Genomic DNA, 72,089 nt, shown 5'->3' with positions numbered 1-72,089 from the left:
TCTTGTTCCAGAATTTACTCTTCTTTGATTTCCTGGAGGTAGTACCCCACCTCTTGCTGCCTGAACTCAAGGATGCCGGGTCCACTCTTCCCCCACCTGGGGTCTTGGAACCAGAAGGCTGTGCTACTGATTGTTTAACTTTGCCCTCAATGATAGCACTAGCCTCCATCCTCCTAGCCATATCCACTATGGCGTGAAAACTTTCTCTATCTGCCGACTGTATCAAGGAGGAATACCTGGAGTGGAGCTTCATGATGTACCTCCTTGACTTTTTCTGGTCTGTATCCAGATTCTGCCCAGCAAAAGGCAACAGCTCCAAGAACCTGTTGGTGTACTCATCAATACTCATTTCATCCGTTTGCCTCAGCTGCTCAAACTCTATCATCTTCTGTTCCCTTGAGCTATCAGGGAAGGCCCATCCTGCAAACTCGTTTGCAAACTCCTCCCAAGAAAGACTGTCCACCCTTGGCTTCACATAGGCCTTGAACCACTCACGGGCCTTCTTGCATTTTAGGGTGAACCCAGCCATCTGAATGGCTCTACTGTCATCCGCCCCTATCTCATCTGTAATGGTCTTGACCCTCTCCAGGTATACAAACGGGTCATCACCTGTTTCATATTGGGGAGCACCCAACTTCATGTAGTCGGTCATCTTCACCTTGCTCCCTCCAGATGAGCTAGGTTGAGGTATTTGGGTTTCTGGTGCTGCTGGGGGTGGAGGAGGTGCAGCATCCCCTGGGGTAGGGTTTGCTGGATTTGGATAGTATGGTGGAGGTGGGTACATGGGGTACTGTGTGTAGGGTGGGTACTGTGGTGGCTGGACAAATCCCGAGGCCTGAGTGCCTCCTTGGGATTCTCCCATACCCTCTTCTGACATGCTCATCCCCAAACTGCCATCCCTCCTCTGCTCCACATCCATGTCATCTCCCACATCCTCTGACATGCCTCCCTGAACTGTCCCTCTAACTGATATGCTCCTTCCCAGATCTAAAGACCTTCTAGGGTCTCTCGCTGCTCTTTCCCTGTTAGACCTGCTAGACATTGCCCTAGGCAATGCTGGAGGACGGGCGCTCATGCCCTCATCCTCAGGTGGTACTCCAATCAATCGTGCAGATCGACGAGTTCCTCTCATCCTGTTTCTGAAAAACAGCGCATAACAAACAAACATTAGCATCTTATGGTTCATGTGGGCACACATGAACCCTCATCACATACATAACATACATATCACATCATTTATGCACATGCATATTATCATGGCATATCACATCATCATAACAAGACAGGACTCCACATCCTATCCTAGTGGACATGACTTTTCCTATTGTGCTTGACCTTCTATAACACCTATGAGCCCGACACTCTAGGTCCGACCATATGAACCTAGGGCTCTGATACCACTCTGTAACGCCCCGGAAATCCGGACCGCTACCGGCGCTAGGATCCAGATCGGCGTAAGGCCGTCGGGACCCGTAGCAAGCCTGACATACAACCTGTATACCTGTATAGTCCCATACATGATCAACAGCATACATAAAACTGTAAACATTTTTCTTTCTTTTCCAAGCTCAACCTGTGCATGCACATAACTATAGACATAAACCTCCACTGGAGCCCTCATCAAATGCTCCCATGGGGTGTCTCATCATTACATAAAGCTTGGACTATCATAAGATCATATCTCATAAACAACTCTATAGATCATGTGTATAAGAGGGACAACTATACATATAGGGTCAAGCACATCTCTAATCCTCAATATCATACATAACATTACATAACTGTTCAATACTCTTACATTACATCAAAACATTTGTCATGTCCACATTCTAGCTATTACATAACATCTCTTCAGTACTCTGGCTAACCTTCTGATCTACCCTGTACCTGCACATCTGGGGTTAGGGGAGAGGGGTGAGCTAGAAAGCCCAGTGAGCAGAATAGAGAAAAACATTATATTAAAGTTTCATGCTCACATGAAATGCAACACATCACAAACAAATCACATAAGGATGGTATCGTCACCTCTAGTCCTCTACAATCCAAAGTGCCGGGACGTAGAATGGGTCAACCGGTCTTTCTCTTACATAACATACATAACATAACATTCCAATATGCCAGGGACGTAGAATGGGTCAACCTGGTCTTTCTCTTATTCTGGCCGGGACGTAGAATGGGTCAACCGGCAAACATACCATACCATGTCTCATCATAACATATCAAGGACTAAAGGATCATTCAATGCCCATCCACATCATCATCAAGTATACAATGCAATATATTCGTGAACTAATGCAAGCAACCTATTATATTCACATGGCATTCATGATGCATGGGTCATGCTCAAAATTCACATTTCATTAATTAAAAATTTAGGTTCATTCCACTCACCTCTGGCTAGCTCTGACAATACTCTGAAGCAGCTATCACTGCTGGGGTCCTCGGTTCCTCGGGTCCGAACCTACACAGGTGGACTCGAATGAGGGACCAAACATACTTAATCAAGACTCTAACATACTCCCCAAAAACCCCCTAGAATATCATGAAAACATCACATAAAAATATGCATGAAATGGCTGAACAGGGCACTTTCGGCGGCAGGTTCGGCGGCCGAAAGTCCCAGACAGAGACGAAAGTCAGGCAGGTTCGGCGGCACCTTCGGCGGCCGAAAGTGCCAGACAGAGACGAAAGTCTCTTTTCGGGGGCACCTTCGGCAGCCGAATGCTGCCTCCACAAGAGGGGTTCGGCGGCCGAAACTTCCTTCGGCTGCCGAACCTGGTTTCTGCCAAACGGGCAGAAACTTGGTTCAAATGAACCTCCTGCCTCCCAAAACCATAAATCATGCATATGACTCAACCAAAACATGCATACAAGCTCCTAGGGGCCTCAAACAAACATATACCCCATCTACAACACTCCAAACACACACAATCAAGCCACATTGTTCATTAAAGCATCAAAAACCCATAAGCTCAACATATACCCTAACATGCATTCTACCCCTTAAAACTTCATAAAACTTGTTTAAAACGCATAATAAGGGTGGATCCGAGCTTACCTCTTGAAGAAACGAGAGGGAAGACGATCCTAGCTTGGAGATGAAGAGATTGAGCTCATTGAACCTCCAAGCACCCAAAACTTGCTCTTTGCTCACAAATCTTCAAAATAGAAGTTAAAACTCGTGAAAACCATGAAAGATCTAGGGAAAACACTCAAGATTGAGGGAGGAGCGGTGGAGACTCACCTTGGCCGACAATGGGAGAGAAAAAGCTCGCCCGTGCGAACCAAAGGAACCCTTTTATAGTGGCTGGCCAGGCCACGTTCGGGGGCCGAATGTGCCTCCACAACTCATGCAAGTTCGGCGGCCGAACACAAGGTTCGGCGGCCGAACCTGGATTTCCCTCTCATGCTTTCGGGGGCCTAACGTGCCTCCAAAACGCATGCATGTTCGGCGGCCGAACTTGACTTTCGGCGGCCGATCCTGGGTTTTCCTCCAAAGATTTTTCATGCAAAAACTCATTAAATTTCATACTTAAAAACATTAAAAACATGAAAACATTTTATAAAACATGCTTTTACCCTTCTAGAGGTTTCCGACATCCGAGATTCCACCGGACGGTAGGAATTCCGATACCGGAGTCTAGCCGGGTATTACAATTGACACTTAGTTTCCTTTGGGTTGATTCAATAGATTAGTTATGGAGATGGAAGACGCTTCTCACCACCATTATCTCTCCTTATGATTAAACCAATTAGGGAACGTCCTCTAATTAATTACTAATTAACAAATTGCCAAGGAACGTCCTTGGGCCTTAGGCATCAAAACAATTGTCAATTACATTAAGAAATAGAGAGATCCAATCCTAGCTACCCAAACGTATGGAGATAACGCTAGATCATACAATTTTCTTGGGTTTTATCCCAAGTGTTCTCATGTAAGAATAATCTAAGCAATTACGGACTTAAATCATCCAAACTAACATATTATTACTTTGCAATCAAGAATCAACGTAGATCTAAACAACAAAGCAATATTAAAATCAAGCATGAAATTGCAAAAATATTGAACAACCAAAAGTTAAACAATATTTGATCAAGTCTCCCAATCCATAAAACAACCAAAGTATCACCTAATCTTCAACTAGAATAAGAGATTTCAGCCTCTTATGGCTGAAACAAAACTAAAAATAAAAGAAAAGAAGAAAGGTAGAAGAAGAGATGTGAATTTCGTAGGTGTCTCCCAAGGGGAGCTTAAGGGCCGTCTAGAGGCTTCTTATGTGGCTTTTTATAGTTGAGAAGTGTTGCCCTAGGTCATACTTACTGCCCAAGAGGTATTTTCTGCCCAAGATGTGTCTGAAAAGGAAAGAATCGCGCTTTTCGGCTTCAGAAGGAAGGCTGCGCGAAAATGCACTGCGGAAGGAAGTTGGTGCGCGCGGTTTGGTCTCAGAAAGGGAAGGAGGCGCAGATTGTGCTTCCTAAATAAGTTTAGATGCTGACCTTACTTCCTAATTAGTGTAGAGGCTGCCCAAGATGCTGCCCATGTGTAACTTGCTGCCCAAGTTGTTGCAGAAAAGGAAGGTGGCGCGCAGATGGCTCTCAGAAGAGGAAAGCGTGCAGATTGTTTCTGAATAGGAAGGATGCACGAATTTTGATCTTCAAAGGGGAAGATATGCTTGTCCATACATTCCTTTTTAGGTGGAGCCTCTTTTGAAATTTGAATATTGAATGCAGAAGAGGAAGAGCATCTCTTTGAGATCTTGCTGCCTAAATAGGAAGATATGACTGCTGCAGTGTGTGCACATCTTTGAATAAGGAAAGAAAGATCTGCGATTTGAATTTCAAATAATCTTCTGACTGAGCTTTCCTTGTTTGCTTTTGCTTCTGCACTTTCCTCATTTAGAAACTTTCCTTTTCTGGAAACTTCCCTTTTCTGAAAACTTCCCTTATTTGGAAACTTTCCTTTTTGGCACTTTCCATATTTGGCACTTTTTGACAGTTTTAAGAGCATTTTCTCCAGATTGTCTCTTTACAACTAATATCTGCAAAACATAATTAAAACCATAAAATTAAGCAGAAAAGATGTAAATAAACATCAAGAATATAATGATAAAATGGACTAAAATATGCTCTATCAGGGGCCGAAAGTGCTTCCGCATGCATGCCATGTTCGGCGGCCGAACTTGACTTTCGGCGGCCGAACCTGGACTTCCCTCACTCATGCTTTCGGGGGCCTAATGTGCCTCCAAAACGCATGCATGTTCGGCGGCCGAACTTGACTTTCGGCGGCCGAACCTGGGTTTTCCTCCAAAGACTTTTCATGCAAAAACTAATTAAATCTTCATACTTAAAACCATGAAATACCTTAAAACATTTGATGAAAACATGTTTCTACCCTACTAGAGACTTCCGACATCCGAGATTCCGCCGGACGGTAGGAATTCCGATACCGGAGTCTAGCCGGGTATTACAACCCATCCCTCAAGTTTTCATGAGTTCTACCCTTGTGTTTGAAGATTTGAAGCTTAAGTAGGAGTTTTGGGAGCTTGGAGATTGTTGGAGCTTGGATCCTCCACACCTCCGAGTTAGGGATCGCACCACCCCTCGATCTTCAAGAGGTAAGTGTAGATCTTTGCTTCCTTTGTGTTTTAATGAAGTTTTAAGTAAGTTTATTGGAGTTTTAATGGGTAGATATGCATGTTTAAGTTTATGTGGGTTTTATGCCCAATGTATGCTTATGCCTGTTTATGTATGTTTATGTGATGTTATGTTGAAGGTTTAAGCTAGTTTATGCATGTGGGAGAGTGTATGCATGTTTTGGAAAGGTTGGGTGCTTGTTTGGGGTCTTTGGAAGGCTTGGGAGGCTTGTATGCATAAGAGGCCGAGTTCTGGATGAACTCAGGTTCGGCCGCCGAAGGTAGTTTCGGCCGCCGAACCTGCCTGTGGATGCATAGTTTGGCCGCCTAACCTTGCCCCCGAAAGTTGAGTTTTGGCTTGAAAGCAGACTTTCGGCCGCCGAAGGAAGGTTCGGCCGCCGAAAGTGCCTGACTTTCGTCTCTGGAGAGGGACTTTCGGCCGCCGAAGGTGCCGCCGAAAGTGGCCTGTCCAGCCTTTTCAAGGTTGTTTTCTATGCATGTTTAAGTGATGTTTTAGGGGGTTTTTGGGGAGTTGTTTATGAGTTGTTTGAGTGTGTTTGGCACCTCATTCGAGTCCACCTGTGTAGGATCGGACCCGAGGGACCGAGGAGGCCATCAGTGTTAGCTGTTGCAGAGTCAGTCCAGCGTCTGCCAGAGGTGAGTAGAACTAAACTTAATCTTTTATTTTACGAAATCAAATGCCTAAAGCATGTTCATGCATCATGTTTATATGTAATAGGTTGATTGCATTAGTTACACGAATATGACACATTACATTATTTACTGTTGATGAGGATGGACCAAGGCGACCCCAATAGCCCTAGCTATGTTATGTTAATGAAGTCATGAGGAGCCCGAAAGGCCGGGCATAATGAAGTCCTGAGGAGCCCGAAGGGCCGGGCACCATGTTATGTTACAGTCAGAGGGAGTTTTGGTGGTCATGTCCAATCCGTTATGTGAAATGTTTGTGTTGTGACGCATTTTATGAAAGCATGTAATTAATGAACTGTTTTCTTTGTTTCTACTCACTGGGCTTTTTAGCTCACCCCTCTCCCCTAACCCCAGTGTTGCAGGTATGAGGTCGATCGGGAAGTCTCAAGAGTTAAGGTTATGCTTATGTAATAGTATTAGATTAGTACTTTTAGTGTGGACATGTATTGTAAATTGATATAATGATTTGTAAGAGATTGTAATGTAAGTAAAGTAGAGATTCGTTTATGTATTAGTACTGTGCTTGGCCCTAAGACTTGGTTAGTCCCTGTTTAATACATGATGTATGTTATGTTTAGTGTTGAGTTGTGTTTGAACTAATCTTGTGGCATGTGTTGTTTACCACGCTAGAGTTTGATGAGGACCCTAGTAGAGGTCTTATGTTTGTGGTTTGATGTATGCACAGGTTAGGTTCTAGTTCTTTGGATGTGACTCCGGCTTGATGTATGTTATGTTGACCCAGCTAGAGTTTTGATGAGGGCTCTAGTAGGGGGTTTCTTTATGTTTTCAGTTATGTCGCATACAGGTCAAGCTCGGTCTATGCATCTTATGTTACAGTTTTTATGTTAAAGTTTTGATCATGTATGGGATTTGACCAGGTGATAGGATGTATATTTGGCTTGCTACGGGTCCTGGCGGCCTTAAGCCGATCTGGATCCTAGCGCCGGTAGCGGTTCGGGCCGTTACAGAGGGTATCGGTTTCCGGGTCATTACACTACCTGACTGCGCTCTTGGCAGAACAGGGGGAAAGGTGTCCATACCTTCCCTCTCAGATGGAACTCCAGTCGATTCCATAGATCGATGAAAGCCTCGCATCCTAGCTCCTCTGAAGAACAACACACAAGCATACAAACATGAGCATCATCATACGGTTCAGGTGGAAACACATGAACCTACACACATACAATAGCATACATAGCATATCATACATAACATTAATGCACATGCATAAAATCATGGCATTCCACATCAGTATCATACAAGACAGGACTCTACATCCTATCCTAGTGGACATGATCTTGCCTATTGTGCTTGCCCTCCTATAACCTCTTTCCGATGTGGGATACCCTTGATCCTCTGAGCATCCTTGCTCAGCACACCGTACTCATGAGGCCCAAAGCTCTGATACCAATCTGTAACAATTCGAAAATTGGACCGCCACCGGCGCTAGGATTCAGGTCGGCTTAAGGCCGCCGGAACCCGTAGCAAGCCAAACAAGAACTCTGTGTACCTGATAAATCCCAAACATGATCAAATATAAACATAAAAACTGAAAACAACTGTCCTACCACTTACCAAGCTTGACCTGCATGCACTATGTCTGAACACATAGAACCCACTCTCATTAGGGTCAGCATCTCACAAGTCAGCCTTGGTTCAACACATTTCTCATCAAGAAACATAAAACAGGCAATAAAGATCATGCATCACAAGGGATTAACCATACACTAGGGCAAAGCACAACTCTATCCATTTACATGACATGCTAGCTCTATACATTACATTACATACTCATCCTTTAAGTTACATCATGTCCACTACTCTATTACATAGCCAAAACCATAGCCAACTCGAACTCATTACTCTGCTGACTCTGACTTCCCATAGCTAACTCTGGCCCTGCAAAACTAAGGTTAGGGGAGAGGGATGAGCTAACAAGCCCAGTGAGTAGAAACAATGAAAATAGTTTATTAATAACATGCTTTCATGAAATGCGTCACAGCACAAACAGTTCACATCTCGGATTGGACATGACCTCAAAACTCCCTCTGTCAGCGCCCGGCCCCCCCAGGGGACTCACACAGGTCTTTCCTTACTGAACAGATAGTGGGCTATTGAGATCGCCTTGGTCCATCCCCATCAACAATAAATAATGCAATGCATCATATTCGTGACTACTAATGCAATCAACCTATTGCATACTCATGGTGCATGAAACATGCTAAAAGCATTTCATTTCTCCATTAAATTAAAACATTAAGTTTAGTTCCACTCACCTCTGGCAAACGCTGGACTGATTCTGCAACAGCTAACACTGATGGCCTCCTCGGTCCCTCAGGTCCGATCCTACACAGGTGGACTCGAATGAGGTGCCAAACACACTCGTAACAACTCATAAACAACTCCCCAAAAACCCCCTAAAACATCCTTAAGCATGCATGGAAAACAAGCAAAGAAAAGCTAGACAGGGCATCTTCGGCGGCCGAACCCTCTCTCCAGAGACAAAACTCGGGTACTTTCGGCAGCACCTTCGGCAGCCGAAAGTCCCTCTCCAGAGACGAAAGTCAGGCACTTTCGGCGGCCGAACATTCCTTCGGCGGCCGAAAGTCTGCTTTCAAGCCAAAACGCAACTTTCGGGGGCAAGGTTAGGCGGCCATCACAGCCTTCCTAAGGGGTTCGGCAACCGAATCCTTGCTGCGGCCGAACCTGAGTTCATCCAGAACTCAGCTTCATGCACAAACAAGCCACCCAAACCTTCCAAATACCCAAAACAAGCAAACCACACTTCCACAACCAGTATATACTCAAGTATAGGCACAAAGGGGTCCCAAACTAACTTACAACCCCAACAAACAACACATCTACACACATAAGCAGACTTTGACTACAAATCAACCAAAAACTCACTTTACCCTCAACATGCATCTCTACCTATAAACCTCCATAAAACGCACTTAACACTTCATAAAAGCTAAGGATCTACACTTACCTCTTGAAGCACAAGAGTTGGTGTGACCTCAAACGTGAAGATCTGGAGATCCAAGCTCCACAAGTCTCCAAACTTCAAAACCTTGCTCAAAGCTCACAACTCTTCAAAACAAGGAGAAAACTCATGAAAACCTTGAAAGATTTGAAGAAACATCATGAAAAGACCCCAAGGAGAGCATGAACCTACCCGTGCACGAAAAGAGAGCGAAACACACTCCATTTTCGGACAACGGGGCTTTTATAGGTGGCCCAACCGCCTCTCCTTCGGCGGCCTAAGCTGCATGCAAAACCATGCAACGTTCGGCAGCCGAACTTCACCTTCGGCGGGCGAAACCATGCAATGTTCGACGGCCGAACTTATCCTTCGGCGGCCGAACTTATCCTTCGGCGGCCGAACTTATCCTTCGGCGGCCGAACCTGCAATTTGTCCCCTTGGTCTTTTCCCTTTCAAAACCCAACTCTTTTGCATTCAAAACCATTAAACACTTAAAAACATTTTGAAAACCTTTCTCTCTCTTACCCTTCAAAGAACCTCCGACATCCTCACAGTCCAGATTCCAACGGAAACCCGCCGAAAAGTAAGAATTTCGATGCCGGCGTCGAGCCGGGTATTACATCAAGGGTGAACCTGTCACCAAATAGTCCCAGCATCATATCCGTGCCAGGCCGTAGAATGGGGTCCTGGTCCTCCTGTCATATCATACATTACTTACCATTGCCCTAGGGCCTCATCTGGACACCTGGTCTTCGCGTTCCATACCGTGCCAGGCCGTAGAATGGGGTCCTGGTCTTTCATACCGTGCCAGGCCGTAGAATGGGAGGGTCCTGGTCTTTCCTCAGGGACTAATTGGATCATACAGCATTCACCCACATCCACAACAAAAAATGCAGTGCAACATATTCGTGGATTCTAATGCAACAACCTATTATATCACATGGCATTCGTGATGCATGATTCATGCTAAAACTTGCATTAGTTTAAAACATAAAGTTTATTCTACTCACCTCAGGCTAACTCTGACAAAGAACTGAAGCAGCTGACTCACTGCTGGGATCCTCGGTTCCTCGGGTCCGAACCTACACAGGTGGACTCAAATGAGGGACCAAACATACATGAACATGACTCTAAAATACTCCCCAAAAAGCCCCTAAAACCCCATAAAACAATCATAGGAAACATGCAAAGGAAGGCTGAACAGGGCACTTTCGGCGGCAGGTTCAGCGGCCGAAAGTCCCTCCAGAGCCGAAAGTCAGGCAGGTTCGGCGGCACTTCGGCGGTCGAAAGTGCCCTCCAGAGACGAAAGTCTATTTTCGGGGGCAGGCTTCGGCAGCCGAAAGGCTTGCCTCACAGGCAGGTTCGGCGGTCGAAAGTCCTTCGGCTATCGAACCTGGTTTCTGCCAAAAGGGCAGAAACTCGGCTCAAACATGCTCCCATGCCTCCCAAACTTCCAAACATGCATTCAACTTACTCAAAACATGCATAAACTCTTACATCAACACATTGGGGTCTCAAACTATCCTAAACCCCAACTAAAACTCATCAAACATTCATATATAACACACATTATTCATAAACATAACATAAAACCTAATAATGCTCAACTAACCTAAACATACATTTCTACCCCATGAATCAACTTAAACTTGTTTAAAAATATAAAACGAGCTTAAGATCGGCTCTTACCTCTTGAAGATCGAGAGAGAGACGACCTAAACTTGGAGAACGGTGGGAGAGAGCTCCGGTGTCTTCCAAGCTTCAAAACTTACTCTAAGCTCAAATATCTTCAAAACAAAGTGAAAAATCATGAAAAATATGAAAGATTTGAAGGAAGAAACTTAAGATCGATGAGGGACGGCGGAGAGCTCACCTTGGCCGAAAATGGGGAGAAAAGCTCGCTCGTTTTCGGCTAAGGGACCCCTTTATAGGTGGCTGGCCAAGCCACATTTGGGGGCCGAACGTGCCTCCGCAACGCATGCAAGTTCGGTGGCCGAACATAAGGTTCGGCAGCCGAACCTAGACTCCCCTCACATATGCCTTCGGGGGCCTAAAGCACTCCCGAAGTGCATGCATGTTCGATGGCCGAACCTGAGGTTCGGCGGCCGAACCTGGGTCTTCCTCCAAGGTTATTTTCATACGAAAACTCATTTTCTTTCTTGCTTAAATACATATAATGCAATAAAACATTTGGTAAAAACATGGTTTTACCCTTCTAGAAGTCTCTGACACCCGAGATTCCACCGGACGGTAGGAATCCCGATACCGGAGTCTAGCCGGGTATTACAAGTAAAGTAAAGCGAATAATTAAAGTAAAAGAATTCAAATATGAGAAAAGCTCTAGTCGAAGAATTGGTTTCACTTCAATTATTAGGATTGATCATTGATACTTAGGTTCATTTGTTTGATTCAATACATTAGTTATGGAGATGGAAGACGCTTCTCATCACCATATTTCTCCTTAAGCATAAATTAATTAGGGAACGTCCTCTAACCAATCACTAATCAACAAGTTGCCAAGGAACGTCCTTGGGCCTTAGGCATCTAACAACTGTCAATTGCATTGAGAAATAGAGAGATCTAATTCTAGCTACCCAAATACATGGTGATATTGATAGATCATGCAATTTCCTAGGTTATTACATCAAGAGTTACTTGTGTTTGAACAATCCAAACAATTACTGACTTAAGACTATCCAAACTAACAAATTATTACCTTGCAATCAAGAATCAATTGGCCATATTGATCTAAACAACAAAGCAACAATGGAATTAAGCATGAAATTGCATAAATATTGAAAAACAAAAAATAAACAATGTATGTTCAGATCTCCCAATCCATAAAACAACTAAAGTTTCAACCAATCTTCAACTAGAAAAAAGAGTTTCAGCCACTCATAGCTGAAACAAAACTCAAAAAGAAAGAGGAGAAGAAGAAGAGATGGAGCCGGCGATGGCTTGGCTTTTAGAGAGGCGTTCGGCCGAATTGGAGAGGAGAAGAGGAAGAGGTCTTCTGTGGCTCCTTAAGGTGATCTTTTATAGTGTTTATGTGCTGCCCTAGCTCTTTACTTGCTGTCCAAGTTGCTGCCCTTGCCGCCCAAGTTGCATTGATGAGGTGGAGCCTCTTTTTGAATTTTGAATTTTGAATTTTGAATTTTGAATGTGTAAGACTTGGGAGGCAAGTATGTCTTCTTGAGATTTGGCTTCCTTAACAAGCTGAATTTTGAATTTCAAATTTTGAATGTGCATCTTATTGAGATTTGGCTTCCTTAATAAGGAAAGGAATTCTTGAAGATTTGAAATTTGAATTTCAAATTGCTCTGCTGACTGCACTTTCCTTATTTGCCACTTTTCTTATTTAGCACTTTCCTTGTTTATCTCTTCTTCAGTTGCAACTTGGCATGCTTGTTCTCTTTTATTCCATTTTAGGCAGTTTTAAGAGCATTTTCTCCAAATTACCTCTTTATACCATTTTTTTGCAAAATAAGATCAGAATCACAAAATTAGGCAAAAAAAAGTGTAAATTAATATTAATAATATCATGATAAAATTGTCTAAATTTGGCTTGATCAGCGGCCGAATTTGGATTCTCCAGTTAGGCAGAACCCGATTTTGCCTTAGACACACAGCCAACAAAAGCTTTGTTTCTCACCCACACAGCTAAAAAAACAACCATACATACTCAACACACATAAGGGGTATCTAAGACTTGTCTAATCCCCATCATACAACACAAGAGGAAACATTCATTATCAACCTAACCTAACCCTAAAACTTTAGATTTAACCATTGCATGCATTAACAACCCTTAACCCCTTTTAAAACTTGTTGAAAACTTCTAAAAAATAGAAGAAAAGTAAAGATTCAAACTTACCTTTTGGATACACAAAGGTGACAGCAACCCAAACTTGGAGATGAGGGAAATCGATCTCCAGAGGTCTACAAAGGTTAAAACTTTAGATTCAAACTCAAATCTTCAAAAACAAAGAAAAACTCATGAATTCTCTGAGAGATTTGAAGGAATTTCAGCAAGAATATCAAAGGAAGGGCATGGACTTACCTCTGCCCGAAAATGGAGAGAAAACTCTCTCATTTTCGGGTTGAAGACCTCTTATAAGCGGCTGGAGGAACCACTTTCGGCGGCCGAACCTGGGGATCCCTCTAAAACTCTTTTCTCTTTTATTTCCTTAGCACAAATCCAAACAATAAAACTAAATAAAAGTTCATTTTATGAAAAAATCTTATTTTATCCTTCTAAAGATCCCAGCTTCAAGATTTCGGATTTCAATTGAGATTCCATCGGAAAGTGAAAATTTCGACGTCAGAGTTTAGTCGGATATTACAATGTCCATCATCCTATCATTCTTAATCGAGCAGTCTTATAATAATATAGTTTGGGTACAACTTAAAGAGATTGGAGTTAAGTTCCAACCTCCTCAAGACCTGGCCTTATTCTCATCACGTCTCAAAGATCACAAATGTGTGTGCGATAAACTATACAGATGTGACGCACGAGATAAATAGAGTATAATCTAGCCGATTTTGTATTTATTAGTCAGTTGTCCACTATTAATAATCAGCTTGAAAAAGCTTACAAAAGACATTCATTTTCAATATGATGGGACGTGTCACAAAAGCGACCGTAATGACTAGGATATATATTGTAACGACCCGAAATTGGACCGCTACCGGTGCTAGGATCTAGATCGACTTAAGGTCGCCGGGACCCGTAGGAAGCCTAACATACAACCTGTCATACCTGATAAATCCCATACATGATCATACATTTTCATAAAAACTTTAAACTTTCCATTCCACCAATCTTGACCTGTGCATGCACCATACTATAAACATAAAAAAAACCTCACACTAGAGCCCTCATCAAATGCTCTAGCTGGGTCAACATTACATACATCAAGCTTGGTTTACACAACATTAATTAAACATCACATTAAGATCATGTATAAAAAGGGATTCTCATACATTAGGGCCAAGCACAATACTAATCCTCAATACAATTCTATACAATATCTTACATTACATTACATTACATTATCTTTCATGTCCACAACTAACTATTACATACACTATGCCTTTACTCTTGCTGACCTCCTGGTCTATCCCGAACCTGCAAGCCTAGGGGTTAAGGGAAAGGGGTGAGCTACTAGAGCCCAGTGAGCAGAATAGTAAAACAATATATTAAAATCTATGCTTTCATGAAATGCATCACATCACAAACAATTCACATCACAAACAATTCACATCAAGGATGGACTTGTCATCAATAGCCCTCTACACATTCCAATGGTGCTAAGGGCGTAGAATGGGCCCCACTAGTCTTTCTCTTAACATAACATAACATTCCAATGGTGCCAGGGGCGTAGAATGAGCCTCACTGGTCTTCTTACATCGCGCCAGGGGCGTAGAATGGGCCTCGTTGGACTTCCGTACCGTATCATCGTTATTATATCATATCGAGGACTAATGGGTCATCCAACATCCATCCACATCAACATCATAGTATGCAATGCAACATATTCGTGAATTCTAATGCAAACAACCTAGTATATATCATGGCATTTGTGATGCATGAACATGCTCAAAATTTATTTACTTTGAAACATAAAGATCCATTCTACTCACCTCAAACTGACTCTGAACAGACTCTGAAGCAGCTATCTCACTGCTGGGGTCATCAGTTCCTCGGGTCCGAACCTACACAGGTGGACTCAAATGAGGGACCAAACATACACTAACATGACTCTAAACATCTCCCCAAAAATCCACTAAAATATGATAAAACAATCATAGAAAGCATGCAAAGGAAGGCTGAATAGGGCACTTTCGGCGGCAGGTTTGGCAGCCGAAAGTCCCTCCAGAGCCGAAACTCAATCACCTTCGGTGGCAGGTTCGGCGGCTGAAAGTCCAAACTTTCAGGGGCAAGGTTCGGCAGCCAAAACTGCCTCCTCAGGCAGGTTCGGCGGCCGAACATGGTTTGGACTGCCGAACCTGAGTTCTTCCAAAATGGCAGAACTCGAGCTTCTCTCCCACATTCATCCAACCAAACCTCCCAACCAAACCAACTCATGCAAAAACATATCCTCATGCATTTAGGGGCTTAAAACTAACCTACACCCCAACAACATCACATTTTAACATACAATAAACATACATTCCATCATTTAACTCACATAAACCCTAACATTTATAACTAGCCTAAACATGCATCAAAACTCTCTAAAACCCCTCAAAACTTACATAAAACATAAAAGAAGGGTAGAATCTCCACTTACCTCTTGAAAAACGAGAGGAGAGACGGTCCAAACTCGAAGATGGAAGAAATCGAGCTCCGGGGTCTCCAAGCTTTAAAACTTCGATTTTTGCTTAAAAATCTTCAAAATCAAGCTAAAACTTGTTAAAACTTGAAGGATTTGAGGAGAAAACACAAGATCGATAAAAGGGGTGGCGGAGACTCACCTTGCCCGAAAATAGAGAGAGAAAACTTGCCCATTTTCGGACAGGGAGCCTTTTATAGGCGGCTGGCCAGACCACCTTCGGAAGCCAAAAGTGCCTCCGCAATTCCACCATGCTCGGCGGTCGAACCTGGGTTTCTCCTCCAAAACATTTTCTTTCAAAACTCAATTTCTTTCTTACTTAAAACCTTAAAACACATGAAAATACTTTAGAAAAACATATTTTACCCTTCTAGAGGTTTCCGACATCTGAGATTCCATCGGAAAAAGGAATTTCGATGCCGAGATTTAGCCGGGTATTACATATATATACCAAAGGCGGCCACAATGACTAGGATATATATTTACCTCTGCAAGACTCAAACAGAAATTCCTTTGTTACTTCAAAAAAACAAATATTTTGCATTATTAGAAAAATCTTAACTTTTCCAAACATAAAATCTGGCTTTATTATTTTCATTTACTATTTTCATTTACTCTTCACTTAAGCAATCTCAATTTATTGATTTTCTCATTGAATGAAACTGTTGTCCAAATGTTCACATTCTAACAACCCACAACAATTAAGCAATAACGTCTAATGAAGAAACAATAAATATATAAGAAATTGAGTGTGAGAACGATTGAATAATGCAACTATAATTGAAGAACTTAGAAAACAAATGAATCAAATTTAAAATCAAAATTCATAAAAATGAGTGAACTGTTTTTTTATTTTTTTTTCTATCTAATGAAACTGATATTAAATTGCTTAACCATGTGAATTATTACTGGAAAGTTTAAAATATGATTTGATTTAATTATAAGATAAGGTGAGAATAGCAAGTAATACAAGGTAGGAATTTTAGCTCCAAAGTTCCCCATTATTTTTGTTGTCCTGTCCCACATAAACTCATAAATTTGAATGTGATGCTTTACATTTATTTACTGTTGTAACTTATCAATTTTGTATTGCAAAGGACATTCTTTATAATTTATTGTAATTATAATCAATTTTTAAAATAATTTAATTAATTAAAAATATGTACTTCAACCTTTTATATTAGTTACAATTACAATCGAGTATCATTTATTTATATTTTAAAAAATTTTATTTGTTGCAATTTTATTCAAAATTTTATCTTTACTATCATAATCCTTAGTTTAAAACATAAAATATCTATTAGAGAATATTGAACATACAATTCCAATTTAAAACTCATTTAAGAATTTGATTATAATTATAATAAATTTAAAAAGTTAAAGTTTAAAATATAAAAAAATTATTATTAAACATAAGTGTTTAGATTTTTATCTTTAATTGTATTAAGTATTGGTTATAATTGCAACCGTTTTTTTTTTAACAAAGCAACAAGTTTTAAATAATATACTTTGCTATACAAAATTTAAAAAAAATATGACATGATTATGAATAAATATAAATATTAGACTTTCCCGTCAGTCAAGATCGAATCAATCAAAGATTTGAAGTCTATGAAATTTACCATGTTGGCCTAACTTTTCATGAAATTTACTAGAATACCCAGAATTGAGGAACAGGCGCCAAAAATAGCTCCTTTATTTTTTTTCCACAAAATTTTTGGAGCCAAAACCCATTGGCGGGAGAAAACATGTAATCCCTCACTTTTCACTCTAGAAAAACAAATTAATTTTCTTAGCAACAGTTCCATATAATTTATTTGCATTTCACTTTCTCCTCCTCCATTAAAATCGCCCAAAACAGAAAAGGATATTTGAAAAACTCTATAGTTTGTGGCAACCCATAAATTTATCTCACGCAGAAATGTTGTTTCTAGCTTGAGAGTTAATATTCCGCAACCCCAGATCTCACACCGTCCTTTTGCTTCGCTTGCTCTCTCTGTTAAAGAAAGATCTCCTCCCGTTTGCATTAGGGTTTTGCTTTAGCACAAACAATTCTAATGGCGGACCCCTCGAAGATGGTCATCGACGTCGACGCTGAGCCCTATACTAATGACCAACATCCGCCCAGGAAAACCCTCAAACGAAAGCGACCGTCTTCAACCTCAACGCCACTACCCTTCAACTTAACGATTGACCAGAAGACAGCACAAATCGAAGCCCTTAACAAAGAACTTGAAGGTCTTTTTGGGTATTACAAACAAGTAGTGAATCGGAAAATGGGGTTTGAATTTTCTTTAGATTTGAGAGGAAATGACTGTAATACGCTGAATGGGATGGTGGGTTTGTTGATGGAGGAGAGCAACTTGCCTCTATCGAAATTGGTGGAGATGATTTATAGAAAGTTGGCGGGGGAGCGACTGAAGGAAAATGTCAGTGTCACTGTGGCGGTGGTTAAGAGTGCAGTGTTGTTTGTAGGGCAAAGAGTGATGTACGGAGTGCCCAATGTGGATGCTGATGTTTTGGAGGATGATAATCAGTCTTGTCTCTGGTGTTGGGAGGTAATTGCTTTTTGTGCATTTCGTGATTTCATTGTTCGTTTTTTTCCTTTGTTTTTATTAGGCCTTTTTAAAAAAAATGGAAGTTTTTATTTTTTTATTTTATCGCAATCTTTTATGTAAATATTGGGTATTATTAACTTTCCCTATTTTTTTGAAGATATTAATTTTCCAAATTGCTATAGTTTTTGAACTCAAGTAATTTAGATAGCAGGTGTGCTTTATCTTTAATATTATTCTTTAGTTGTGGCTTTGCTAAGATTTTATGTCTATATGTTGCATAGAGTTTTTACTGCCATGGATTTCTTCGGTTTAATGAATCTCATTTCTTGTGGTTGGAGGGTTAGTCCATTGTTTTCAGCACTAGGATGCGATGGATTTATCATCCATTTGTCGCTGTTTTTTTTGGTTATAGAACTTTTCTAAACTTGAAGTCAAGTTTACGAGGATTTTCAATATCTTCCATATGTCCTGTAGTTTTTGGAGTGTATATTTGTTATATATATATAATTTATTTGTGTTCTATGATCCATCCTGTAAATGGACTTGCTTGATTTGATTGGGATGCTATTTTTATGTTTATATTAATAATTAAATTTTTATCCTTTGGCAACTTTCTATGTCTATTGGTTCTGTTTCATCTTAATAGTCAGCAATGTGATTCTTGTACTTACCATTGCAGACTAGAGATCTAAAGCTGATGCCAAAGTATGTGCGTGGTGCATTGACAATTAGGCGAATGTGTAGGAAAAAGATCCATGAGAGAATTAGTGCTGTTTATGGTAAATAAAATCCATTAATTGCATCAATGCATTTATTTGTTCATTTTATTGCGATCTTACACATTAGTTAGAGCCTTTTTCCTGTTATTGGTTTTCCATTGCTGGCCGCAAATTGAAGGGATGAAGGTGGTCTAGCTTTTTAGTTTGCCTGCCATGTAACCTTTTGTTTTCTTTGACTTCATGCCACAGATGAAGAACCATTGCGATATGCCTAGGAAACTAGGTGTAGTGGGACAATTTGATAGTTTTGGGAAGTTGAGCCAGCTTAAGTTGAATTTTTTCCCTACTTTTCTGTTGTCTTCATTCAGCCTCCATTTTTTTTTTTCAGAACCAGAATAATTAAGTTGCATGCCTTACCAATAGTTATACTCTCTCTCTCTCTCTTTCTCTCATCCATTTTTAATTAATGAATAGTGATATTTCACAAAAAATGCAGTAACTGCTATAATGCATTAAACGTGATGGTATGTTCCATATGATTAACATGTTCTGCACTGATTTTTCTATAGATCTTTTGATTTTTATTGTTTAATAATGTCTGGTAATTTCAGCTATGCTATCTGCGTTGCAAAAGTCAGATAGTGATCATACTTGCAGAACTGATTTGATGAAAGCATCAGAAAAGCTTGGTAAAGTGTTGCATGAAGCAGATATACGTTTGTTAGTGGATAATATGTTGCAGAAGCATGGTGCAGAGATGTATGTCTCTAGATTGGCTCTATTCTGGTTTGTTTCCTGATTACATGATGTTTTGAATTTGAATCATTTGAATATTATTGTAGGGCTGATAAGGAAGCAAAACGAGAGCAGAAATTGCTCATCAAGCAACTGGAGAAAAGTAAAAAAGAAGCTGAGAAGGAAAAGCGGCAAACTGTATGTGTAACTCATGGTTTTCTTAGTGTTTGCATTCCCTGTCTCTTGATGACAATGATATGTTGCTTAGTTCATATAATAATGGTCAGTAATGTCAGATAAGTTGAAATATTTAGAGGTCTTTTTTTTTGGCTTGTTGGGAACAAACTGTTCTGTAAATTCTTAGTCTCACTTGTGAAATAGATGTTTACATGAAAGCATGTAATTGTGCGGACTCATAAGAGTGTAAATATGGATTCCTTTATGCATATTTATTCTAGTTACTTTTTTTTGTTCCTAAAAAATTCAGGAAAAAGAGCAGAAGCGATTGCAGGAGGAGGCAGACAAGGATGAAAAACGTCGTGAAAAAGAGGAGTCTGAAATGAGGAGGCAACTAAGAAAGCAGCAAGAGGAAGCTGACAAAGAACAAAGGCGTAGAGAGAAGGAGGAAGCTGAACTAAAAAAGAGAATTGCTATACAGAAGCAAGCTTCAATCATGGAACGCTTCCTAAAGAGAAGCAAAAGTGCTTCACCATGTCAAAGCGACAAGGCGTCAACTGAGTTGCCGACATCTGACTCGACAAGCAAGTATAGTGCAAAAATGCCAGGAGCAGTTACTGTAACAATGGATTGTAGTCTTTCATCAAATGATAATCTTAGATTTGATGATATTCGAAAGTAAGTTCCACACTGCTCCAGAAGCTCTTTTTATCTTTCATTGACTTATCCTCCCTGAGTAACCGACTTTGTGATGTGATGATTAAGTCTGATGCGGTTTGCAGGTTGCACTTATCTTCATGGAAACAATTAGGTCATGCTATTCGTTCAAATAAAAAACAGCATTGGAGCATCCGTCAAAAGCCTAAGATTGAATTGTTTAAGGAACTTAAGCTAACTGCTACAAGGGAACTTGCTCATGATGACGGAAGTGTAGAGAAGCTTGTAAGCAGATGGGGAGAACAGTCTTTTGATGATAGATCATTTGAAACTAATGTAGAGAGTTCTCCTGACTGTAAGAAGTGGATACGGAGGAAGCAGTTCTTGCAGTTTGATAAGAGTTATAGACCTGCATTTTTTGGCATTTGGCCTAAGAAAAGGTGAACTGCTAGTCTTATCATCTTTAGCACAAAGTTAGCTAGATAATTTTTTAAAGTATAGCAGGAGCTATGCTTCTGTTTTGTCTGGTTATCTTGAGTGGAATTAGATGTGTGTATTGATAAGTTGTGTTGAATCTCATATCGGTTTTGGAAAGGGGTAATGTGTCCCTTATATGAGTCATAGGCACTCCTCTCCCTTGAACTAGCTTTAGGGGTGAGTTAGGCCTGGTCCAAATTTAACATGGTATCAGAGCCTCCCATCTGATGTTGGGCGCCCTATAAATGTGCCACGCACCAGTAAAAAATTATGGGCGTGAGGGGGTGTGTTGAATCTCACATTGGTTGTGGAAAGGGGTAATGTGCCCCTTATATGAGCCATAGGCACTCCTCCCCCTTGAGCTAGTTTTTGGGGTGAGTTAGGCCTGGCCCAAATTTAACAAGTTGATTTACAAAAAAATGCATTATGTGTGATTTGGAAGTTAAATCCTACATTCCATTTTTTGCAAGTGCCTGGTAAGGCATGCTTAAAGCTCAAAGCTCTAAATATGGTGTTCTAAAAGAACTGCAGGGAAGTGAAGCAAAATGCGTAAAGCATGTGGTTTTAGAGACTTGGCACAAAAATGAATTTTCTTTATGTTAACCAATCTCCATTATTTTTAACATTTTGTTTATGATGTTTGATCACCATCTATTCAATAGCAATTATTAATTAGTGATACTTAAACCTTTTGTTGTCTGTAGCAATTTGTTGATCTATGAACTTTTTCAACTCTTGAAAGCTCTAACCTTTAATCTCATTCTCTATTTGTTCTTCAACTTTTTGATGGATATTTGTTTTTGGAATAATTGTATTTTGCATTTTATGAGTACTTAGTTCAGGCATGCTTTCTGTGCTTCGTGGCTAGCTGATGGCGCTAACTGCACATTGAGGCTTGAGCTATTAATCTCGCTAACTTCCTGCAAACTTTTACTGGGTAAGGGTTCTATGTGGAACTGATTTTAGACTGCTGTTTTTTCAGTAATGTCATTGGACCTCGCCACCCTTTTAGAAAAGACCCACACTTGGATTATGATATTGACAGTGATGAAGAATGGGAAGAGGTGTGACCTTGAGTTTTACTTTTCACATAAAAATTTGGTGGTAAGAAATATATATCCTAAATGACATTGTAATCCTACAGGAGGATCCTGGTGAGAGCCTCTCAGATTGTGACAAGGATGATGAAGAACAAAGTTTAGAGGAAGGATGTTCAAAAGATGATGAAGAAGAAAGTGAAGATGGCTTTTTTGTACCTGATGGGTATCTCTCGGAAAATGAGGTAAGAAACTGAGACTCTTAGGCACTTCTGAAGTTGCATTTTGTTGTATTTGTTGCCTGGCACTTTTTTCATGTGAATATAATCTTGAGTTGATGACAAGAAGAAAACAATGGAGGTAATACCTGCATCCCCTATTGTCAAGTGTCTTCTGAGTTTTCCTTTTAACGTGACTATCACTGGTTGATGCCCTGTAATCAATGTTGATGTGATTTTTATAAAAGAAAAAAACTCATTTATCTCTCATTTGCACGACATTTGGAGGTTCATTTTTACTTTCCATTTTCTGGGATCTGCTTATGTAAAACTATTTGCATTTATGTAGTATTCAGGTTTTTAAGTATGTAAGCTTAGAAAACTGGACAGGTCACCAAGAGAACAACTCTGTTGGGTCATGTATTATCATAGCCAATCAAAGGGTTTATTCATGAAAGTTTACTTGCCCTTTGCATTCAGGGAGTACAACTTGAAAGAACGGAAACTGATCTATTAGTGGAGGGCAGAGGATCACAAAATTACAAGCAAGATTTGCAGAATGAGGAATTCTGTACATTGCTTCAACAGCAAAAGTATCTGAACAACTTAACTGAGACTGCGCTTCGGAAAAACCAGCCGTTGATTATACTAAATCTAATGCATGAGAAGGTCCCCTTATTATTTGCCGAAGATTTAACTGGTACTGAAAAATTAGAAAAGATGTGTTTGGAAGCTCTTAGCATGCGTGCTTTCCCTGGTGGACTGCCTATGGAAATATCAACGGTAAACATACAAGCTGAAGATCAAGATGTTTATGGTTCAAGTGGCAAGGCCGTTAGTACACATATCTCAACTTCAACTATACAAGAATCAGATATACCTATAATTGTAAGATGATCATTTAAAGCCACCCTATGATTTTAGTACTAGCTTCCTGATGGGACTAATAAAACTTCCTTAAATGTTTTTGTTTTTCCATCTCACTTTTATCTTACGAGTTATGACAGTATGTCATGCTTTGTTACTGACTGCAATTCTGTTAACAGGTATCTGCCATTCAGTCTTGCTCGCATAGTATCAATAAAGTGGTAGAATCCTTGCAGCAGAAATTTCCCACTGTACCAAAGTCTCAATTAAGAAGTAAAGTTCGTGAGATATCTGATTTTGTGGACAATCAATGGCAGGTTAGTGAGCTAATTGGAGATTTATCATTCCCGGGATTAAGTTGACCAGATAACAATTAGAGATTCCATGTATTCATGGGTTATTACTTTAATAAAATTAGTGAATTTGCGATGCTTGCTAAAGGTATTTCATTTGATTCATCAAACTATTCTTATTCAACTGGCTAGCAGTTATGAACTGTTGATCCACAATGATGGAAGAAACTCAACCTAGATACTCATAGGTGCAAATAACTTCCATCTATCGGGGATAGGAACGTGTCAGACTTATAAAGTGAAACTAATGAACTCGTGTCAGATTGATTACACCAAAAAAAGGAACAAATTGGGCTTAGAAAGATTGATGGGCGTTCTAAATGTTTGTTCCTATACTGCAGGTGAAGAAAGAAATTCTGGATGAGGTTGGCATATCAATATCACCAGGTAGTTAACATTTTTGCTAGTCGACTCCATTGAACTTCTGTTTCCTGAAAGTCGAATTACTCTTATTTCCTAATTATGCAGCAAAGGGAGGGAGAGGGATGCAAAATATTTCCACATTTTTCTCAAAGAGATGCTTGCCTCCAGCTGGTAAAAGTATGAATCCCAATGAGAGTTCTCCTCAGTCTTCTCTAAAATCTGGTTCTGCAGTGGAGGGGCAGCAGGCTTTCACATGCTCTCACCTGTAGCCTTTCTTTTTTATGCTGTTACCTCTCTCTGCTTAAATCCCAATAGGGTGTAATTACAAATCTCTCATAATTTCAAATTTTATAAATTTTGTTCTGAATCACTGAGATGAATCAGATGGCTGACAGCTCTCGTAAAAAGATATTACATGAATGGTTTAGGATAGATTAAACTAGCCTGCATTTTATTTTATCTTTTAATGTTCTCATCAAGTAATGGAATTCAGATTCACACTGCAATTCAATTACATTGGATTTAGTTGTGCCGTGACATTTAATTCTAGTACTCAATGATTTGGTTAGACCACAGCTAGGCTTTCTTTGGGGATGAGTTTGGAGTTTCATCAGCGATTTTAAACTCTAGAATTACGGCTGAGCAATTAGCCGATTTTGTTTTAAATTGTAGGCTAAAATTAGGGTTGTGCAGTTAGCTGATTTAGTTTTAAATTGAGCCAAATCGTAAAAATCAAAGAATTGAAAAGCTAATTTTTATAGATGGTGTCGAACTAAATTATTAGTAAAGTGGAGCTTAAAAATTGATTGGGTTGAATCTGGTTTGGGGTAAATTCTACTCTTGAAATACTTTACCATGAAGTTGAATTTTTAAAAGCTTGTAAGAACTATGAGTTGACTACAGTGTCATTATAGCTTGTTTCTTGCTATTGCATATTTGGAAAGTGCCTGCCTCTCAATCAGAAAATTCTATACACATACTGAATGTTTGTATTTCTCTTCCGAATGACTTCTTCTGCTTCCTCATCATTTAAATCCATATATGCTTTAAATAAACTAGGGTCATCAAAAGACAGGTAATTCACTGGCATTGCTCCTACTCTGTCTTTACTTCATTAATTCCTTTCCTGCCTTGGCTAGGTCAGTATGCATCCACTCTACTACTATGACTTCTGCTCCATTACATTTGTCATTGTTCAAATCTTGACCAGCTCTATGGTTTTTAGAGTCAAACTCCTACCGGATCATAATGAACTATGGGTATAGTACCAGCCTCATGTACATTATCATTAGATATGAAATCAGAAAATTCATGATCACCATCTCTCTCTATATATATATATATATATTCTAAAAATTTGATACGTTGAATTATTATAATTAGAAAAAAAATAAAAGAATAGTTATTTAAATGATAGAGCTGTAAATTAGGATTTGTTTTAATTATTTCAAACTAAAAGAAAAGAATAAAAAAGATTACACACTGAGAAAATGAAAAAAAGGGATGCAGATCAAGAAAAAAGATGAATGGTAATTCTGTAATTATGCTTGAACTGGAAGGACACTTTCATAGGGTAAATTCTTTAAAAGGCCTTCCGTCTTCGACCGCTTCCACCAAGAGCCCTTCTTCATGCTCTCTCTCCCAGTATCTACATACTGAAAAGAAAACAGCAAAAAAAAAAAACAAAAAAAAAAAAGGATGATACTAAATCTCGGTCCAGCGGCCTTCTCAACCCAAAATGCCTGGTCGTGCAAAATCATGATGGCCTTTACCTCCATTTTCACTTCTGCTACAAAGTGATGAGTTTACCAAATAACTCTCGGTTGTTCGTTTTTCACAATCTCCAGTTACTTGTCATTTTTTTTCTTTCCTTTTCTGTCTTAATTACTGCCAATGCATGTTTAAGAAATTGTTCAGGGAAGTGGATCATTCTGCTCCTCTGTATTCAAGATTAATTAATTCAGCTGCTGCTACTGAATCATCATCATCATTATTATTATTATTTTGGCTTTTTTTTTTTGAATCGGATTATTATTTTGGCTTTATATGCCTAGTTTCTTTTAATATAAGGATTAATTAAGTTAAACATAAAAATGACTTGCTCATCTCATGTGATCGGTTTCAGGGAGAAGGTGAATGTAGAGAGGTCCTACCGCCCTGCTAAAGAGGTGCATTTCCATCTCACTCATTCCATGCCACCTCAAAAGATTGAGATTTTGAAATCCTTGGAGGGTTGGGCTGAGAAGAACTGGCTGACACTTCTAAAGCCCGTTGAGAAATGTTGGCAGCCACAGGATTTTCTGCCAGAACCTGAATCTGACGGGGAGCTAAGGGAAAGAACAAAGGAACTTTCTGATGATTATTTTGTGGTGTTAATGGTAGGGGATATGATCAAGAAGAAGCAGTTCCCACATATCAGTCAATGCTTAACACTCTGGATGGAATTTGTTGTGGGGAGATGGGAAGTTGACGGGTCTGTCTGGGGGAGGAACGTAGAGCTCAAGATTTTGTTTGTGGGTTACCTCCAAGGTATAGAAAGTTGGGGGAGAGAGCTGAAGAAAAGGCGAAGAAAGTACCCTGCATGCCATGTAGCTGGATTTTTGGCAGAGAAGTACAAGTTTAAGTATGGTGTTTGCTATATATGCACGTGGCTTTAACCATGGAAAATATGTGTCCCGTGATGGAGCTCCAGGCTGAGCACTGAATAGTTCCTCGTCTCGTCAAGGGAAATTCCTCGTACTCATATAATTTCATTACTTTTAATTCATTTTATAAATATTTTGGTAGTTTATGCATTATTTTGAGTATATTATATTAATATTGTACAATTACCTCCTTTAGAAAAACAAATGTGAAAAATGCTTTATCCTATCCTTCTTTTCATATATATATAATTTTAACTTTCCCAGCAATGGGGGGCCGGACTAAGCAGCTTCCTCGGAACTAGGGTGGCAATTAGTATCGACAACACCAGACTTAATGAGTCGCATCAAAAAAATATAAACACTAATATAATTTTTTTTTTTAATTATATAACTTATACAATAGAATATAATTAATTTAATTCGTATGAGAATAAAAAAACACAATATAATTCATCTAACATAATTAAATATCAAACAGTTCCATTTAACATGATTCCATAAAATTTATAATATTTTTAACATTTATAAAATAATAAATTATACAAAATTAATTTATACTATTAAATTTAAAACATATAAAATTATAAAACTTAATTATCTATAATATATAATGTATATTACTGAAAAGAAGGAAAGTGTAATACCCGGCTAGACTCCGGTATCGGAATTCCTACCGTCCGGTGGAATCTCGGATGTCGGAAACCTCTAGAAGGGTAAAAGCATGTTTTATAAAATGTTTTCATGTTTTTAATGTTTTTAAGTATGAAATTTAATGAGTTTTTGCATGAAAAATCTTTGGAGGAAAACCCAGGTTCGGCCGCCGAAAGACGAGTTCGGCCGCCGAACATACATGTGATTAGGAGGCACGTTAGGCCCCCGAAAGCATGAGAGGGAAATCCAGGTTCGGCCGCCGAACCTTGTGTTCGGCCGCCGAACTTGCATGAGTTGTGGAGGCACATTCGGCCCCCGAACGTGGCCTGGCCAGCCACATATAAAAGGGTCCCTTTGGTCCGCACGGGCGAGCTTTTTCTCTCCCATTGTCGGCCAAGGTGAGTCTCCGCCGCTCCTCCCTCAATCTTGAGTGTTTTCCCTAGATCTTTCATGGTTTTCACGAGTTTTAACTTCAATTTTGAAGATTTGTGAGCAAAGAGCAAGTTTTGGGTGCTTGGAGGTTCAAGGAGCTCAATCTCTTCATCTCCAAGCTAGGATCGTCTTCCCTCTCGTTTCTTCAAGAGGTAAGCTCGGATCCACCCTTATTATGCGTTTTAAACAAGTTTTATGAAGTTTTAAGGGGTAGAATGCATGTTAGGGTATATGTTGAGCTTATGGGTTTTTGATGCTTTAATGAACAATGTGGCTTGATTGTGTGTGTTTGGAGTGTTGTAGATGGGGTATATGTTTGTTTGAGGCCCCTAGGAGCTTGTATGCATGTTTAGGTTGAGTCATATGCATGATTTATGGTTTTGGGGGGCAGGAGGTTCATTTGAACCAAGTTTCTGCCCGTTTGGCAGAAACCAGGTTCGGCAGCCGAAGGAAGTTTCGGCCGCCGAACCCCTCTTGTGGAGGCAGCATTCGGCTGCCGAAGGTGCCCCCGAAAAGAGACTTTCGTCTCTGTCTGGCACTTTCGGCCGCCGAAGGTGCCGCCGAACCTGCCTGACTTTCGTCTCTGTCTGGGACTTTCAGCCGCTGAACCTGCCGCCGAAAGTGCCTTGTTCAGCCATTTCATGCATATTTTTATGTGATGTTTTCATGACATTCTAGGGGGTTTTTGGGGAGTATGTTAGAGTCTTGGTTAAGTATGTTTGGTCCCTCATTCGAGTCCACCTGTGTAGGTTCGGACCCGAGGAACCGAGGACCCCAGCAGTGATAGCTGCTTTAGAGTATTGTCAGAGCTAGCCAGAGGTGAGTGGAATGAACCTAAATTTTTAATTAATAAAATGTGAATTTTGAGCATGACCCATGCATCATGAATGCCATGTGAATATAATAGGTTGCTTGCATTAGTTCACGAATATGTTGCATTGCATACTTGATGATGATGTGGATGGGCATTGAATGATCCTTTAGTCCTTGATATGTTATGATGAGACATGGTATGGTATGTTTGCCGGTTGACCCATTCTACGTCCCGGCCAGAATAAGAGAAAGACCAGGTTGACCCATTCTACGTCCCTGGCATATTGGAATGTTATGTTATGTATGTTATGTAAGAGAAAGACCGGTTGACCCATTCTACGTCCCGGCACTTTGGATTGTAGAGGACTAGAGGTGACGATACCATCCTTATGTGATTTGTTTGTGATGTGTTGCATTTCATGTGAGCATGAAACTTTAATATAATGTTTTTCTCTATTCTGCTCACTGGGCTTTCTAGCTCACCCCTCTCCCCTAACCCCAGATGTGCAGGTACAGGGTAGATCAGAAGGTTAGCCAGAGTACTGAAGAGATGTTATGTAATAGTTAGAATGTGGACATGGCAAATGTTATGATGTAATGTAAGAGTATTGAACAGTTATGTAATGATATGTATGATATTGAGGATTAGAGATGTGCTTGACCCTATATGTATAGTTGTCCCTCTTATACACATGATCTATAGAGTTGTTTATGAGATATGATCTTATGATAGTCCAAGCTTTATGTAATGATGAGACACCCCATGGGAGCATTTGATGAGGGCTCCAGTGGAGGTTTATGTCTATAGTTATGTGCATGCACAGGTTGAGCTTGGAAAAGAAAGAAAAATGTTTACAGTTTTATGTATGCTGTTGTAACGACCCGAAAATCGGACCGCTACCGGCGCTAGGATCCGGGTCGACTTAAGGCCGCCGGGACCCGTAGCAAGCCTAACATAAAACCTGTAAACCTGTATAATCCCATACATGATCAACAACATGCATAAAAATTAAAACTTTTCTTTCCATGGAACATCAACCAAACTCAACCTGCATAAACATAAACATAATCTTGATCCCTCTGTGGGATCTCATCTGTGCCCTCAATGGGTAACATACATCTGTTGAGTTGGTTTACATAAGTGACATAAAAATAACCAAGATCATGTGTAAAAGGGATACAACATTCTATGGTCAAGCACACACTAATCATCCATAAACCTCATTACATAACTATACTGTACTTTCATATTACAATTTGATCATGTCCATTTCTATCTATTACATAAGTATGACTTCTTCACCCTATCCGAACTCCCGCACTATACGGTACCTGCAAGCCTGGGGTAAAGGGAGAGGGGTGAGCTAAAAGCCCAGTGAGCAGAGCTATTAAAACACGTTAACACTATGTTCTATGAAATGCATCATAACACAAACAATTCACATAAGGGTTGGGTGAACTCGTCACCAATTAGTCCAAGTTAACTCTGTGCCAGGCCTGTAGAATGGGGTCCTGGTCTTTCCTGTCAGAACATACATTACTTACCATTTTCCCAGGGCCTCCTCTGGCTCCTGGTCTTCAAGTCCCATAACCGTACCTTACTCTGTGCCAGGCCTGTAGACTGGGGCCTGGACTTGCTTACTCTGTGCCAGGCCTGTAGCATGGGGCCTGGTCTTCCTGTCTTGGACTAATTGGGTCATCCAACATTCACCCACAACAACAACAATTTATGCAATGCGGCATATTCGTGAAAACTAATGCAATCATCCTATTGCATAATCATGATGCATGAAACATGATAAAACATTTAATTTAAAAGATTGAGTTTAGTTCCACTCACCTCTGGCTGACTCTGACAACACCGAAGCAGCTGAACTCACTGCTGGGGTCCTCGGTTCCTCGGGTCCGAACCTACACAGGTGGACTCCAATGAGGGACCAAACATATATAAACATGACTCTAATATATCCCCCAAAAACCCCCTAAAACATCATGGAAACATCACAGGAAATATGCATGAAATGGCTGAACAGGGCACTTTCGGCGGCACCTTCGGTGGCCAAAAGTCCTGGACAGAGACGAAACTCAGGTAGGTTCGGCGGCACCTTCGGCGGTCGAAAGTGCCAGACAGAGACGAAAGTCTCTTTTCGGGGGCAACTTCGGCAGCCGAAAGGCCTGCCTCCCCAGCCATGTTCGGCGGCCGAAAGTACCTTCGGCTGCCGAACCTGGTTTCTGCCAAAGGGCAGAAACTTGGTTCCCTTTGCCCATTTCGCCTCCAAACCTTCCAAACATGCATATTTTTCAACCAAAGCATGCATACAAGTTCCTAGGGGCCTCAAACATGCATATACCCCATCTACAACACTTCAAACATACTCAAACAACACACATTGTTCAAAACATCAATATATACCCATAGCTCAACATATAACCTAACATGCATTCTACCCTTAGATCTTGCATAAAACTTATTTAGAACACATAAGGAGCTTAAGATCGGCTCTTACCTCTTGAAGATCGAGAGGAAGACGACCTAAACTTGGAGATCCACGGAAATGAGCTCCTGAGTTCCCAAAGCTCCAAAACTTGTTTCAAAAGCTTAAATCTTCACAACCAAGTGAAAACAAGTGAAAATCTCGAAAGATTTAGAGGAAGATTATCAAAAATGGGTGAGGGACGGCGGAAAGCTCACCTTGGCCGAAAATGGGGAAAAGCTCGCCCGTTTTCGGCTAAGGGACCCTTTTATAGTGGCTGGCCAGACCACGTTCGGGGGCCGAATGTGCCTCCGCATCCATGCAAATGTTCGGCGGCCGAACATGAGGTTCGGCGGCCGAACCTTGACTTCCCTCACTCATGCTTTCGGGGGCCTAACGTGCCTCCAAAACGCATGCATGTTCGGCGGCCGAACTTGACTTTCGGCGGCCGAACCTGGGTTTTTCCTCCAAGGACTTTTCATGTAAAAACTCATTTAATTTCATACTTAAAATCATAAAACACCTTAAAACATCTTTATAAAACATGATTCTACCCTTCTAGAGGTCTCCGACATCCGAGATTCCACCGGACGGTAGGAATTCCGGTACCGGAGTCTAGCCGGGTATTACATTCTCCCCCCCTTAAGAACATTCGTCCCCGAATGTTCCTCAACTAGTACATGCATAGCAATCAACATAACATACATACATAAACGCATAAGAACACATAGATACTAACCTCTAAAAGAGATGGGGATACTGTTGGAGCATGGACTCCCGTGTCTCCCAGGTACACTCCTCAATATTGTGGTGGTTCCAAAGGACTTTCACCATCGGGATTTCCTTGTTCCTTAGCTTTCTGATCTGGGTGTCTAGGATCCGTACTGGCTGCTCAACATAGGTGAGATCCTCTTGGATCTCCACATCAGGCTCACTAAGAACCTTGCCCGGATCTGACACGAATTTTCTCAACATAGAAACATGGAAAACCGGATGGATTCTCTCCATTGCAGCAGGTAAATCCAGCTTGTACGATACATTCCCAATCTTTTGCAAGACTTCGAAGGGTCCGATGTAACGCGGAGCCAGCTTACCCTTTTTCCCGAACCGAACCACTCCTTTCATTGGAGACGCCTTGAGCAATACCAGATCCCCCTCCTGAAACTCTACTAATCTTCTGCGGATGTCTGCATAACTCTTCTGTCTGCTTGCAGCTGTCTTGATTCTTTCTCTGATCATGGGCACCACCCTGCTGGTGATCTCTACTAGCTCGGGTCCTGCTAAGGACCTCTCTCCTACCTCTTCCCAGCAAACAGGTGATCTGCACTTCCTTCCATATAAAGCTTCATATGGAGCCATCCCGATGCTAGCATGATGGCTGTTATTGTAGGCGAACTCCACCAAAGGTAGATGCTGCCTCCAAGAACCGCCAAAGTCCAGCACACACATTCTCAGCATATCTTCTATGGTCTGGATGGTCCTCTCTGACTGTCCGTCTGTCTGTGGATGGAAGGCAGTACTGAAATCCAACCTGGTACCCATGGCATCCTGCAGACTCCGCCAAAACCTGGAGGTGAACTGGGGCCCTCTATCTGACACTATAGAAACGGGAACCCCATGCAGTCTGACTATCTCATCAACGTACACCTGCGCCAACTTGTCCACAGAGTAGCCACTCCTGACAGGGATGAAGTGAGCAGATTTGGTGAGTCTGTCCACAATCACCCATATGGAGTCCACTCTGTTGGACGTCGCCGGTAACCCCACTACGAAGTCCATAGCTATATTCTCCCATTTCCACTCTGGAATAGGTAGCGGGTTAAGCATTCCAGCCGGCTTCTGATGTTTCAGCTTCACCCTCTGACAAACTTCGCAGGCTGACACAAACTGTGCCACTTCTCTCTTCATAGCTGGCCACCAGTAAACCTTCTTTAGATCCTGATACATCTTGGTGGCTCCGGGGTGAATGCTGTATCTTGCATTATGAGCCTCTCTCATAATGTCTCCTTTTAGCCCAATGTCATCTGGTACACATAATCGACTCCCATAGCGGAGGATCCCCTTGTTGTCGAATCTGAACTCGCTGTCTTTGCCCGACTGAACAGTCCTGGCAATCTTTACTAACTCTGGGTCCTCATGCTGTTTCTGAGCCACCTGCTCCAGAAACACGGGTGTCACTTTCATCTGAGCAACCAAGGCACCTGTACCAGATAACTCCAACTGTAGACCTTCACCAATGAGCTTGTAAAACTCCTTCACCACTGGTCTCCTCTCTGCCGTGATGTGGGATAGACTGCCTAGTGACTTCCGGCTTAGAGCGTCTGCCACGACATTCGCCTTACCCGGATGATACTGAATCTTGCAATCATAGTCACTCAGCAACTCTACCCATCTCCTCTGTCTCAGATTCAGATCTCTCTGACTCAAGATGTACTGCAGGCTCTTATGATCTGTAAAGATCTCACATTTTACTCCATAGAGGTAATGCCTCCACATCTTGAGTGCAAAGATTACTGCTGCCATCTCAAGGTCATGTGTGGGGTAATTCAACTCATGCTTCTTTAGCTGCCTAGAAGCATAAGCAATCACCCTCTCATTCTGCATAAGCACACAACCCAGTCCCACTCGGGACGCATCACAAAAGACTGTAAAGTCCTCACCACTAGATGGCAGAGCTAAAACTGGTGCTGAAGTCAACCTCTTCTTGAGCTCTTCAAAACTCTCCTCGCACTGGTCGGTCCACAGAAACTTCTGATTCTTCCTGGTTAGTCTGGTCAGAGGAGCTGCTATCTTTGAGAAGTCCTGTACGAACCTCCTGTAGTAACCTGCCAAACCCAAGAAACTCCTGATCTCTGTCACTGAAGTGGGTCTAGGCCAGTTAGCCACAGTCTCTGTCTTCTTGGGATCTACCTCAATACCATTCTCTGACACTACATGCCCCAAGAACGAAATGCTCCTCAGCCAGAACTCACATTTAGAGAACTTGGCATACAAACCATGTTCCCTCAAGGTCTGTAGAACCAACCTCAGATGATGGGCATGCTCCTCTGCATTCCTGGAATACACCAAGATATCATCTATGAAGACAATAACAAAGTGGTCCAGGTACTGACTAAACACTCTATTCATGAGATCCATGAATGCTGCAGGGGCGTTAGTTAACCCGAACGGCATCACAAGGAACTCAAAATGCCCATATCTGGTCCTGAAAGCTGTCTTTGGTACGTCCTCTTCCCTGATCCTCAACTGATGGTACCCCGATCTCAGATCTATTTTGGAGAAACAACCCGCTCCTGCTAGCTGGTCAAATAGATCGTCGATCCTTGGCAATGGGTACTTGTTCTTGGTAGTGACTTTGTTCAACTGTCTGTAGTCGATACAAAGTCTAAGAGATCCATCCTTCTTTCTCACAAATAGTACTGGAGCACCCCAGGGTGAGGTACTCGGTCGGATGAAGCCCTTGTCTACCAGCTCCTGCAACTGCTCCTTCAACTCTTTCAATTCTGCGGGCGCCATCCTGTAGGGAGGGATAGAGATCGGTCGGGTTCCAGGCATCAGTTCAATCTCGAACTCTATCTCCCTAGCAGGTGGTAAACCTGGCAGTTCGTCTGGAAACACATCTAAGAACTCTCTAACCACTGGCACCGAGGCGGGCTCTCTAACCTGACTATTTAGCTCTCTCACATGAGCCAAATACCCCTGACATCCCCTCCTAAGCAATCTACGAGCCTGAAGAGCTGAGATCATACCTCTAGGTGTACCCCTCCTGTCTCCTCTGAAGACAACCTCTGATCCATCCTGACCTCTGAACCTGACTACCTTGTCCCTGCAGTCCAAGGTAGCACCATGGGTAGATAACCAGTCCATCCCTAGAATGACGTCAAAGTCTGTCAAATCTAGAACCACAAGGTCGGCGGACATGCATCTCCCCTCAACAAAAACTGGACTACACTGACAGACTGACTCTGCCACTGATGGATCACACTTGGGTCCACTGACCCAGAGAGGACACTCTAACCCAGAGATCATCAACCCCAACCTCTGGACGGCTCTCGGAGCAATAAATGAATGAGATGCACCAGGGTCCATCAAGGCATATACATCTGAACAACCAATAATTAAGTTACCTGCCACCACGGTGTTAGATGCATCTGCCTCTTGCTGTGTCATTGTGAAGATCCGTGCTGGAGCTGATGGACCTTCACCTCTGAAACCCGCTGAAGAAGAGGCTGCTCCTCTCCCTCTGCCTCTGCCACTGGCCTGAGTCATGGCTGGAGCTGCTGGCTGCGCTACACTGCCTGAAGCTGTCTGCTGGGACTGAGCCATTGGGGCCGCTCTTGGACAGTCTCGAGCTATATGCCCCTCCTGACCACATCTGAAGCAGGTATTTGTCCCAAACCGACATACTCCCTTGTGTGGCCTACCACACCTTGCACAAATTGCATTATCCGCACCAGAGCTTGAGCCACTCCCAAATCCCAGACTGGACTTGACTTTACTCCAGAACTTGTTCTTCTTACCCTTGGGCTTACTCCATCTCTTACTGCCTGAAGCTGCTGCACTCAAGGTAGAGGGATCTAACCTTCCCCCACCCGGAGTTTTAGAACCAGAAGCTTGTGCCACTGTCTGCTTAACTGTCCCCTGAATGATGGCACTAGCCTCCATTCTCCTAGCCATGTCTACTATGGCGTGAAAACTCTCTCTATCTGCTGACTGTACCAAGGAGGAATACCTGAGATGGAGCTTCATGATATACCTCCTCGACTTCTTCTGGTCTGTGCTAAGGTCTTGCCCTGCAAATGGCAGCAACTCCATAAACCTGTCGGTATATTCGTCTACACTCATGTCATCAGTTTGCCTCAACTGTTCGAACTCTATCATCTTCAATTCCCTTGAACTATCAGGGAAAGCCCATCCTGCAAACTCGTTTGCAAACTCTTCCCAAGTCATGCTGTCCACTCTCGGGTTCACATAATGCTTGAACCACTCCCGTGCCTTCTTGCACTTAAGCGTGAGCCCAGCCATCTGAATGGCTCTACTGTCATCCACCCCTATCTCATCTGTAATTGCCTTGACCCGCTCCAAGTACACGAACGGATCATTACCGGTTTCAAACTGGGGAGCACCCAGCTTCATATAGTCTGTCATCTTGACCTTGCTCCCACTGACTGAGCTAGGTCTAGGTGGTTGAGCAACTGGGGCTGCTGGTTCTGCAGGTGGTGGTGGTGCAACATTTTCTGAGGTAGGGTTTGCTGGATTTGGATAGTAGGGTGGAGGTGGATACATTGGATACTGAGAGTACGGTGGGTAGTATGGTGGGTATGGCATCTGTGTGGGATAAGGGGTGAAACTAGGGTAATCCGATGTACCTCCCATCGAATACCCGGGATGTTGTGAGAAATGTGGGTAGTGAGGTGGCTGAACAAATTCCGAGGCCTGAGTGCCTCCTTGGGACTCTCCCATTCCTTCTTCTGCCATATTGACTCCCAAACTGCCATCCCTCCTCTGTTCTACGTCCATATCATCCCCCATATCCTCTGACGCTCCTCCCTGAACTGTTCCTCTGACTGATCTGCTTCTACCCAGATCCAAAGACCTTCTAGGGTCTCTTGCTACTCTGTCCCTGTTGGACCTGCTTGACATTGCCCTAGGCAATGTAGGAGGACGGGCGCTCATGCCCTCATCCTCAGGTGGTACTCCAGTCAATCTTGCTGATTGACGGGTTCCTCTCATCCTGTTTTCTGAAAAACAGTACGCAACACATAAACATTAGCATTATATGGTTCATGTGGGCACACATGAACCCTCATCACATACATCACATATCATAGCATATCATTAATGCACATGCATAAAATCATGGCATTTCACATCATCATGCAAGACAGGACTCCACATCCTATCCTAGTGGACATGATCTTTTCCTATTGTGCTTGACCTTCTATAACCTCTATGAGCCCGACACTCTAGGTCCGACCATATGAACCTAGGGCTCTGATACCATTCTGTAACGACCCGAAAATCGGACCGCTACCGGCGCTAGGATCCGGGTCGACTTAAGGCCGCCGGGACCCGTAGCAAGCCTAACATAAAACCTGTAAACCTGTATAATCCCATACATGATCAACAACATGCATAAAAATTAAAACTTTTCTTTCCATGGAACATCAACCAAACTCAACCTGCATAAACATAAACATAATCTTGATCCCTCTGTGGGATCTCATCTGTGCCCTCAATGGGTAACATACATCTGTTGAGTTGGTTTACATAAGTGACATAAAAATAACCAAGATCATGTGTAAAAGGGATACAACATTCTATGGTCAAGCACACACTAATCATCCATAAACCTCATTACATAACTATACTGTACTTTCATATTACAATTTGATCATGTCCATTTCTATCTATTACATAAGTATGACTTCTTCACCCTATCCGAACTCCCGCACTATACGGTACCTGCAAGCCTGGGGTAAAGGGAGAGGGGTGAGCTAAAAGCCTAGTGAGCAGAGCTATTAAAACACGTTAACACTATGTTCTATGAAATGCATCATAACACAAACAATTCACATAAGGGTTGGGTGAACTCGTCACCAATTAGTCCAAGTTAACTCTGTGCCAGGCCTGTAGAATGGGGTCCTGGTCTTTCCTGTCAGAACATACATTACTTACCATTTTCCCAGGGCCTCCTCTGGCTCCTGGTCTTCAAGTCCCATAACCGTACCTTACTCTGTGCCAGGCCTGTAGACTGGGGCCTGGACTTGCTTACTCTGTGCCAGGCCTGTAGCATGGGGCCTGGTCTTCCTGTCTTGGACTAATTGGGTCATCCAACATTCACCCACAACAACAACAATTTATGCAATGCGGCATATTCGTGAAAACTAATGCAATCATCCTATTGCATAATCATGATGCATGAAACATGATAAAACATTTAATTTAAAAGATTGAGTTTAGTTCCACTCACCTCTGGCTGACTCTGACAACACCGAAGCAGCTGAACTCACTGCTGGGGTCCTCGGTTCCTCGGGTCCGAACCTACACAGGTGGACTCCAATGAGGGACCAAACATATATAAACATGACTCTAATATATCCCCCAAAAACCCCCTAAAACATCATGGAAACATCACAGGAAATATGCATGAAATGGCTGAACAGGGCACTTTCGGCGGCACCTTCGGCGGCCGAAAGTCCTGGACAGAGACGAAACTCAGGTAGGTTCGGCGGCACCTTCGGCGGCCGAAAGTGCCAGACAGAGACGAAAGTCTCTTTTCGGGGGCAACTTCGGCAGCCGAAAGGCCTGCCTCCCCAGCCATGTTCGGCGGCCGAAAGTACCTTCGGCTGCCGAACCTGGTTTCTGCCAAAGGGCAGAAACTTGGTTCCCTTTGCCCATTTCGCCTCCAAACCTTCCAAACATGCATATTTTTCAACCAAAGCATGCATACAAGTTCCTAGGGGCCTCAAACATGCATATACCCCATCTACAACACTTCAAACATACTCAAACAACACACATTGTTCAAAACATCAATATATACCCATAGCTCAACATATAACCTAACATGCATTCTACCCTTAGATCTTGCATAAAACTTATTTAGAACACATAAGGAGCTTAAGATCGGCTCTTACCTCTTGAAGATCGAGAGGAAGACGACCTAAACTTGGAGATCCACGGAAATGAGCTCCTGAGTTCCCAAAGCTCCAAAACTTGTTTCAAAAGCTTAAATCTTCACAACCAAGTGAAAACAAGTGAAAATCTCAAAAGATTTAGAGGAAGATTATCAAAAATGGGTGAGGGACGGCGGAAAGCTCACCTTGGCCGAAAATGGGGAAAAGCTCGCCCGTTTTCAGCTAAGGGACCCTTTTATAGTGGCTAGCCAGACCACGTTCGGGGGCCGAATGTGCCTCCGCATCCATGCAAATGTTCGGCGGCCGAACATGAGGTTCGGCGGCCGAACATGAGGTTCGGCGGCCGAACCTTACTTCCCTCACTCATGCTTTCGGGGGCCTAACGTGCCTCCAAAACGCATGCATGTTCGGCGGCCGAACTTGACTTTCGGCGGCCGAACCTGGGTTTTTCCTCCAAGGACTTTTCATGTAAAAACTCATTTAATTTCATACTTAAAATCATAAAACACCTTAAAACATCTTTATAAAACATGATTCTACCCTTCTAGAGGTCTCCGACATCCGAGATTCCACCGGACGGTAGGAATTCCGGTACCGGAGTCTAGCCGGGTATTACAGCTGTTGATCATGTATGGGACTATACAGGTATACAGGTTGTATGTCAGGCTTGCTACGGGTCCCGGCGGCCTTACGCCGATCTGGATCCTAGCGCCGGTAGCGGTCCGAATTTCCGGGGCGTTACAGAGTGGTATCAGAGCCCTAGGTTCATATGGTCGGACCTAGCGTGTCGGGCTCATAGAGGTTATAGAAGGTCAAGCACAATAGGAAAAGTCATGTCCACTAGGATAGGATGTAGAGTCCTGTCTTGCTATGATAATGTGATATGCCATGATAATATGCATGTGCATAAATGATGTGATATGTATGTGATGAGGGTTCATGTGTGCCCACATGAAGCATAAGATGCTAATGTTTGTTTGTTATGCGCTGTTTTTCAGAAACAGGATGAGAGGAACTCGTCGATCTGCACGATTGACTGGAGTACCACCTGAGGATGAAGGCATGAGCGCCCGTCCTCCAGCATTGCCTAGGGCAATGTCTAGTAGGTCTAACAGGGAAAGAGCAGCGAGAGACCCTAGAAGGTCTTTAGATCTGGAAAGGAGCAGATCAGTTGGAGGGATGGCAGTTTGGGGATGAGCATGTCAGAAGAGGGTATGGGAGAATCCCAAGGAGGCACTCAGGCCTCGGGATTTGTTCAGCCATCACAGTACCCACCCTTTCCACATAATCCTGGATATTCGATGGGAGGTACATCGGATTATCCTAGCTTCACCCCTTATCCCACACAGATGCCATACCCACCATACTACCCACCCTACACACAGTACCCCATGTACCCACCTCCACCATACTATTCAAATCCAGCAAACCCTACCCCAGGGAATGCTGCACCTCCTCCACCCCCAGCAGCACCAGAAACCCAAATACCTCAACCTAGCTCATCTGGAGGGAGCAAGGTGAAGATGACCGACTACATGAAGTTGGGTGCTCCCCAATATGAAACCGGTGATGACCCGTTTGTGTACCTGGAGAGGGTCAAGACCATTACAGATGAGATAGGGACGAATGACAGTAGAGCCATTCAGATGGCTGGGTTCACCCTAAAATGCAAGAAGGCCCGTGAGTGGTTCAAGGCCTATGTGAAGCCAAGGGTGGACAGTCTTTCTTGGGAGGAGTTTGCAAACGAGTTTGCAGGATGGGCCTTCCCTGATAGCTCAAGGGAACAGAAGATGATAGAGTTTGAGCAGCTGAGGCAAACGGATGAAATGAGTATTGATGAGTACACCAACAGGTTCTTGGAGCTGTTGCCTTTTGCTGGGCAGAATCTGGATACAGACCAGAAAAAGTCAAGGAGGTACATCATGAAGCTCCACTCCAGGTATTCCTCCTTGATACAGTCGGCAGATAGAGAAAGTTTTCACGCCATAGTGGATATGGCTAGGAGGATGGAGGCTAGTGCTATCATTGAGGGCAAAGTTAAACAATCAGTGGCATAGCCTTCTGGTTCCAAGACCCCAGGTGGGGGAAGAGTGGACCCTGCATCCTTGAGTTCAGGCAGCAAGAGGTGGGGTACTACCTCCAGGAAATCAAAGAAAAGTAAATTCTGGAACAAGATCAAATCAGGTCTGGGATTGGGAAGTGGTTCGAGCTCTGGTGCAGATAATGCCGTATGTGCAAGGTGTGGCAAGCAACACTGGGGAGTGTGCCGGTTTGGGACGACAGCCTGCTACAGATGTGGGCAAGAGGGACACCTGTCTCGGGAGTGTCCTAGGGCAGTTCATACGGCACAGCCTCAGCAGACAGCATCAGGTAGTGTGGCGCAGCCAGTAGCTCCAGCTGCTACACAGGCCAGTGGCAGAGGCAGAAGGAGAGGGTCAGCTTCTTCCTCAGCAGGGTTCAGAGGTGAAGGTCCATCAGCTCCAGCCAGGATCTTCACCATGACACAGCAGGAGGCTAACACATCCAACACCGTGGTGTCAGGTAATCTCATCATTGGGTGTTCCGATCTGTATGCATTAATGGACCCGGGTGCATCTCATTCCTTTATTGCTCCGAGGGCAGTTGAGAGATTAGGGTTGATGGTCTCTGGGTTAGAGTGTCCCCTATGGGTCAGTGGACCCAAATGTGACCCGTCAGTTGCAGAGTCAGTCTGCCAGTGCAGTCCAGTGTTTATTGAAGGAAGATGCCTCTCCGCCGACCTTGTGGTTCTAGACTTGACAGATTTTGACGTCATTCTAGGGATGGATTGGCTATCTACCCATGGAGCTACCTTGGACTGCAGGGACAAGGTAGTCAGGTTCAAAGATCAGAACGGGTCAGAGGTTGTCTTCAGAGGAGACAAGAGGGGTACGCCTAGAGGTCTGATATCGGCCCTACAGGCTCGAAGGCTGCTTAGGAAGGGATGTCAGGGGTATTTGGCTCATGTGAGAGAGCTAGACAGTCAGATTAGAGAGCCCGCCGCAGTGCCAGTGGTCAATGAGTTTTTAGATGTGTTCCCAGACGAGTTGCCAGGTTTACCACCTGTTAGGGAGATAGAGTTCGAGATTGAATTGATGTCTAGAACTAGACCGATCTCTATCCCTCCCTACAGGATGGCGCCAGCAGAACTGAAAGAGCTAAAGGAACAGTTGCAAGAGCTGGTGGACAAGGGTTTCATCCGACCGAGTACCTCACCTTGGGGTGCTCCAGTACTCTTTGTGAAGAAAAAGGATGGATCCCTCAGGCTTTGTATCGACTACAGACAGTTGAACAAAGTCACCATCAAGAACAAGTACCCGTTGCCAAGGATCGATGATCTATTTGACCAGCTTGCAGGAGCTGGATGTTTCTCCAAGATAGATCTACGATCCGGGTATCACCAGCTAAGAATCAGAGAGGAAGATGTACCGAAGACAGCCTTCAGGACCAGATATGGGCATTTTGAGTTCCTTGTAATGCCGTTTGGGTTAACTAACGCCCCTGCAGCATTCATGGATCTCATGAACAGAGTGTTTAGACCGTACCTGGATCACTTTGTTATTGTCTTCATAGACGATATCTTAGTGTATTCCAGGAATGCAGAGGAGCATGCCCATCATCTGAGGATAGTTCTGCAGACCTTGAGGGAACACGGCTTGTATGCCAAGTTCTCCAAGTGCGAGTTCTGGTTGAGGAGCATCTCATTCTTGGGGCATATAGTGTCAGAGAATGGAATAGAGGTAGACCCCAAGAAAGTAGAGGCTGTGACTAACTGGCCTAGACCCACTACAGTGACAGAGATCAGAAGTTTCTTGGGTTTGGCTGGTTATTATAGGAGGTTCGTTCAGGACTTCTCAACAATTGCAGCTCCTCTAACCAGATTGACCAGGAAGAATCAGAGGTTCGAGTGGACCGATCAGTGTGAAGAAAGCTTTGAGGAGCTCAAGAAGAGGTTGACTTCAGCACCGGTGTTAGCTCTGCCAAACAGCAATGAGGACTTCACAGTGTTCTGTGATGCATCCAGAGTAGGCTTGGGTTGTGTGCTAATGCAGAATGGAAGGGTGATTGCTTATGCTTCTAGACAGCTGAAGAGGCATGAGTTGAATTACCCCACACACGACCTTGAGATGGCAGCAGTTATCTTTGCACTCAAGATGTGGAGGCATTACCTCTATGGGGTAAAATGTGAGATCTTCACAGATCATAAGAGCCTGCAGCACATCTTGAGCCAGAGAGAGCTGAATTTGAGACAGAGGAGATGGGTAGAACTGTTGAGTGACTATGATTGCAAGATCCAGTACCATCCGGGTAAGGCTAATGTAGTAGCTGATGCCTTAAGCCGGAAATCACTTGGCAGTCTATCCCACATTATAGCAGAGAGGAGACCGGTGGTGAAGGAGTTTTACAAGCTCATGGAGGAAGGTTTACAGTTGGAGTTGTCTGGTACATGTGCTTTAATAGCCCAGATGAAAGTGACACCTGTGTTTCTGGAGCAGGTGGCTCAGAAACAGCACGAGGACCCAGAGTTAGTGAAAATTGCCAGGACTGTTCAGTCAGGCAAAAGTGAAGAGTTCAGATTTGATGATAAGGGGATCCTCCGCTATGGGAACAGACTGTGTGTACCAGATGACATAGGGCTAAAAGGAGACATTATGAGAGAGGCTCATAATGCGAGATACAGTATTCACCCTGGAGCCACCAAGATGTATCAAGATCTGAAGAGAGTGTATTGGTGGCCAGCTATGAAGAGAGAAGTGGCACAGTTTGTGTCAGCCTGCGAGGTATGTCAGAGGGTGAAGCTGAAACATCAGAAGCCGGCTGGAATGCTTAACCCGCTACCTATTCCAGAGTGGAAATGGGAAAATATAGCTATGGATTTCGTAGTGGGGCTACCGGCGGCGTCCAACAGAGTAGACTCCATATGGGTGATTGTGGACAGACTCACTAAATCTGCTCACTTCATTCCAGTTAGGAGCAACTACTCTGTGGATAAGTTAGCGCAGGTGTATGTTGATGAGGTTGTCAGACTGCATGGGGTCCCGGTATCTATAGTGTCCGATAGAGGACCCCAGTTCACCTCCAGGTTTTGGCGGAGTCTGCAGAGTGCTATGGGTACCAGGTTGGACTTCAGTACTGCCTTCCATCCCCAGACTGATGGACAGTCAGAGAGGACCATCCAGACAATAGAGGACATGCTCCGAATGTGCGTGCTAGATTTTGGCGGTTCTTGGAGGCAGCATCTACCCTTGGTGGAGTTTGCCTACAATAACAGCTATCATGCTAGCATAGGGATGGCTCCATATGAAGCTTTGTATGGGAGGAAGTGCAGATCACCTGTCTGTTGGGAAGAAGTTGGAGAGAGGTCCTTAGCAGGGCCTGAGCTTGTTGAGATTACCAGCAGGGTGGTACCCATTATCAGAGAAAGGATCAAGACTGCTATGAGCAGGCAGAAGAGTTATGCAGACTTCCGCAGGAAACAGGTAGAGTTTCAGGAGGGGGATCTGGTATTGCTTAAGGTGTCTCCGATGAAAGGAGTGGTTCGGTTTGGTAAGAAAGGTAAGCTAGCTCCACGGTACATCGGACCCTTTGAGGTCTTGCAAAAGGTTGGGAATGTATCGTACAAGCTGGATTTGCCTGCTTCCATGGAGAGAATCCATCCGATTTTCCATGTTTCTATGTTACGGAAGTTCGTGTCAGATCCGAGCAAGGTTCTTAGTGAGCCTGATGTGGAGATCCAAGAGGATCTCACTTATGTAGAGCAGCCAGTGCGGATTCTTGACACACAGATCAGAAGGTTGAGGAACAAGGAAATCCCGATGGTGAAAGTCCTTTGGAACCACCACAACATCGAAGAGTGTACCTGGGAGACACGGGAGTCTATGCTCCAGCAATATCCCCATTTCTTTTAAGGTTAGTCCCTGTGTGTTTTATGTGTTTTGTATGTTATGATTGTTGTGTATGCTATGCATGTACTAGTTGAGGAACATTCGGGGATGAATGTTCTTAAGGGGGGAGAATGTAATACCCGGCTAGACTCCGGTATCGGAATTCCTACCGTCCGGTGGAATCTCGGATGTCGGAAACCTCTAGAAGGGTAAAAGCATGTTTTATAAAATATTTTCATGTTTTTAATGTTTTTAAGTATGAAATTTAATGAGTTTTTGCATGAAAAATCTTTGGAGGAAAACCCAGGTTCGGCCGCCGAAAGACGAGTTCGGCCGCCGAACATACATGTGATTAGGAGGCACGTTAGGCCCCCGAAAGCATGAGAGGGAAATCCAGGTTCGGCCGCCGAACCTTGTGTTCGGCCGCCGAACTTGCATGAGTTGTGGAGGCACATTCGGCCCCCGAACGTGGCCTGGCCAGCCACATATAAAAGGGTCCCTTTGGTCCGCACGGGCGAGCTTTTTCTCTCCCATTGTCGGCCAAGGTGAGTCTCCGCCGCTCCTCCCTCAATCTTGAGTGTTTTCCCTAGATCTTTCATGGTTTTCACGAGTTTTAACTTCTATTTTGAAGATTTGTGAGCAAAGAGCAAGTTTTGGGTGCTTGGAGGTTCAAGGAGCTCAATCTCTTCATCTCCAAGCTAGGATCGTCTTCCCTCTCGTTTCTTCAAGAGGTAAGCTCGGATCCACCCTTATTATGCGTTTTAAACAAGTTTTATGAAGTTTTAAGGGGTAGAATGCATGTTAGGGTATATGTTGAGCTTATGGGTTTTTGATGCTTTAATGAACAATGTGGCTTGATTGTGTGTGTTTGGAGTGTTGTAGATGGGGTATATGTTTGTTTGAGGCCCCTAGGAGCTTGTATGCATGTTTAGGTTGAGTCATATGCATGATTTATGGTTTTGGGGGGCAGGAGGTTCATTTGAACCAAGTTTCTGCCCGTTTGGCAAAAACCAGGTTCGGCAGCCGAAGGAAGTTTCGGCCGCCGAACCCCTCTTGTGGAGGCAGCATTCGGCTGCCGAAGGTGCCCCCGAAAAGAGACTTTCGTCTCTGTCTGGCACTTTCGGCCGCCGAAGGTGCCGCCGAACCTGCCTGACTTTCGTCTCTGTCTGAGACTTTCAGCCGCCGAACCTGCCGCCGAAAGTGCCCTGTTCAGCCATTTCATGCATATTTTTATGTGATGTTTTCATGACATTCTAGGGGGTTTTTGGGGAGTATGTTAGAGTCTTGGTTAAGTATGTTTGGTCCCTCATTCGAGTCCACCTGTGTAGGTTCGGACCCGAGGAACCGAGGACCCCAGCAGTGATAGCTGCTTCAGAGTATTGTCAGAGCTAGCCAGAGGTGAGTGGAATGAACCTAAATTTTTAATTAATAAAATGTGAATTTTGAGCATGACCCATGCATCATGAATGCCATGTGAATATAATAGGTTGCTTGCATTAGTTCACGAATATGTTGCATTGCATACTTGATGATGATGTGGATGGGCATTGAATGATCCTTTAGTCCTTGATATGTTATGATGAGACATGGTATGGTATGTTTGCCGGTTGACCCATTCTACGTCCCGGCCAGAATAAGAGAAAGACCAGGTTGACCCATTCTACGTCCCTGGCATATTGGAATGTTATGTTATGTATGTTATGTAAGAGAAAGACCGGTTGACCCATTCTACGTCCCGGCACTTTGGATTGTAGAGGACTAGAGGTGACGATACCATCCTTATGTGATTTGTTTGTGATGTGTTGCATTTCATGTGAGCATGAAACTTTAATATAATGTTTTTCTCTATTCTGCTCACTGGGCTTTCTAGCTCACCCCTCTCCCCTAACCCCAGATGTGCAGGTACAGGGTAGATTAGAAGGTTAGCCAGAGTACTGAAGAGATGTTATGTAATAGTTAGAATGTGGACATGACAAATGTTATGATGTAATGTAAGAGTATTGAACAGTTATGTAATGTTATGTATGATATTGAGGATTAGAGATGTGCTTGACCCTATATGTATAGTTGTCCCTCTTATACACATGATCTATAGAGTTGTTTATGAGATATGATCTTATGATAGTCCAAGCTTTATGTAATGATGAGACACCCCATGGGAGCATTTGATGAGGGCTCCAGTGGAGGTTTATGTCTATAGTTATGTGCATGCACAGGTTGAGCTTGGAAAAGAAAGAAAAATGTTTACAGTTTTATGTATGCTGTTGATCATGTATGGGACTATACAGGTATACAGGTTGTATGTCAGGCTTGCTACGGGTCCCGGCGGCCTTACGCCGATCTGGATCCTAGCGCCGGTAGCGGTCCGGATTTCCGGGGCGTTACAGAAAGAGCATATTAGGTTTACCTAAATACCTTAATAAAATTACAATAATAAAATTAATTTATTTAAATAAAATGAATCAATTTTAAGTATTGGAATTCTAAATAAATTATGATAATTTTTATTAAAAGAATTAATAAATTTACAACAAAATAATATTAAGGAGAAGAAAACCGTACATGTACTTTTTTTTTTTTTATCATAGTTAACGTAAAAACTTATTAGCTGAAATAATAATAACAAGTAAAAATTTTAAAGAAAAATACATATTAGATACCTACAATAGAAAAAGGAAATGTTATACTCTATTGTAAAGCCGCAAATTTATATACAACTTTTTTTTTTATCTAAATTATCTTAATTTAATAAAAATCATTGCTCAATGAGTAAATCAAATATATTAAATATTACAAATATTTAAAATTACTTTTTTATAAATAGAAAATGGAAAACTATAACTTATTTTTAATAAAATAGCCTATAATAATATAATTTTTAACATAAATAAAATAATCTTATTTAGGTTATAATATGGAATGATCATATTTAGTTAATAATTAAACAGAATTAGAATTTTAATTCTATCTTAAGCAATATTAAAATTTTTAATATAATAATATAAAATTACATTATCAAAATTTCTACATGTGTCTTGATTTTTATTAAAATGACTATAATAATTGAATTAAAGCTATATTGTTTATATTAATAACAATTAAAGGAAATCTTCTACGTACCCTATGTTTTCAATAATTATAAAATAATTAAAAGTATTAAATTTAATGTTTTAAGAATTCTAAATTAATTTGATTATTTTATATTAAAAATTATAAAAAAGTGAGAGAATAAAAAATTAAACTCTAAATTAATACGTGCATTACTAATAACATAATATAATACGTGTAAGTATAATAAAAATAATAATTTGGTATATTCTTGTAATGAAATAATATATTTGATTAGTTATTTCAGTAATATATACTACATAAAAATAGATTAAAAATTATATGATATGAATTTAAAATACAAGTATAAAAAATATATCCTTACATATATAAATTTGTTTATTTTATTTTTATTTAAAAAAATTTAATTAGTTTAATTGGTTAATTATATTAGTAATCTGTCAAAATTCAAATTGGTTGAAGAACTATTTTGACATTTAAATTTTAGCATAATCTAAAACAAAAATTTTTAAAAAAAGTAACAGCTAAAATTCAAATTGATTGTGTTGGGCTGCCAGAAGGTCCAAACCATCTACCTCCTTCTCCTTGATATACATGATATTGATTTGGTTGATAACAAGACTTCATCATCAATGGGAATATCCTGTTGCTGTTGGTCGAAGATAAAGATATAAGTATTGGTAGTTGAGAAATAAATTTAAAAAGAAAAGAATCGCAGGGTACGTTTGTAGTTTTGCACAACAGGTAATTAATACAAAAGACACAGAGATGCGAATGTGTCAAGGGGAAGAAAGAAGTATAAGCATCCATGTGGAATATTTCTCTTTTTTCCATTTTATGACGTTAAAATCAACAATTCAACCTTTTTTCCTTTTTTGCCCTTCCCTTCCACTCTTTATTACATACACCTTTATTAATTAATCCTCAAATGTATTTTCAAAATTTTATTTTTTACCATTATTATTATTATTTAATCTTTATATTTTATAAAAAAATTCATTCCAACAATATAAAATATAAATATATTTTAATTGAGTGATTTTATATTAAAACTTACAAACTAATATTTTTAATTATACAACACATGCTTCACTGTTTTCTTAACGTTGCAAAATTATTTAATTTAGTAAAAATATAATGAGAAAACTATTATTTAGTGCCGATCGTTGTATAGAAAAATTTATTGTTTAATTTTAAACAATATATTAAAATATATTATTAATATAAAAAATTAAATAATATAAATTTTTATAAAATTAAATAACGAATTAATAAAACACTTAATAATTAAAAATAATAAAATAATCATTTGATAAATTTTAAAAATATTTTAATATATTTTTAAATTAAAGAATAATTTTTTTGTACTATAGTAAGTTTCCTATAATATATTTACTATGAAACTCAGTCTATCCTGATTTAATTTAATAAATAAAGACATATATTAGTTGAGTCTCATAAAAAAAAACCAACCATGAAACTCATTTTTACATAAAAAAACGTGGGAATTTTTAATTCTTAATAATGGTGACATCACTAAAAGAAAGATGGAATGGCAAAGGTGTAATATTATGGGGAACACTTGGCCTTTCTCAAAGCAGACTCGTTATAAATGTGCGTTTGTTCCGTCTGCTTTTCTCAGCACCATTGCCGTTGCCTGCGCCTCTTTTCGACGCGTTTGTCTCTCTCGTTGCCTTTCCTTCTTCGCTTTCTATAGCTCTCTTACCTTCTACCTTCCTCTCTCGCTTTCTCAGTGCTATCTTTTACCAAGACTAAAACTTATTAAATCTCTTCTATACCAAATCGCGATAGATAGTTGTTGTTGTTTGAAGATAGACACAGATGGCTCTAAAACTCAACCAAATAACCTTCCCTTTAACCCACAAGCTCCCTTGCCGCTCTTGTTCTCAGACGTCACCCAGCAGAATCTTCATGGCGGCCACATTAGGTTCCACTCCCACCAAGTCAGTATTGCTTTTTTCTAATGAATCATGGGTTTCTCTTTTTGTTTATCTTCTCATTTATCTTATCTCGTTATGCTTGCAAATGGTATTCCACTCTTTATATTAATCGGGGTCTTCTTTGTTGATGCCAAATGAACTTAGTATTGAGATGATAGGTTGCTTTTTTTTTTCCTTGATATCATATCCTCTCTATTTGCATTTTGTAGTTCAGTTAGTGTGATAATTGATTATAGATCAATCTTTTCGTGATTGTAATGTAAGGGCTGTTAGTGTTTGATTCTAAATGAGTTCAGTATTGGGTTTAGATCTGTTTGGGTACGTGTGATTGTGATCTTATCATTCCAATTTTTGTATGCTCTATTACTATGCGTGTTCGCCTGTTAGTGAGTTTCCTTATTTTTCTTTTATGCTTTTTTGTCCTATGATGTAAAGTCATTTGGGACTGTTTTATCCTCAGTTATTTGATTGTCTTTCGGGTTTATCTCAAGTCAGTGTATCCCTTTTCTCTCTCTCTCTCCTTTTTTTTTTTTTAAATCACCATCTTTCTCTTGCTGTTAGGAATAAATCTTATGCGTTTCTGTTCAATGAACTGTAAAATTTAGCATATTACTTTTATAACTTGGATTTATGGTGTTGCTTAACGATGTTATACCCCTTTTTCTCACTCCTTTAAGGGTATGCATTCTGTTCTTATTTTATTGTTGCTTTCTTGTAAAATGCACGCCATGCTTTGGTAATTTTAATTAAGGATTCAATTTGCTAAAGTTTCTGGAAATTTAGGTAGAAAAATATAGATGCTGAAGATTTGACTTCATATTGACCCTTTCTTTTTTCCTTTTTATTTTTTCCATTGAAATTCTTGTGTAATCATGTAGCTTTTTAATTATCATTATTACAAAATATGAATTACATTAATAGTATAGAGAGGATTTCTCTATGCTCTGTTAGTTGCATGTGGGCTTTCTATTTGTCCTGCGTAGTTTTGATTTTATGCATTCATATTCTATGTTATGTTTCCATTTGTTGAGAGTTAGTTGTGGTTCCAGGTTGCTTGTTCTTTTGGAACAGGTCATATTGGTTGACTGGTTTGAATGCATGTGCGATGTTAATGTCCATGTTTTCTCCCTTTGGTGGGAAAGTTTGCTAGTTGCTTCTTTAATGTGATTGGTAAACCCTTTATCTTACTTGTCCTTTTTGCCTCCATTTACGATTGTATAATATAGTAGCAAGAAGCTAAAATGCAATTTTAAATTGGTGTTAGTTACAACTAAACTTGGAAGAATGTAATGTTAAAACCCTCAAATAAATAACACGATTTTTTTTTTCCAAACAAAATTGATTAGTGCTGATATGGTATATTTAAGTGTAATTCTGTAAGACCCTATAAAAAATTAATAATTATTTTTGAACTCTTAACATTCAAAAGAAAAAGAAAATAAAAACTTTTGAATATTTTCATCATGCTTTCTCTCACAATCTGCCTTCCCTCTATATATGTTTGTGTGAAATTTTTACCAGTAAATTATACACCACATAAAAAATTTAGTAGTTTTGACATATGGAGTTGTAGGGAACTGTTTGCATCGATTTGAAAAGTTGTGTATAAAATTGTCAAAATTATAAATGATTTATTATTGCAAATAAGGTAAAAAGTCTCATTTTTTACCCATTAAGCTATTATGTTTAGTAGCTCTCCACACATTGTGAAATTGCAGTTGTTGATAAAATTTGCCTTCTTCTGAGTTTTGATTTTCATATTTTAGTTCCATTCTCTGATGGATATGAATGCTTACCTTTATGTTGAACTGTTTATTTAATTGAGTCTTAAATATCCATATAGATTATAGAGACTTTAGAAGCTGAGTTGGCCTTTGTGCTTTATTTGCATAGTTGGATTGTTTGATTATCTTGCTATATCAATATATGTGGGTAAACATGTGCCTGGTGAACTGCTGCCAGGAATAATGTAGACCTTACAAGCATCAAATGTAAATGCAGTATATTTTTAGCTGTGAAAAAAATTGTCCTCTCTGTTCTTTTGGTTTATTATATTTGAAGGATTCTGTTTTTGAAGACTGTTAATGTCGTGAAATTTGTCACTAATTCTTTTAATTTTTCTTGCATCCCTCTTTCTTGAGTAAAATATGGCTGGTTGGTAGCTGATTGAGTTTTATTTTCTTTGTTGTATGTTCATACTTAAATCTTACCAACAAATCTCCAATCTTTCTATCTCTCAGTTGATTGTTTGACTGTGTTTCCTTTTTCCCCATGTTGTTATGGGTGTTATATATGAGGGTTTACATTATGATATTACATCGATGCAGTAGACATGGTTGTTTGTTACCAAATATTTGTAAGTGTTGTATTGGGATCATATTCAAAGGAAATGTGAGCATTGTGTTTGCAATTTTTTTTATCAAGGGTAGGATGGTCATGCAGATAGACAATTTCTAAATATTATGATGTTATCCTGAAGCGAAGTATGTACTCTGCTAATTGCTCTAAATGAATGTTTATGTGCAACATCTATTATATATGCCCATATTCGTGTCCGACTCGACTGAGCCTTAATCCCCAATTAATTGGGGTTCACATTCCATCTCGGCATATTGATACTCAATGTGACGGCCTCATTCATGCCAAATATTAATATCACCTACACACTCTCAAAAGATGGTAAACTTTTATGGTTGGAAGTTGAAATGATCTCAATGCGTCAGTTACAGAATGAGCTGGGGATCATGCTAACATGGGCTATTTGTTCGTAACTCGCTAACTACAAACTTTGTTACAGAAAGATTGTGAACGTAAAACAGCCTAATTCCCCTCCACAAGAGATACATGTTCAAGTGACTCATTCCATGCCTCCACAAAAGATGGAGATTTTCAAAGCATTGGAGGATTGGGCTGAGGATAATATTTTGGTGCACCTAAAACCTGTTGAGAAATGTTGGCAACCACAAGATTTTCTTCCAGAGCCCGAATCAGAAGGATTTTATGAGCAGGTCAAGGAATTGAGGGAAAGGTCAAGGGAACTCCCTGATGACTATTTTGTTGTGCTGGTTGGAGATATGATCACCGAAGAAGCCCTTCCAACCTACCAGACAATGCTTAATACCCTAGATGGAGTTCGAGATGAGACTGGTGCAAGCCTTACTTCTTGGGCAATTTGGACAAGGGCATGGACTGCTGAAGAGAACAGGCATGGTGACCTTCTCAACAAGTATCTCTACCTCTCTGGAAGAGTTGACATGAAGCAAATTGAGAAGACAATTCAGTATCTGATTGGGTCAGGAATGGTAACATCCCTTGTTCACCTATCTGGCTTTCTATTTGTTCATATTTGCTTATTCAGTTTTGCCAAAGTTTATATATCCTCTAAAAACCATATGCATGTGGGAAGAAAACCTGCAATTTTTAGTGAATTTGCTGGGGATAGTGGAATTGAGGATCTTGTTTGATAAATGTAATTGCTTGTGAAACCACATGCCTGTTCTGCCTCCTTTTCCTTCTCAAAGAGTTGCCTTTTTGGATGTCTTCCATATGCCTTGTTATTCAATTATTAGTGGTGTAAGCCACTAGACAGATAATCAAATTGTCAGTGAAAAGTAGAAGGCAGCTGGCCATCTGTATGGACTCATCACAGGATAGCATTATTGTGATAAACATTGCTGAGGTCCATCATATTAGTGGAGGCCTCTGATGGTGTGTTAATACAATTTCTTGAAGTCTTATATTGTTCTGTATTGTCAATTAAATTAGAGTCTATCTTCTGATCTAATATTATGCTACCCTGCTGCAATTTTTCTAGGTTTGGCTGATTTTCTTAGTATGTTTATGCATTGTAGGATCCCAAAACGGAAAACAACCCATACCTTGGATTCATCTACACTTCTTTCCAAGAGAGGGCAACATTCATCTCCCATGGGAACACAGCTAGACTAGCCAAGGAGCATGGAGACTTGAAGCTGGCACAGATATGTGGCACCATTGCTGCAGATGAAAAACGCCATGAAACAGCCTACACTAAGATTGTAGAGAAGCTCTTTGAGATCGACCCAGATGGCACTGTCTTGGCTTTAGCCGACATGATGAGGAAAAAAATCTCAATGCCAGCCCACTTGATGTATGATGGGCAGGATAATAATCTTTTTGAACACTACTCTACTGTTGCTCAGCGGATTGGTGTGTACACTGCCAAGGACTACGCTGATATTCTTGAATTTCTGGTGGAAAGATGGAAGGTCGAGAAGCTGACAGGTCTTTCTAGTGATGGAGGTAGGGCACAGGATTTTGTATGCGGATTGCCTGCAAGAATTAGAAGGCTAGAGGAGAGAGCTCAGGGAAGGGTGAAGCAAGCTGCTACTGTGCCATTCAGCTGGATTTTCGGAAGAGAACTAAAGCTTTAATTAAGCACAACATGGGACTAAGTCCATGGTAATTGCCAAAATGGTATTCTAATTTTAGTTCCATTTTGATGCGAGGCAAAGGTTGTAGATACATGGGATCTTGTGCTGGTTGCATTTGATTTCACAGGAAGGACAACTTAGACCCAAAACAGGCGTATGAGGTGTACCTTTTTTGTTTTTTACTTTGGTCAATAGAAGAACGACAGTGTAATTACTATATTTGCTCAATAAATTGTCCATTGTGATGTGATGACGATAGTGATTAGCTTGACATGATGAAAGACCTAAATAACTTCTACAAGTTATTTGCTAATTTTATTTTTTACGGGTTGGTTAGGACACAAACTCGAGATCTTCTTATATATTTTCACCTTCAGAACACCCTGTTGGAAAGTGGGAACTTCAAATTTTCAATGTTTAATGATTGCCATATTTCAAATCTTAATTTCAAAGTTATACAAGCTTGGAGTCTTTGAACCTCTCAAACAGGGTGAGAGCCAGAGGAGAATTTACAATGGCATGCTATTCAATTCCTGTGGCGTTGAAGTATAGCAAAGGGATTTTTGCACAATCTCCTCATATGACCAAATCAATCCCTAAGGGAATCCCACCACATGTATAAGCCAATTGATGCCAAAAACAAATAAATAAACAAATAATCCAATTTAAAAGAAGAAAAAAGAACCATTTAAAAAAAAAAAAAAAAAAAAAAAAAGAAGAAAAAAGGAGAACATATTAACGTGGCACAACAAATACTGTCAACCCCAAAACCAGAGCTATAAATTTAGACTTGGTGAGGCCATGGGCAATCCTTCAGGCCCTCCCCTTGCTGCATCTTAGAACTCGTCTTCATAGCACCAGTACTGCCAATATCACCCTCCACATAGGCATAGTACTTCAAGAAAAATGCAAGAGTAAGCATTACCCATTCCAAGCAGAAAATCAACACACACAATCCACCAGCTAGCTTCAGTATCATCTCACCATCTTCTTGCCTTACATATGACTTCAATTGCCAAAGGAAATCCCCTGTCCTAGTAAAGATCAATACTGATACTGAACCTTGAAATATTGCTGTAAGCACTGTGGCCACCATGTGTGCGGCGTACCACCTATTAGTCCCTGATGAAGTTGCAGCACAACCTGAAATTGCTCCAGCGATGGTGAAGATGTGAAGCAGAATGAGAAAGAACCCACATAACGAAGGCACCAAGCGAAGAGAAAGGGTCAAGAATATGCAACTAGAGGCTGCACCCAGGAGAACGTAGTTGGACAACAGGAAGACCTTGTGCGTGCGAAAGTGAGATTGAGACACTGCTTGTGGGTTGCCTAGAGTGATCCCCATTTGCAATTTTCGTGGCGATTGATTGGTGTTTACGTGTCGAGTGTGATTGTGTATTTGCGATTTGTTTGTGGTTGTGGAGTGGAAGTGAGAGTTTTGAAGAGATGGGCTAACGGTCATATAGACAAGGTGACCGTTGAAATTGAAAAGAGAGAACTGAGAACATAATGCACAAATGTTGAACGGCTAGTTGGAAAAGAAGATTGGGCCTTAAGAACAACAAAGCAAGCCCAAATGTTTTCTTGGAACTTAAACTGAAAATTACTTTTTCCTACCGTCTTTTTTAGTTGATAGGAATAACTTTATTTGTTTTTACTATTTCTTTTCCATTAGATTTCAAGTGAAATTGGAATTTGGTATTTCATAAATTTAAGAGCAACTTAGCTATAAGTTATTATTATAAAAAGTTGGTATCTTTTTGAAATTAATAAAATTATTCCTTAACATAATGTTATTATTAATTTTACATTGATAACATACAAATATACATTTTTTATATGACATTTTATTGTTTTCGTTATAATAAGGTTTACAATATTTTCTCTAAGATTAACAATAAATAGAACATATTTAATGAATTTCAGTACAATAAAATAATATATTATGTTGTTGAAATTATCATTTGCTTCTAATAAAAAATAATAATAATTTTTATGTGTATATCAAATACATATTTTGATTATATTATCACAAACTTTTCATATATTTTTCTATAATAATGTTTATACATCGCTGGAATAATAATATTATTAAAATTTGATAAAAAAAAAAATCATATCTGGAGAGTACAACGTAAAACTCTCATAAATTTGCAGTGCTCTTCTCTTCTCTTGTACCTAGAAATATGAATTTAACAATAAAACTGCCTTTATTAATATTATTGTTAATTAAATTGAACTATTTTAAATAAATAATGCTAAACAATTAGTAAACTTATTCTTTTTAATGTCCTTATAAACATATAGCCCTAAACTTAACTATGTATTAACACTCAATTATCTATGTTCATGGCTTCATAAAAATGGAGTTTTTCTTCAAACAAATTAAATTAGAAATGGAATGGAATTCAGACCAAACTGTTCCTAAATATAAGTGTCACGTTCTATTACAATTGGGCTTTAAACCGGACCAGTGGCCCTCTTACCCTCATTTGGGTTGCCAAACAGTCCGCACAAGGGTATATCCTTATCCTGAAACTCGAACGTCGTAACGTTGATACCCAAACAGCTGGAACACATCTCCATCGTCTTCCCTTTTAACTCCGTTTCCACCCCATACAGAACCCAAGCATTTGGTTTCCAGAACGATGTCAAGCGAACAAGCTTCCCAAGACCAGCACCCACAATACTATCAACAATCTTCTGGTTAGTATTATTACCCAGTATTCGTATAATGTGGATTTCGAGTCATATAGATTTTGATATGAAAAATTTCATTAATTAGCTTAATCAAATTTTAGATGAAGTCCCCCCCCCCCCCCCCTTTTTTTTTATAAATTTTGGGGTTTGCGAAGTCCTGCTTATCCAATTGTTTGATGCAATATGTTCTCTTGCAAGTAATTTGCTGATGCTAGTTGCCGCAGATATTCAGAGTTGAAATGGATTTCTTAGCTAGTCATTGCCCTGAAATATACGTGATTGGTTCAGTGGTTATTGAGGTTTAGTTACTTGATTTGAATGAATGGTTAAAAACACATTGCATGGGTGTAAAATTGGCTGCGATTTCTAGTCCAGTTCTCTTCTTTCTATCCGTGATAAGTGTAGCGTTTTTTATTGATGCTATGGTCGTGTATTAATTTGCACTTATCTTTTATGTTATGCTTGTGATTTGTTCTGTATGAAGTAAGAAGAGGTGGATTGAGATGTTGAATTTGATCTTGGAGGTGCAGGAAGCTTGGAGGGGAGTTATGGTACTGTTGGGGAAGTAGGATGGTATATTCTTGGTGAAAATCAACAGCTCGTTGGACCTTATGCATCTTCTGAGCTGCGTGGTGAGTTCTATATATTTTGTCTGAATGCTGTTGTCAGTTATTGAGGTGTGAAGTATTGAAGTATGGAATAATGGTCCTGAATCTAGTGCTTTTCAAAAAATCCTTGAATTTTTTTTTTGGTTGAATAAAGAAGATAGTATATTAAACGACCTAGAGTATTTCCTTTGTTTTGCCTTTGGGTTTTTTTTTTCTGATGTTTCCCTGCGAGAGCTCAAATTTACCCCAGTGAATTTTCTCTCCTTTCTTGAATTTCAGTTATTCCAGTAATCAATAGCACGGTTTCAGGACAATTGTTGCATCTGTAACTTGTTCAATTGGTCTAATGAGCTATTGAAACATCTGCTTTGCTTCTTTACTGCGCCTGCACAGAGCATTTCTCAAATGGATACATCTCACAAAGTACAATTATATGGTCAGAAGGAAGAACCGAATGGCAACCATTGTCATCGATACCTGAATTAATATCAGGAATTTCTGAACAGGGAACTGATTCTACAATAGCAGGTGAAGATTTTATTTTATTTCTCTCTTATTGTTTTGAACAGTGTTAATTATATTGTGATGTTTTGTCCAGCACCTGTCAAAAATGATGTTGAGTTGGAGAAGTGGCATGAAGTAAGAGAGGAGGTAAAGGGAAGCGATTTTGAAAAAGGACCTCCTTTGAGCAATAAAGAGCAAACTAATCGTTCTTCTGCAGGTGGACCTTTTATTTTATTTTTTATAATTTTTACGCCCCCATCCCTCCTCCCTCCATACCAACCACCACCAAAAAGGAAAAAAGAAAAAGAAAAACCACAAAAATTGATAGTTTAGAAGCATTTATGTTGCTTGCACAAGGTGCTTCATGTTATCAATTTTGCAGTGCTGTCCAATGATGGTGAGGCTGAGTTTGAGAGATGGCAGAGGGAGATTATAGAGGCAGAGATTGAGGCTGGACAGTTGAAAAATGGGTCTCTTTCTAGCAGTGTTGGTGGTGACATTGATATAGATGATCGCAGTGGAGTTCCATCACCACCAGATGGTGAGGAGGAATTTACCGATGATGATGGGACTACATACAAGTGGGATAGAAGTCTTAGAGTATGGGTTCCTCAGGTTGGTTGTGAGTTTTTTAATTTTCAATTTCTTCTATTCTTAGAATATCATGTTAGTTCAAGAATTACTGCTAAAGCTTTATTTTGGATATTGTGCTTGTGTACCATGTTCTTTGCATTCATGTATTAATCACGTTATCTGCTAGGAATTCTTCTATTTTTGTGTAAGGGCAAACACTTGCTAAATGTAGAATATATCAAGAATTTTGAGCGATAGATAGATGGGAATTACATAGTTATATTGTCATTTTTGGCCAAGATAATAATTATCTCAAGAGTCATTTTTCCACTTTATGTGATGATAAATAGGCTGAAAGATTGGTCTTAGGTCAAGCACTTTCAAGTCTATAGTTCTTGAATATGATAGTATGTTCTTCTGCTTTCAAATCTTGGATTTCCTGACTTGATTGTATATAACTGGCCTAAGTATTGTATGGGAATATATTGCTTAGTGATCCTGTCAGTGATTCTTTTCTTTGGTTTATGAAATGTGGTTAGATGAAGTAAAAACACATTATGAAAATGGGTTCTGTCCCTGTAGATAGAATCTCTATCAACAATGTTCATGAGTCACATAACAATTCGTCAATCAATGTCACTTAAGATTTTCCCTTTAAGATGAGTAAGTTTAGAAACAATCCAAGTCAAGATTGCTCCTAAAATTTCCATGGGTACTGGTATATTGTCTGATTATATTCCTTTTTGTCAAATTTGGTAATTGTGAAATTTTTGGATAGATGGTAAGGAGGAGAAAAGAAAGGAAGAGAGAAGAGAATGGCAAACCACAAAGACTACATTTTTATTAACTTGTATTATTTTCATATTACACAGAACTCCATATTTATAGTGGAAGATATATGGTATATATGGAATGCTATCAATCAATCATAAATCACTTTTAAAATCTTGCTAATCAATCTCATAATCACAAGATTTTTCAATTAGATATATCCCATTAATTGAGGAAAATTTCATTAATTCCAACACTTCTCCTTAATGAGATTTAGCTAACGTCATGGAATTATTATCAGACACTTTTTTTCTCGTATCTGTCACTTTTCGTTTTCTTTTTAATACCATGTGGAAATTGAGAAAGAGAGATTTGGAGAAACATAGCTTGGGACTCCAACCCACAACTTTGGGGCCCAAAACCCAGAAGGAGAAAGTAAGCTTTGGGACTCAAACCCTCAGCTGCAAAGAAGAAGGAAGAGCAAAAAAAGATTCTTCAAAATGCTTAAATACTATGAAAGCCATAATTGAAACACAATATGGTGAGAATTCCCAGCAGAACAGTAGAAGAAGAGAAAAAATGAGCTGGGACTTCAAACCCAAATCTGAAGCTGTGAAGAAGGTAAGGAGAATTTTTATGTGGGAAGAAAGGAATAGGAGGCCTAGAATTCTCAAGCATTGATACCATATGGTAAGGAGGAACAAAGAAAGGAAGAGAGAAGAGAAGGTCGAAACACAAAAGACTACATTTTCATTAACTCATGTTATTTTCATATTACATAGAACTCCATATTTTTAATGGAAGATACATGATATGTATGGAATGCTATCAATCAATCTCATACATTACTTCTAAGATTTTGCTAATCAATCTCATGGTTTTTTCATAATCACGAGATTCTTCAATGAGACATCTCATTAATTAAGGAAAACCTCATTAATTCCAACAGTAATTTCTTTTTGAGTGTATGCACAAATGTATTTAATAAGGTTGGATATATCTAGATATGTATGTGTCTGTGTGTGTGTAAGGGTGAACCCTGAAAGTTTGCGTCACAAGAGATAAAAGTATACACGGTGTATTTTTATTATTCATTTGCTTGGAGTTTGTTATAAGGTTTGTTTGGCATTGTTGTTGGAGCTATTATTGATAAAAGCACTTTCTTAAATATATTTGTTAGAAAATATTAAAAATGGATTTAAAATTTTATTTGGCATAATTTAGTCCTAACAATATTAAAGTAATAAAACAGCTTGTCTCAATCTGCCTTTTCAATAGTATTTAAAATGATATATATTTTTTTCAAAAGCTCTTGTTTGACCTCCCAACTTCAATCCTAAACAGGCTCATAGTCTGTGGCCCGTTATCCCCTTCTCATTGAAATAAATTAATGCTTATTAGATTTTAATGATTGATCCATTTATATATATACACACATTGGCAGTATGGGGTAGAAGAAATGACCTTCTCGAAAGAAGAGGAAGTTTTTCCAACTGCGAATATTGTGGATGCCGCTTCAAAGGAAGAAGTTAATGGTACTGATGAAACTGTGGAGTCAAAACATGATGGAAAGAGGAAACGCGAGGACATGGAAGCTGATGAGAAGGACAAGCAAACAGATAAACAGGACAAACAATCTGATAAGGTCCTCTCTCTCTCTCTCTCTCTCTCCACCCTCTCTCTTATATATTATGTATTATAATTATAGGAGGATGGTACCAGGAAACTTTTATATTTATCTTTTTGTACTTAAAAAGTTTCCTTTGTATAATGTCATTGTTATGAACAGTTTGGGCCTAGGGACAATAAAATAGATCCATCATTAGTATTAAAAAATAATGTCCATAAAAGCAACGATACCATTTTTGTGATGGTCTCTTCCTTTTTTTTTTTGGGGGGGGGGGGGAGGGAGGGGTTGTTTCTGGTTCTGCTGATGCCCATCGTTAATTTTGTTACTCTTGCAGGAAGCCAATAGAGTCCCTGATAGTTGGTTTGAATTAAAAGTCAACACACATGTTTATGTAACTGGGTTGCCTGATGATGTCACGGCTGAAGAAGTAACTCCTGAGAACCATTTAATTCTGTTTTATTGGAGTTCTGTTAGCAAGAAACTCATTTTTGTGAAATCTGTTGCAGGTGGTTGAGGTATTTTCCAAGTGTGGGATAATCAAAGAGGTATGGTGCAACACATTCACAGTTCTATTCTTTGTTGAAGGACCAAAGTTACCTTTTCCTTATGATGTTCGTGGGATGGAATCTGATGACTTTTGTTGAAATTTTGTCCTATTGTCATCAGCATGAAATGACTTGTCTCAGGCTAATCAGTCTGGGGAACTAATCCTTCTCTTTTTTCTTTATTTTTTAAAATATTTTTTTACCTTTTTAAGTAATTATTTCACAAGTTTCATTCAAATGAGCTTCTACTACTGTGGTACTGACTGTAACACAGCATCTTAAAATATGATCTGAAACCATATGAATTTGAATTATTCGTTATTCATTTGCTACATGTCCAAGATTTGAAGGCAAATCTTGTCTCTTTCTCTCTCTTATACAGATAACCAAGTAGACTCTTTTATAGTGCTGTAATGTTTATAGTTCTTTATATTCATGTACCCTAGACAGTATTTTGAATTTTACATCTGAAGAGTCAAAATGTAAATTTATGCAGGATCCTGAAACAAAAAGGCCTCGTGTGAAGATCTATGTTGACAAAGAGATGGGAAAAATAAAGGGAGATGCGCTAGTTACATATTTGAAGGTAATTGCATAGTTGTGTTCTTGAGCTGTAACATGTCAGTTGTGACAATCAAGATATTTTATGCCTACATGTATTTTGTTTATTACTGTACACTAGGAGCCATCGGTTGATTTGGCTATACAAATTTTGGATGGGATACCTTTACGTCCTGGCGGCAAAATCCCTATGACGGTCAGCCAGGCCAAGTTTGAGCAGAAGGGTAAATATAAACTGATACTCAACTTTTCTATCTTGAATGATTATGCTGATGATGATTTTCTAAACGATTATTTGTTTATTGTTTGGGATATGAACTTTTCTCTGTACCATCTATTGGTATGCAATTATTTTACTGTCTTATTATTAGATGCTGTCTTGTTTTAATGGCGAGCATTGTTTGTGCTAAATTCAGGGGATAGATTTATACCCAAAAAAGTAGATAAAAAGAAGAAAAAGAAGCTAAAACAAGTCGAGGAGAAGATACTTGGTTGGGGTAAGTTATCTTGAACTTAAAATGCTCTGATGAATCTGTGATGTCTATGATGTTTTATTGGGCACTGATATTGATTTTTTGATTTGTGATGTCATTGCATCATTTGCTACATTTGAAGAACGGAATGTAATTTGGTAAATGTTGCTGATAAGAGTTTCTAGTTTAAGTTACTTACCTTTGTCCCTTTCTTTCCTGAGATCACAGAATTTGGTCTTTTTGTTGTTTCTCCATATTTGTGGTATAGAATTATTGCCATTATCAAAATTTAATTTGACAAAGTAATCCCTGCTGTTGCTGCCTAAAAGCTGTTCATATTTCACTTTTTGGACTCATTTCTGAGAATGAGTTGGTATTCTTGACTTCAATTTACCCTCTTGTTGGGGGGATTTATTAATTAGTGAAAATTACTATTTAATCCCCATGGTATGATGAAACTCATTAGTAAGGCTATCGGTTTTTAAAAATACATTACAACGTCTATAAGGTTTTAAAAGACCTATAATTAGTCCCTCCGTTAGTTTTAGCTGTTAATTTATGCTATTTATTTATTTTCTATGGTATAGTGAAACTTATTAGTAGTTGGTCCCTTGGTTTTAAAAAAATACATTAAAATCGTCCCTTAGATTTTAAAAAATTATATTAATTAGTCTCTAGACTTTTCTCTAACACTTAACGGCTAAAATTAACAGAGAGACTAATTAGTAGGCTTTTTAAAATCCCAAAACATTTTAATGTATTTTCAAAATTGAGGGACCATTTAATGAGATGGCATTTTTAACATTTGCATGCATTGTTTGTCGTGTTTTTGCATTTCTTGTAAATGTTTCAGTTTATTATGCATGCTAAATCTGATTCTGCATTGTTAAGACTTACGAGGACATGTCCAATCGTTATGTTTCTGAATGTGCATAGTAAGTTGCAGTTGTTTCTTCTTTAATTTTAGAGTTACACATGGCAGATTAAATTGCAACCGGTAGACTATTGAATTGGGGATAGAGGCTTGAAATTTATGTTCCGAGCCTTGTTTGATTTTCAAAATATATCTTTCAATATTGTCCCTTGAGAGTTGGATGTATGTAGCTTTCTTGAAGCTTTGATTTTGAGTTGCATTTTAGTTGCTTTTTGTGGATTGCTGAAACCATGTGTTCCTTATATTGTGCAGGTGGCCTTGATGATGCGAAGGTGGCAATTCCAGCTACTGTTGTCCTGCGTTACATGTTTACTCCTCCTGAAATGAGGGTAAGGCTGAACTGTTGTTACCGAAGACATTTCTTGCAATATATAATTGGTTCATTGAAATGCTTGTTACTGCAATTACTTTGATGATGCCTGGTCCAGTATGGGGTTGTAAACAGATGATGGAATCATAATGTTTTGTTGGGTAAATTTGTGGAGGAGAGATCAAGTACTTCCTAGATGTTATTTTACTTTCACTCACTTACGATATAGTTTATTTAAGTTTTTCCTTATGCCAAAGATCTTATCTGGAGATAGAATTTCTTAACATTTTCCTTGTGCCCAAGATCATATGTAGTTTCTCACTAATGCTACTGGGATAAAATCTTCGGGGAATTATTGATGGTTTTCTTCTGGGCTCTTAATTTTGTTTTTTCTATTTTACCTGTATAGCACTGTAGACTTTGCAAGTGGTAAAAGCCTAATAGATTATGCTGCCATGTTATGAACTCATTGAAACATTACAAAATTGAAACAAATTGTGATAGTGGTTTTATGCACTTGCAACTGCTATAGCTTTTTTCCTGCCTGCATTGCATTTTTCTGTTTCTGTTGCTGCTGCTGCTACTTTTTGCGGTTAATATTCTAATTCCATCAAAACAAGCTGTTTTTTTTTCCTTAAAAAAAGAAGAAGAAATAAGTGGCATAACTTGTTCCCGTTACTGCTTTATGACTTTGTGGGTTCTCATTTTAAATTGTAATTTTGATTTTTATAGGCTGATGAGAATTTACGTTCAGAACTGGAGTTGGATGTTAAAGAGGAATGCATGAAGCTTGGTCCAGTTGATTCAGTCAAGGTAAGTGAAATTATTAGGCATGCTCTCGTTTCCTGGACCCTATATATGCGCCATCCTTGCCCCAAATTATACAAGATAAAGTGGCATATGATATGGTTGTGCATTCTTGTTATCTCTGCATCTTGGACATGCATTTGATTTTTAATCGTATGAGATAAACTGGTCACAGTATACTTTTTCATTGGGTTATTCAGTTTCAGCAGGTATTTTTCTTCCTTTTGCACCTCATATTGTGATAGCACATACTTTTATTTGGTGTTCATTATATCGTTAGCGGATGGTAGTCCTATTCTCCAAAACTAATTATGTTGAGCCTGTGAAATTTTGAGGTGGGAATATCCTTATTGTTGAGAATTGTTTGCTGATTTTCCTTTTCACCAGTTTCTGTTCCAGTTATGTCCAAATGGGTTCCATGCTACTTTAAAAACCAGTAGTTCATGATTATTTATAAGTGCTTTGGGTTTGTGCTTAGTATTGTTGAATTTTCTTGTCATTTAATTTTATTAGTCTACCTTTTTAAAAATAATTGCATCATTGGAAATCTTATTTGACGACCAAGTGAGGCTAATCCATTTGTCATTCTTGAACAGAAACCTCTTTTGTCTTCTTTATGAAATTTCAAACCCTGGTTAAGTTTACATATCGGTATAGAACATTTGATTGATCTTTTTTTTGTCCTTAAGAGCCTCCACACCTATGTTGATGAGGAACTTGATTGGAATGTGAATACTCCTTATTCTTCATGTTGCCTTCCTTTACCGAATACTGAAGCAATTTTGGTTTCAAAAGTTTCAGTTCCATATTGCAAGCAGATATTTGAGACTAACATATATATAATCTTTATTGAAAAAAAATTGACGCTGTAGATCTGTTGCCAGATCTTGTTTTTCTACCTATAACATCTATGCCTACATTGACTGGGGAATTTGATTAGAAATGTGAAAATATTAATATTCTTCCTGTTCTATTCCTTTACTGAAGCTGTGATGGTTTTGAAAATTTCAGTTTCATTGTAAGGTCCTTGTAGAAAAATAATTTTACTTTATGTTAGTTTTCCTGCTTTTTTTTTTTTTACCTCTATTCATGCATTTCAGTGAGCTGTTATGGTTTTGTTTGCAGGTTTGTGAGAATCATCCCCAGGGTGTGGTGTTGGTAAAATTCAAGGACAGGAAGGATGCTCGAAAGTGCATAGAATTAATGAATGGGCGATGGTAAATTCTTTATTCGATAATGATGATGAGCAGTTACATGACACTGCGCATTGTCATATAAGTGCAACAACAACGTGCTTGTCATGAATATCATTTTTCCAGAGAATTTTCTGGATCAGAGAAATTCTACCCATGGCCGACTCATATGGATTTTTTTTTGTTATTTAAGTGCAGATCTCTCTGATTTTTTTTTTTTAAAAAAATTTTTTGGGATCAAGAAATATTACTATTGGTAGCAGACTTCTACCCATGGTACACTCATGTAGTTGAATGGAAGGTTTTCCTTGCCGGGCTGCAATTCCTTTGTTATTGGAATCTGACATTTGGGATTCAAAGTGTCAATATTATACTTCCTTGGACCCATTATTTTGTTACATATATCTTGAAAGACACATGGACTATTTTTATGGGACAAGGGGGATTTCATTTTTTTTCGTTTTAATTAATAATTTCTACTACTAATGCTTGATTTCTTAATTTGTTTTACAGGTTCGGTGGTAGACAGATTCATGCTAGTGAGGATGATGGGTTAGTTAATCATGCATCGGTCCGGGATTTTGATGCTGATGCTGAGAGACTCGAGCGATTTGGAGCTGAACTTGAAGCCGACTAAGTTAATATTTACATCACAATGACACTGAATGTATGTTTTGGATGCCATATTTTGTGTATTAATAAAACATGGTTTTCTACATATTAAATGGGAAGATGAAAGCTTTTTATGCAATTCCCAGACATAAATTTTAGAGCAAGGGATCATGGAGATGCTTCTTTTGATTTTTTAGGCTTGGATTGGGACGTAACAGTTTTGAACACGCTAACACAATTACCGCTAAATTAAAAGGCATTGCCATTGTTAATGATAGGGATACTTTGGAGTACATTTACTTTTTGATTAGAGATGACAATTTATTCTCTGCTGTCTTCATCCCCATTCATTATCTTAGATGCTTGTTCAAAGCACCTTACAATTTCTTGCTTTGAAATTATTTGTAATACATATATATGATCAAAGAACCATAGTTTAACCATATAATACATATATGGATGAATCGATTATGATACTAATTTAGAATAAGAATTGGGAAAAAAAAATTTATGACTATTATTAAACCTTAAAATTGATTTTGTTGCTTATCAAATCTTAATTTAGCGTTTGACTTTATTTTCTTACTTGACTAGTGATTCAAAACTCTCTGAAATGGGTCACATAAATTTTTAAGTGTTCCACTAGGGAACTTCCTTGAGATTCTCTCTCTTTTCTTGTTTTACTAAGGAACGTTCTTCTCTCTCTAAATCTCACAAAAAATCTCATCTTTTGTGAGTCATCTCCTTTTCCGCTTATTTTTTCTTTTTTCCTTTTCTTTCATCCGGTGGCTGGTTGTTTCATATATGGATGCTCGTGAAGATTCTATGGTTGAATTAATGACCCTCGTAGAAAGTCTGAACTGTAACGACACGGTGCTTATACTTAACAAAGATAATAGTCGAAGCAGATCCTTATAACAACACCTATTGGTAGGAAAATTAATCACAGAGAAATCTTATAGTGCCAGCACCATGCAAAATATTCTATCTAAAGTTCGATACTCCAATAATGAGTTCTCTGTTCTTGTTAAACGAAACAATACCTTTATTTTCTCATTTCAAAATAAGAATCAGGCCAAACAAATTCTAGTTGGACACCCATGGTTAGTGAGGAATAATTTATTGGTCATCCAAAAATGGGCTCATGACATTGCCTTTGATGATCTCCTTTTTATGAAGACGCCTTTTTAGGTTCAAGTTTTAGGTCTTCCCCTAAACAAGTGATTTATTAGGAGGGTTCTTGGAAATGGATCATGGTGCAATTCACACAACTCAGAATTCTGGTTTTGATTTCAATAGATAAACCTTTTGTGATTGGTTTTCATTCCACGAGGTCAGGTGAAGGGATTCAATGGGCTTCTGTGAAATATGAATGTTTGCCCGGTCTTTGCATTAATTGTGGCTCATTGGGACACTTTTATAGTACCTGCCCCTCCCACCGAAGAAATCTTCAGCTAATTCGACTGGTAAGCGCGTTGCTTATATTCCATGGATGAGAATCTCCTCATTAAAAAGACTTTCTATTAGTTTTTTCATAGGCTATACCATGCATAGGGCAAGAATCTTCAAAGGCCATTGACAATCTCAACACCTTTCCCTCGCCTTCTCCATCTTTCTCACCATGCAATGCTTCAGGAGGTTTGAAAAAAATCAAACCCATGCTTAGCAGTGGAACCCATCTCCCTTCATCCTTATCCATATTTCCACCCGAATCCCTAATTCCTTTTTTCACCAGATCTATAAACAACTCAGTTGCCATTTTTCCAAACCCTCCACCCCCCTCCATCGTCTACCCAACTCAATGCCAACATCGAAACTCATGAACCACCGCAATTAATGCGCCTTACTTTTCATAGTACTGAAAGAGCAACTAGTAAAAAGGTAGGAGAAGACCTTACCTCTTTCCATACTAACCCCGTAGCATTGGCCCTGATATAGCATATTTTAGTCCACTTTATCATGATGATATTGATGTCTATCTACATCTTTTCTACCTAATTTTGTGGTTTTAATTATGTTTTGCAGATATCAGGTGAAAACAGACAATCAAGAGAAAATGCTCTTAAAACTGCCAAAAAGTGCCAAATCTGGAAAAGCCACATTCGGCAGCACCTTCGGCTGCCGAAAGCCTCGTCCAGAGTCGAAACTTAGCCATCTTCGGCGGCACCTTCGGTGGCCGAAAGTCTCCTCCAGAGTCGAAAGTCCAACTTCTGGAGGCAAGCTTAGGCAGCCGAAAATCTTCCCAAATTGCCTCTTCCTTATTCAAGAAGCCAAATCTTGAAGATCATATGTTTTCCACTTCATGCCATGCACATTCAAAATTCAAAAGGAAGCTCCACCTTCCTCTTTAGTGCATGGGTGGCAAGAATAATGTGAAGAAGACTTCTTGGACACACTAGGGCAATATCTTGAAGACCTTGGATAGCAATTAAAAGACCAAAAAGCCCCTCCCTTGCAACTCCACACATGCTCCACGTTTTTGCCTTCACACATGCACAAAGAAGGCAAATATTAGACCAAGGGCACTTTGGGCAGCCTCTAAAAGATGCATGGATACCCAAGAAACCCTAGACAGCCTCTCAAGACATATTTAAAGGCCTTATGAAGACAAGAAGAGCAGAATTGATCAACCCCATCTCCTCCAAGGTTCGACCGTCGATCTCCACAAGGCTCCTCCACCGCCAGTTTTTCTTCCTTGTTTTCTTCTTCTATCTTTTGTTTTGGTTCAGCCATGAGTGGCTGAAACCCTTAATTCTAGTTGAGGATTGGTGTAACGCCCCGGAAATCCGGACCGCTACCGGCGCTAGGATCCAGATCGGCATAAGGCCGCCGGGAACCGTAGCAAGCCTGACATAACCTGTAATCCTGTTTAATCCCATACATGATCAACAATACTCATAAACCTGTAAACATTCTCATATAACAACCAAGCTCAACCTGTACATAAACATAAACATAACATAAACCTCCACTGGAGCCCTCATCAAATGCTCCAATGGGGTATCTCATCATACATAAGCTTGGTTGAAACATAGCCTCATATCTCATATCATAAAGACCATGTACATACAAGTGGGATTAACAATCTGTATTGGTCAAGCACAACTCTATCCTCAATATTCAAATTTCATAACATAACTTAAAACACTTTTACATTACATCATAATACAATTGTCATGTCCACAATCTAACTATTACATAAACATAGCTTCCATACTCTGGCTAACCTCCTGATCTACCCTGTACCTGCACATCTGGGGTTAGGGGAGAGGGGTGAGCTACAAAGCCCAGTGAGCAGAATAGAGAAAACATATATTAAAATATTTCATGCTTCCATGAAATGCAACACATCACAAACATATCACATAAGGATGGTACTGTCACCTATAGTCCTCAACATAGTCCAATCGTGCCAGGGGCGTAGAATGGGCCTCACTGGTCTTTCTCTTACATACATAACATAACATAACATTCCAATATGCCAGGGGCGTAGAATGGGCCTCACTGGTCTTTCTCTTAACATAGTCCAGGGGCGTAGAATGGGCCTCACTGGTAATCCGTACCGTATCATCATCATATCATACCATAGGAGGACTAGAGGATCATCCAATAGCCAATCCGCATCCACATCATATTATGCAATGCAACATATTCGTGATTACTAATGCAAACACCCTATAATATCACATGGCATATATGATGCATGAACATGCTCAAAAAGTTATATTTCATTTATTTAAAAACTTAAGGTTTAATTCCACTCACCTCTGGCTGAAGCTCTACAGACTCTGAAGCAGCTATCTCACTGCTGGGGTCCTCGGTTCCTCGGGTCCGAACCTACACAGGTGGACTCCAATGAGGGACCAAACATACATAAACATAACTCTAATAAACTCCCCCAAAAACCCCTTAAAACATCATGAAAACATCACATAAAAATATGCATGAAATGGCTGAACAGGGCACTTTCGGCGGCACCTTCGGCGGCCGAAAGTCCTGGACAGATCCAAAAGTCAGGCAGGTTCGGCGGCACCTTCGGCGGCCGAAAGTCCCAGACAGAGACGAAAGTCTCTTTTCGGGGGCAACTTCGGCAGCCGAAAGCTGCCTCCATAAGAGGGGTTCGGCGGCCGAAACTCCCTTCGGCTGCCGAACCTGGTTTCTGCCAAACGGGCAGAAACTTGGTTCACATGAACCTCCTGTCTCCCAAACCTCAAATCATGCAAAAACTAGTTCTAAAACATGCATACATATCATATATTACACCTAGGGGTCTCAAACTAGCATATACCCCAACTACAACACTTCAATCACACAAAAATCAACATACATTATTCAAAATCATAACCTAAACCCAAATATTCAAATAACCCTAACATGCATTTCTACCCATAGATCTTGCATAAAACTTATTTTAAACACATAAAGAGCTTAAGATCGGCTCTTACCTCTTGAAGATCGAGAGAGAGACGACCTAAACTCGGAGGTCCAAGCAAGTGGGCTCCTGAGTCTCCTAAGCTCCAAAACTTGTTTTAAAAGCTCAAAACCTTCAATGCAAGCTCAAAACTTAAGAAAAATGATGGGGATTTGGAGGAAGAACAAAAGATTTGCAAAGGGAAGGTCGGAAGCTCACTGTGGCCGAAAATGGGAGAAAGCTCACCCATTTCGGCTAAGTGCCCCTTTTATAGGTGGCTGGCCAGACCACGTTCGGGGGCCGAATGTGCCTCCGAATCCATGAAATGTTCGGCGGCCGAACTTGACTTTCGGCGGCCGAACCTGGACTTCCCTAACTCATGCTTTCGGGGGCCTAACGTGCCTCCAAAACGCATGCATGTTCGGCGGCCGAACTTGGCTTTCGGCGGCCGAACCTGGGTTTTCCTCCAAAGATTATTCATGCAAAAGCTCATTTAATTTCATGCTTAAAATATTAAAATACATGAAAACATTTTATAAAAACATGCTTTCACCCTTCTAGAGGTTTCCGACATCCGAGATTCCACCGGACGGTAGGAATTTCGATACCGGAGTCTAGCCGGGTATTACATTCTCCCCCCCTTAAGAACATTCGTCCTCGAATGTTCCTCAACTAGGACATGCATAGCATACATCATAACACAAAGAGATCTAACCTTAAAAGAGATGAGGGTACTGCTGGAGCATGGACTCCCGTGTCTCCCAAGTGCATTCTTCCATATTGTGGTGGTTCCAAAGGACTTTAACCATCGGGATTTCCTTGTTCCTCAACTTTCTGATCTGAGTGTCTAGGATCCGCACTGGCTGCTCAACATAGGTGAGATCCTCTTGGATCTCCACATCAGGCTCACTGAGAACCTTACCCGGATCTGACACGAACTTTCTTAACATGGAAACATGGAAAACCGGATGGATTCTTTCCATAGAGGCAGGCAAGTCTAGCTTGTACGATACACTCCCAATCTTTTGCAAGAATTCAAAGGGTCCGATGTACCGTGGAGCTAGCTTACCCTTTTTACCAAACCGAACCACCCCTTTCATTGGAGACACCTTGAGCAATACTAAATCCCCCTCCTGAAACTCTACTAGTCTTCTGCGGATGTCTGCATAACTCTTCTGTCTGCTTGCAGCCGTCTTAATTCTCTCTCTGATTATGGGTACCACCCTGCTGGTGATCTCTACTAGCTCAGGCCCTGCCAAGGCCCTTTCTCCAACTTCCTCCCAGCAAACAGGTGACCTGCACTTCCTCCCGTACAAAGCTTCATATGGGGCCATCCCGATGCTAGCATGATGGCTGTTATTGTAGGCAAACTCCACCAAAGGTAGATGTTGTCTCCAAGAACCGCCAAAGTCCAGCACACACATTCTAAGCATATCCTCGATAGTCTGGATGGTCCTTTCTGACTGTCCATCAGTCTGGGGATGGAAGGCAGTACTGAAATCCAACCTGGTACCCATAGCACTCTGCAGACTCCGCCAAAACCTGGAGGTGAACTGGGGTCCTCTATCTGACACTATTGAAACAGGGATCCCATGCAACCTGACGATCTCATCCACATACACCTGCGCTAACTT

At 40.2% G+C, this 72,089-nt stretch overlaps 4 protein-coding genes across 5 annotated transcripts; 3 read left to right on the top strand and 1 right to left on the bottom strand.

Annotated features, from left to right (window-relative positions):
- Window positions 1-17,389: 17,389 nt before the first annotated feature.
- LOC110629131 (chromatin assembly factor 1 subunit FAS1) lies at window positions 17,390-24,348 on the top strand. Its single transcript, XM_021776041.2, has 12 exons — window positions 17,390-18,220; window positions 18,900-18,999; window positions 19,551-19,698; window positions 19,782-19,872; window positions 20,162-20,529; window positions 20,634-20,948; window positions 21,968-22,049; window positions 22,130-22,267; window positions 22,721-23,128; window positions 23,287-23,424; window positions 23,802-23,847; window positions 23,929-24,348. Exons 1-12 carry the CDS (start codon window positions 17,720-17,722, stop codon window positions 24,090-24,092), a joined length of 2,499 nt encoding a protein of 832 aa, XP_021631733.1. The 5' UTR covers window positions 17,390-17,719; the 3' UTR covers window positions 24,093-24,348.
- A 24,737-nt stretch (window positions 24,349-49,085) lies between these two features.
- Window positions 49,086-54,073, top strand: LOC110630015 (stearoyl-[acyl-carrier-protein] 9-desaturase, chloroplastic). The gene is made up of 3 exons (XM_021777303.2): window positions 49,086-49,414; window positions 52,209-52,713; window positions 53,263-54,073. Exons 1-3 carry the CDS (start codon window positions 49,293-49,295, stop codon window positions 53,821-53,823), a joined length of 1,188 nt encoding a protein of 395 aa, XP_021632995.1. The 5' UTR covers window positions 49,086-49,292; the 3' UTR covers window positions 53,824-54,073.
- Window positions 54,074-54,209: 136 nt separating this feature from the next.
- On the bottom strand, window positions 54,210-55,351 carry LOC110630014. The gene has a single exon (XM_021777302.2). The coding sequence runs from the start codon at window positions 55,283-55,285 to the stop codon at window positions 54,608-54,610; it is 678 nt and encodes a 225-aa protein (XP_021632994.1). The 5' UTR covers window positions 55,286-55,351; the 3' UTR covers window positions 54,210-54,607.
- A 1,022-nt stretch (window positions 55,352-56,373) lies between these two features.
- Window positions 56,374-66,374, top strand: LOC110630219 (splicing factor U2AF-associated protein 2). Of its 2 annotated transcripts, none has more exons than XM_021777591.2 (15): window positions 56,374-56,529; window positions 57,054-57,155; window positions 57,525-57,659; window positions 57,730-57,852; window positions 58,018-58,250; window positions 60,424-60,624; window positions 60,944-61,036; window positions 61,116-61,154; window positions 61,651-61,740; window positions 61,837-61,939; window positions 62,132-62,212; window positions 63,375-63,451; window positions 64,165-64,245; window positions 65,365-65,456; window positions 65,946-66,374. In XM_021777591.2, exons 1-15 carry the CDS (start codon window positions 56,472-56,474, stop codon window positions 66,067-66,069), a joined length of 1,632 nt encoding a protein of 543 aa, XP_021633283.1. In that variant the 5' UTR covers window positions 56,374-56,471; the 3' UTR covers window positions 66,070-66,374. The 2 variants fall into 2 exon arrangements, with proteins under 2 accessions (XP_021633283.1, XP_021633282.1); XM_021777590.2 differs by having other exon boundaries at window positions 57,048-57,155.
- The last annotated feature ends 5,715 nt before the right edge of the window (window positions 66,375-72,089 follow it).

Source organism: Manihot esculenta, chromosome 13, assembly GCF_001659605.2.
Source record: "Manihot esculenta cultivar AM560-2 chromosome 13, M.esculenta_v8, whole genome shotgun sequence".
Lineage (NCBI taxonomy): Eukaryota > Viridiplantae > Streptophyta > Magnoliopsida > Malpighiales > Euphorbiaceae > Manihot > Manihot esculenta.
This window is presented reverse-complemented; position numbering and strand designations above follow the sequence as displayed.

What these genes read in the sequence shown, in the direction of transcription:
- LOC110629131 (XM_021776041.2), top strand. Translation starts at nt 17,720, where the DNA reads ATGGCGGACCCCTCGAAGATGGTCATCGACGTCGACGCTGAGCCCTAT. An exon ending in GGTATCTCTCGGAAAATGAG is followed by an intron (nt 22,268 to 22,720) that starts GTAAGAAACTGA and finishes CTTTGCATTCAG; the next exon opens with GGAGTACAACTTGAAAGAAC. An exon ending in TTGTGGACAATCAATGGCAG is followed by an intron (nt 23,425 to 23,801) that starts GTTAGTGAGCTA and finishes CCTATACTGCAG; the next exon opens with GTGAAGAAAGAAATTCTGGA.
- LOC110630014 (XM_021777302.2), bottom strand. Translation starts at nt 55,285, where the DNA reads ATGACCGTTAGCCCATCTCTTCAAAACTCTCACTTCCACTCCACAACC.
- LOC110630219 (XM_021777590.2), top strand. Translation starts at nt 56,472, where the DNA reads ATGTCAAGCGAACAAGCTTCCCAAGACCAGCACCCACAATACTATCAA. An exon ending in AGGACAAACAATCTGATAAG is followed by an intron (nt 60,625 to 60,943) that starts GTCCTCTCTCTC and finishes TTACTCTTGCAG; the next exon opens with GAAGCCAATAGAGTCCCTGA. An exon ending in CGCTAGTTACATATTTGAAG is followed by an intron (nt 61,741 to 61,836) that starts GTAATTGCATAG and finishes ACTGTACACTAG; the next exon opens with GAGCCATCGGTTGATTTGGC.
- LOC110630015 (XM_021777303.2), top strand. Translation starts at nt 49,293, where the DNA reads ATGGCTCTAAAACTCAACCAAATAACCTTCCCTTTAACCCACAAGCTC. An exon ending in TTAGGTTCCACTCCCACCAA is followed by an intron (nt 49,415 to 52,208) that starts GTCAGTATTGCT and finishes ACTTTGTTACAG; the next exon opens with AAAGATTGTGAACGTAAAAC. An exon ending in ATCTGATTGGGTCAGGAATG is followed by an intron (nt 52,714 to 53,262) that starts GTAACATCCCTT and finishes TATGCATTGTAG; the next exon opens with GATCCCAAAACGGAAAACAA.